We start from the raw sequence: 72,089 nt of genomic DNA, 5'->3' as shown, positions 1-72,089 counted from the left end.
AATGCAAGGAAATTGGAGATTTAGCAAATGTTGAAAAGTAAAAATGAGGCAGTAATTGTGTTGGAAGTGGTAGAATTGCACTTACGGCCTTGAAATTCATATTTGCAAATATCTCAATGTTTTTCTTTAAGTGGCAAGTAAACAACTATGTCAAGCACAAAGTCTGGATTGTGACCCTTGATTTTTTTAGAAGATGAATGAGTGGAGAGAAAAACGCTTCATAACGCACGAGTAGATACCAAATCCTTTGCAAAAGGGAAACTTGCTAACTCTTCCCAAGCACATTCTTCTGTGAGACTACAAAACCTGTGGCCACTAACCCATCTTCCCTGTCAGCACCCACAGGAAAAAGAATGTTATTTATGATAAGGTGATAAGCAGTTAGAATGGGTTAGTATATAGTGTTGAGAACTTCTCATCCACAAACAATATGTTTGCACCTACAGATGAACTCCAATACTCCAATGAACTTTTTGTTTTTGTCAATCCTGGTGCTTAAATTCAGGGCCTGAGTACTGTCATTGAACAGCTTTCTTGAGGCTAGCGCTGTACCACTTGAGCTACAGCATCACTTCGGGCTTTTTTCAGTTTATGTGATACCAAGGAATCAAATCCAGAGCTTTGTGCATGCTAGGCAAGCATTCTACCACGAGACCTTGCTCCCAGCCCCCCACAATGCACTTTTAAATTAAGGTTTTTATTAGTATACAATATATTTACAAGAGAAGGTTCTTGTCATACTTCCACATATGAGTATAATGTACCTTGATTGATTTATACTTCCTTCATTACTCTCCCTCACACCCTCAACCCACCTAGGGAAATTTCAATGTTCTATTTTCGTAGACACATGTAAAATAGAGCAAATATATTCAGCGTCACTTGCCATCTCGATGTACCCTCCTCATTCTTCTTGTGATTCCCTACCAACAAAGCCTATTTCATATTCTAATTGATAACTTATTCTTATTGCTCTTCTGTGGTACTGGGATTTAAACTCTGAACATCACACTTTTGAGGTAGTTTCTCTGTCAGTTGAGCTACTTTACCCAACCTTGGTCATTCTTTTCTTTTAGTGTATATTATTTTTCTACCAAGACATTTGTACATGCTATTTTGGAGTAAATATATCTTAGCTGAAATAATTGCTCTCTTTTTGCCCATTCCTTTTGCCACCCGTTGTCAGCAACTTTCAGTGAAATTCCCTATCCTCAAACTTAATGAATTTCAATATTATTCATCCTCAATCATTCTCTTTCCCTCTCTCCTTTGTTCCCCTAAGGGGTCCCATAATTACAATTATTTTCTATGAATATGTGTGTGTGTGTGTGTGTCTACAACGTGTCTTGTAGGTACAGCTTCTGAAAATGAGCAAAAGCAATGATATTTGGCCTTATTTTTATGAATTTACTTATCTATTTAGTTATTTATTGGTCATGGGGCTTAAACTCTGGGCCTAACCACTGTTGCTGAGCTCTTCAGCTCAAGGCTAGTGCTCTTCCACTTTGAGCCACAGCATCACTTCCTGTTTTCTTGTGGTTCATTGGAGATACAATCTTATGACTTTTGTACCTGGACTGGCTCAGATCTCAGCCTCCTGAGTAGTAGGATTATAGGCATGAACCACTGGTGCCTGGCAATATTTGACTTTTTGAGTTTAGTTTATTCAACATGAGGTCCTCAGTTCCATCCATTTTCTTGAAAATGACATAATTTTATTCATTTTTATACCAAAGAAGCATTATACTGTCTATATGCAGTATATTTTATTTATCCTTTCATTGGCTATTGGTCACCTAAGCTGGTTCTACACTCTGACTGTTGTAGATAAAACTGTAATTAATATGGATATAGATAGATTTTGTTTATATTGTTTTACATTACTATATATATTTCCAAGCACTTATTGTTTTATGGAAATTATCATTCTGAGTGGGATGAGGTCAAATCTTAATTTAGTCTTGATTAGTATTTCCTTTATGATTAACAATGTTGAACATTTCTAATGTACCTATTAGCCATTTCTATTTCTTCTTACAATTGTCTGCTCAATTATTTTGCCCATTTATGAATTTGGCTATCTGTTCTTTTTCTTTTGGTTGTTTTTGTTTTGGTTTGTAGTTCTTCATATATTCTGATTAATAATAATTCATCCATGAATAGAAAACTTTCTCCCATTCTGTAAGTTATCTCTTGGTGCTTGGTGTGTTTTGATATGCAGAAAAAAGTTTTATCCAACATACTTTTAAATTTACTATAAGATCACTATCCCACTTCATTATGAACCTAAAATTAAGCCAAGCTTTATGGTATATGCATATAAGCCTAGCATGTGGGAGGTAGAAGTAGGAGGATTCTGAATTTGAGGCCATCTTGAGCTACATAAAAAGTTTCAGACTAGCCTGAACTATATAACAAGAACATGTCACAAACATAAAAATAATATTCAATTCCGGCCCCCTAAATATCCTAATGTTGACAATAGCTTATGATCTGAGAGGATATACTTATAGTCAAAATTATCTATGACTGGATAAAATTGACAGCAAACATTCTATAGCCCATTTTGGGGGGGGTGGGAATGGAGAACTCTGTTCCATTAGGTCCCTCAGGCTGCCCTTGAGCTTGAGCTACCTCTGCTTTAGTCTCATAGTTTTAAGATAGTCATTTGTTACTCATTGATCTGTTAAAGGCATTTTTCACGGAACTCTATCATATATATATATATATATATATATATATATATTAAGGCCTATTTCTAAGTACGGTGGTATTTTAACTCTTCCAGAGCCCTCGTCTCTTTCTACTAGTTACCCAGAGTGTGGCTCTTTCTTTGATTTTGAAGTTTATTTTGCTTTTGCTTCTACATACTTTAAAAGAAATAGAGTAATGGGATATTATAAAGTAACCATTTGTTTAAGGATTGTACTCATTGGGCATTTTCGAGCAAGAGATGTCAGTGCTGCAGACAAAACTACATTTTATAACCTTTCATTCTGAGAAAATAATAGCTAGCACTAAATGATCTCTTATTCTCTAAATAGTAAGCACAAGCCTCAATTTTGCATGGCTAACATGTATTACCACATTTGTACATTCACAACTGTTCTCTGATTTGATTTAGAGGTGCTATTTATTTCATGGTCCAGGAGGAGAGCTGAGAGATTAAATAATTAGTTCAAGTTGCTCAGCAGTGTTCACTAAAAAATCACTAGCTGCCTTCACATGTTAGCAAATAATTTGCATATATTTATGAATTTTCTTATATTTGACAAAATCCTTATGTATTGATAAATGTTCTTATATTTTCTTATATTAGATTTACATTTCTAGAGCATTGGAGTTAATCAAATTAAATTAATCACATAAAAGAGGAAGATTTGATTTCTATTTTTTGTAGGCTAAACCAAAGTTTATTGGAACCTAGCAACTTACTTATTTATTGTTTGTTTGTTTGGGAGTACTAGGGCTTGAATTCAGTGTCTTGAATTTGTTCATGAGGCAGACAATCTACCACTCAAAGAACTCATCCAACTCCATCAGTTTTTTGTGACTAGTTTGGAAATGCAGTATCAGACCTGGGCCTGGCATTGAACTGCACTCCTCCAGATTTCAGTTTCCTAGTATTTACTAGGATTATAGACATGAGCCACCAGAACCTGACTAAAATAATTTATCTTAAAAAATACAACAACAAAAATATTTGAACATCATTCAAGAGAATGAACCGATATTTTTTACAACTTAGTGGACAGGAACTCTCATTGTATTTTAAACTATTGACTAGTCAATCTAAAATTAAATGTAATAAATATGCATTTGTATTATTTTTTAAATATCTCTTATTATTTAAAGTGCTTTGAGAATTTTCCTTTTGGAATATTGAAGATGGAAACACGTGGTTTTCTTCTAGTACATTAGTTTCTAAATGAAACCACATGGATCAAGAAATGACTTCACATAGCTAGAGAAAAATACCAAGTCATTTTCTCCCTCTGCAGGATGGTAATAGAGTCCATCTGAAACATCCTGGCATAAAAGGCTTTTGAGAGTAGTTAGAACTGGTTTAGTTGTAAGTAACATAAACTCAAACTTTTAAGTCAAAAGGGTGATTTCATGACATAAACTTTGAGCCTATGATCCAGAATGAAACTGAGCTTCAGGTATAAACCAGAGTAAGGCTTCACAGACCATTAAGAATTTTATTCTGAAATTATCTCTTTCCCATTTTATAAGTGAGCAATAGTCCTTGCCATTTCAGTCTTTGTAGTAGGTAAGAATATTAGCAACACCCACATTTACACCTTCTTCTGAAATGTTTTCAGAAGATTAAAAAACATCTTGGCTTATCTGCTAATTCTTGATCAGTTACTTGTCTCAGGTTAAAAAAATAGAATAAAATCAGATTTTCTCAGCCATCAACTATAGAAATAGGGTAAATTGTATATCTAGGTGGAGAAAGTTGAAGATCTCAGGGTAAGAAGATTCTAGACAATCAAAACAGCATACCTAGAACATCAATCTGATTGTCAATTTTTGAATTTTATTTATTTATATGAAAGTCAATTCTAAAATTGTTTTTGAATGCATTTACAAAAATGGTACATTTCCCATAGGCACCTAACACAAAGCCAAACAATTCTACTAACTCATATATTGTCAGTTATAAACAATCCTGGCAAAGTTTTCGAAGCAATATAAGGAAAATATTTTAATTAAAACAAAAACTACATAAAATAATTTCATCACCTGATCTTTATCCCTTCCTATCCAAAGCTCGTTTCTGAGGAGAAAAACATATGAATGTAATTTTCATCTTTCTTTTCCCCCTCAAGAAGAAGAAGAAGAAGAAGAAGAAGAAGAAGAAGAAGAAGAAGAAGAAGAAGAAGGGGGAGGGGGAGGGGAGGGGGAGGGGGAGGGGGAAGGGGAGGAGGGGGAGGGGGAAAGGGAGGAGGAGGGGGGGAGAAGGGGGGAAGAGAGGGAGGAGGAAGAGGAGGAGGAGGAGGGAAGGAAGGAAGGAAGGAAGGAAGGAAGGAAGGAAGGAAGGAAGGAAGGAAGGAAGGATCACAAATGAACTATGAGAGCTAGAAGAGAAAGACGAAATGAAAGTAGATGTTGGAAGATGTGTAAGAAATAGAATATGATAGTGTAAGAATAGAAAAAGCATGAAAAGGAAGAAGAGAAGGAAGTAGAGAAAAAACATTCTAATGCCTATCATGCATCATTGTATGATGAGTTGTCAAGCTTTATTCCTATATTTTTTATTTTCTACAACTTGGAAACTAAAACACTTTTTTTTTAATCTACCAAATGGGAAAAGGTTGGAATGGAAGAGAGATGAAAGCAATCAATATCTATACTTGGATTTTGATAATTCTCTGGTTTTAAGAAATAAAATACTGTCCACAAAAGATGTGAAGCAAACATTTGTATATATATTTTTTGTGGTGTGTACCAAAACCAAACCACTGTAACAATCATGTTGGTAGATCTCTCTGTAACTACTCTTTTCACTTCTGAAAGCAAATTAAAAGCAAAACAAAGCAAACTTAAAGGAGAAAAGACTTCTTTTAGCTCACCATTTTTGAGTTTTCAGGTAGAATTAGTACAAATGGATGCTAGAAATATGGTGCAAAAGGACAGTTTGCATCCTGGTGAACAGGAAGCAAAGAGAGAGAAATAGAAGGGGACAGGCACGCTGTGGCCCCCAGTCACTAACTTCCTCCAAGTATAGTCCACCTCTACCTTATCACTTCCAACGCCAATATATTATAAATCCATCAAGCAATTGATTCATTTATTGCAGCCAAGTATCTGATTATATCAGAGTCCTCAAGATCTAGTTCCTTGTTCAAGGCCCTCAGCTGGCAACCAAGCCCCTTACATAGGTAGCTGTGAGGGACATTTCATACTCAAACCTATCAATAGACAATTGTCAAAGGAAAACAAGAGAGAGATGCCTGTGTGTGTGTGTGTGTGTGTGTGTGTGTGTGTGTGTGTGTGTGTGTGTCTGTATAAGTGGTCACCAGCCTTTCCACACATTTGGAGATTACAGCCACATGCAAGAAAGACCATATTACAAACATTAGATTCATTTTCAGACTCTGAAAACATGAAGACCAGAAAGTCAATTTCTGGGTAGAGGATGGGAGAAATCAAATATCTTTGAGGTCCCTTGAACTGTTACCCTAGAAGAAATCCCATGCCTTGAGCCACCTAACGGGACAAGGAAATGGTGAGAAAAATCCAGTTCTAGAGAGCCCTTGCTGTCAGACTAAGAAGCAAAAAGCACCTTCCTACAGAAGCAATGAAGAAAAATGGCCGTCTGTATAGACTGACAGTCAGAGATGGGATGTTAGTTACAGAGAGATTTATTTTCCTCTTTCAGTACTGCTTTCAATAAACTGTTACCTACTGACATTTTAGAACTTCAACAAAAGGGACATGGCTTCAATTGGCTGATAAAATTCTGATTATAATAAAATTGCTGACATTAAAATTCCACCACAGACGAGATAGACATAAAATTGTCACATAGCTAGAAAATTGTATTTTCTCAACATTTACCTTTGTGTTCTGAAATTCATATTTACTGCTTACTCAACAGTAAAGCTATGGGAAATGATACCAATTAACTATTTTTTTTACTTATTTTTAACCAAGAAAATGTTTTGCCCAGTGGTTACAATCTTTAAAAAGTATCTTGATTCATATCAATTTCTTTTTGTCTTTCTTTTCTTCTTCCCTGTCTTGAAGACCTGCAAACTCAGTTCACTGACATTTTAATTATTTGGCTATATGTTCAAGCAGAATTACATCATTTGCTAGATTTTTTTTATTTACTTCTCATTTAACATATGAATCTTTCTTTTGTCTACTCATTTTCCTCACTTCCTCCAACCTTCTACAACTTAAATATTACCAGAATGAGACCTCCTTGGATGCTGTTCTTTAGTAGGCCAGTGATAAAAAAAAAGTCTTTTAAATATACTTCCAGAGAGGCCACATGTGTACCATATAGAAGCCTTAATATAAATCATGAGGAGAGGGCCCCCAGCATCCTATGAGAAAAGTCTTGAACTTGGTATGCTATAGTAGTTTAGCCTTTGATCCAAGGAAACCCACAATTGAATTAGCAGAGATGATTTCTTTTTTTTTTTTTCCTTTCTTCTCTTTCTCATGCCCTTGGTAGATTTGTAGCTCAGAAAATTGTATCCCAATAGACATATGAGGAATCATTCTATTTGCAATGTCTGCAACTTCTCTGACTCAGTAAGTGACTGTGAGCAAGGGAAAGTGACAAAACTAGACAATTGAAATAAAGGAAACTTGTCATGGCTCTGTGGTAACTGCCTGTCATTATTCCAGTATGAGGGAAATAACAAAACGTTCTTTATAAACAAGTGAGATGTCATAATGTGCAATGGATCCTTCTCTACCACATTCCCTTCTACATTTATGGTTTGCTTATTTCAGTGGACAGAAAGAATAGGGCCATAATCTTCCCTCCCTACCTTGGAATTGAGTTGTTAGTTGACCCCTATGCTTTTCTCTATGAAGCTTCCATCACAAAGGGTTTAAGAAGCCATAGTAATTGTGTCTGAAAATATTGGGTTAGAGTCCCAATGTTTGATTAACCAGTAATCTCTTTATATAAATATGCAAATAATTAGATTTGAGCTTTTCCTAGGAAACTAATGCCTTCGGCCTTACCAAGTGTTTAATATTGCTTATTTCTAGTAGTTTGCTTCATATTATTTCTAAAGAGGCTTAGAGTGAATTTTAAGGTAAAGAAAATATCAGCTTGGGAAGTAGCACAATGAAAGTATTCTTGTCTAGAATGTACAAGTCCCGACATGTATTCCCCAGCATTGCGAAACAGTATTGACAATTAACAAAATAAATAACTTTAATTCAATTTAAAAAGAAGTAATTGCATAATGAATGAAATTAATCATAAGGCTAAGCTCAAAATAGTCATGTAATTTTAATGAAACGTAATGTTTCTGTTAGTACTACTATGTGGCAAGGGAAAATGCACATCTGATGAGTTAGTTAAATACAATCAGTTAAGGTATTCCTAAGTTCTTAACAATTATTAAGAGAAATCAAAAGAAAAATCATACAAGTCATTAATGGTAGAACAAATCTCTTATCATATTCCTGCTGAATATGATAATTGGATCTGTAACTATCTTGAATTATTAATTTGGATCATTCATCGATCATCCATGCCTTTAAAGAAACCAGAAGAAAAAACTTAATTGACTCTTAGAGAATGTTATTTTTTCCTTGCCTGTGCTGAGTTTGACAGAGACAGAGTGACTGATTCAAGATGTTTGGTAACACTGGAATGTAAAGGTGAATCTCTATTTTATCTAGCCGCTTGGAAAAACCATTGGAATTGGCCTTTGTGGAAATGCATGTAAACTTTTATGGATGGAAGATGAGATGGGTCTTGTTTAACCTCTAACTCTAGAGGGAGAGATGTGGGAAAGAATGAGCAATGGGGAACATGCCTTTTGATTGTTACCATTTAATACATGACCCAATTCTTCAGACTAGACATGCCTTACCATAAGAGTCTGCCCAGAAATGTTCACCATCTGATCAGAACACTGGTGTTAGAAAATGATTTTAAAAATTTAGCAACTTTATGCTCAAGGCTAGCACTCTGCCACTTAAGCCATAGTGCTACTTCCACTTTTTCTTAAGTAGTTTATTGGAGATAAAGGCCAGTTGTGAGACACTCTTATCTCTAATAAGCTACTCAAAAAAAAAAGCCCAGGAGTGGTGCTGTGGCTCAGGTGGTAGATTGCTAGCCTTGAGAAAGTCCAAGGACAGTACTCAGGCCCTGAGCTCAAGCCCAAGACTGGCACAAAAAAGATGTAGTTTACTTGGGGTCAGGGGGAGGGAAATAGGGACAAAGACATGAGAAGGGGTAGTAATGTTTGTTAAGTAATGTACCTTCTATCTAGCAAATATAATGTAACCCTTCTATTAATTACAATAAAAATATATTTTAAAAAATGTCTCACAGATTTTTATACCCAGGCTCTTTGAACCACAATCCTCAGACCTATGCCTTCTAAGTGGCTACAATTATAACTGTGAACTGCTGGAACCCAGCTTCTTCAAAAATTTTTGAGACAGGATGTCACTAAGTTTCCCAAGCTGACCCAGAACTCACAATCATCCTAAGCTTCCTAAATGCTAGAATACAAGCATCTACTCTGCCCATTTATATAAGTGACTGGCTCCTGATAGGTACATGATCCACCACTTATGGAGTTTATATTTTAACTATAATGTGTAACTAAAAGCAGAAGGTTTGGGTTTTCAGGTTTGTGGATATAGGCCTTAATTGTGAGGACAAACAGGACAATGTTAACAAAAATTAATATTCAGGGATGAAGAGTAAAAATCTCCATGATAGATATCCCATGTAGATCCTTTATAATGTGAAGAGGCTGTGTAACCATTACTTACTGACTCAGTTATCGGTGATAGAGTAAAATTCTGGCTTTAGCAAACTGGCCAATTTGTTATGTTCTCCAAACAACAGATACTTAAGTTCAGGGACAATTACGATCTCTAAAGCTAAATCTTTGGCCTCTATCTGGCACAATTTTAACCTGGATTAACCCAACTGTTCACTTTCTAAATTTCAAAAGAAATATATACATTACTGGGCACTGGTGAGCTGAGGATGCTCTGATTGTGAATCTGAGCTTTATGCCTCAGCCTCAAGGTGCTTCTGCCATCTCAAGCCCACCCCTTCTACCAGCTATATTTTCTGCAGCTGCATGTCCCCTTCATGAGTGCCAGTGAGCTCTAGACTTGGTTGTCACTGCATACTGCTTGAGATGTGAGTGGTTTCGACGTGTTGTAAAGTTTTGTTGAGTTATTATATCCTTGAAAAGCATCTTGTGTTTGAGTCTATTGAATATGTTCACCAGCTCCATAATCTCAAGTCCCAAAATGGATGCTGTTGTCAATAGTCTGAATGCTAATAAAGAAATAGGCAAAATATAGCCATGTTAGAAAAGTTGATGTAAATCTTCACAGTGTTGAAACACTTGTAGAGGAATAGATGTAGCAGAATTCATTGACCCACTCAATTTGTCAATTAAATTTAATGAGTGAATAATCATTAAAATTGTAAAGCAATGTATAGAAGACTCTTAACCCTTTCAGGATGGAAAGCTTCTCTTACCCTAGAGAACCAGTTACATTTATTGGCTTGTTCCTGGAGTGCAGAACATGAGGATAGAAAAGAAATTGAGAAAATTGGTGAACACTACTTAAGTAACATAGACTAGTGTCACCATGTTTATTGTGTACCTGCAGATGTGAGGAGAAGGGAATATTACAGGTGATAGTTCTTTAAAAAAATCTGTACCTCTAAAATAGTCATGAGGAAAGCACCAAACTCAGATTGGAAATCATTTTACACAACAGCAGGAAATCTAAGTCATGGAAAACAAGAAAGTTGTCACAAACCAATAAGGATTGGGGTTAAATGATAACTAAAATAGAGTACAGCATTGGCTACTGGAATAGCACGTTAGTGAAAATGTAGATGAGTTCAAATAATGAGTAATGTTCAACTACTAATAATATATCAATGTCAAGCTCTTAATTTGGCAAAGTTATCCTAATGCAGGATGCTAACAATGAAAAGGCTAAGTAAGATGTCCATAAAAGCTGTATTATCTTTGAAATATTATTTAGACTTAAAAATGAAGGTTTAGTTTTAAAAGGTTGCTTGAGATAATCTTTTATTAAAGAACATTCTAATATATTTACAATTGGAAAAGAATCATGCGCTTTTTTTTTTGCCAGTCCTGGGGCCTGAACTCAGGGCACTGTTCTTAGGCTTTCTCAAGGCTAGAGCTCTACCACTTGAGCCACAGCACCATTTCCAGCTTTTTTTCTGTGTGTGTGGTACCAAGGAATCGAGCTAGGCCAACTTCAGGCCCCAAGAATCACACTTTTAAATCCAAGTAGCAGAACTAGTAGCAAGAAGAGAACTTAGTTTAACCCAAATTAGTTGGGAAATCAAGTGAACTATATAAGATAGGCCAAGAAAGATTCACTGGATCATAGCACACATGAAAAAGTGACTTGCTGCAGATGAAACTCTTGGTATTCTTTTACAGTTCTCAGAGATGTGCATTTGTCCTTATATTTCTTCTCCTGTAACATGACCCTCTTCCTAATATTAACCACACTGACTTACCCCCATAATGCCTCGTCCCCTGGGTCTTCTTTTAGGAAGTTCAAAGGGGATTTTTTTTCACACCCAAATTATTCTGAGGTATTTTCTTCCTTTCTTCTCTGAGCATGTTTATCTTGTTTCAATCACCTTGTCTCTACCATGAAAAACAACAAATGGTGCCTGATGTTCTGCTATGTCAAAGTAGTAAGCAATGAAAGGGGGCTGGCAGCCAGCTGTTTCCCATCTCTGCTGTGGACAGAAGGAGCAGACTAGTACCCACGTAAAGGAACTATGGACAGGTCTCTAGGACGATCTTTTTTACGTGCCCTCCTGCTGTCAGCACAGACCCAGCAGGAAAATAATTTTGTTTCCTTTTCTAAGTCATAAATTTGAAATGAAGTTCAGTTTGGAACAGAATAAAAGATGGGAAGAATAAAAAGGAAAACATTAATGCTATCCTTTTATACAAGTATAGATATAGGACACTTATTTAATAATAAAATGAACTCAGAATCCCCTTTACCAAGAAAGAGAAGTTAGGACTTAGGGATTATAATTATGAAAGTTCTTCTTTATAGCATATTTAAGCTAAAAAAATATGTGTCCTACTGGGCTAGTTTGTTGGGAATAAAAAAATACAAGGTATAGAGATCTAATAGGAACTATGTTTTGTTTCGTGAGAATGAGATGAATGTGAATTTTTATAATAACAACTACTTTGTATTTATGAGATCTTTGACCTAAAGGCACTACTAAGAAAATGTTCCTCTGTTAACATTTAAGTGTTTTTATAATACTTTAACAGCTTAAATTCTTGATGAAAATGTATCACAACATCTGCTCATTTCCAGAAGACACAGTTGCCACAGAGAATCTAGATGGTATAAAACTATGAGGAAACCAAAGCAAACAAACAAACAAAAGCTGAAAGGAAAAGAAAGTTTGTAATCTAGACACTTTCTTCATGTTTAAGTATTTATGATCATCCCTTATCTATTTTAAGTAACAAAACTGGTTTTCATGCAATATTTGGCTATTATTAGGCTATCATTTATCACCAATGAAAATTTTAGCTTTATTAAAGAAAGACTGACTTTTATGCAATAATGTACAATATCAAGTTCTTTTGTGCCTATTGATCCAGCAGTAAGGCTGCAATGTTATTTCCTCACAAGAGAACCATTCAATGTGTTTAAAGATTGTTTTAATGGCTGTTTTCCAGGACACATGACATCTGAAATTTTTAATAAATCTTTATCCCTCTGACTAAGCCTTTAAAGAACTATGAAAAATGACAGTAAAATGCTGGAGAATGTTTAATAATCACCTACAAAAGATGTGGATGGGAGCGTGGCCTAGTAATAGGGTGCTTGCCTACCATGCACAACGTCCTGGTTTCTATTCCTCATTACCACATACACAGAAAAAGCTGGAAGTAGGGCTGTGGCTCAAGTGGTAGACTGCTAGCCTTGAGAAAAGCCCAAGGACAGTGCCCATACCCTGAGTTCAAGTCCAAGCCCTGCAAAGAATACAAAACAAAAAGTGTGGATGCCTCTAGATGTGTATACAATTCAACTTGTAATCAGTTTTATTGATATAAAGTGTACATTATTTTGTTGATATTTGAGCACTTCTATCTATAAACAACCAATTGACAAATACTTTATGATCTTGTGCCAATGCTGATAGATTGTTTTAAGTGAAATGATGAAGATCTGTGTTCCACCTTCCCCTATCATTAGGTGAATAAGACATATTGGATAGATCAGGAAAGTTTCTAAATTATTTGATATTGCACAATATATAGCCTCAGAAATAACCTATTTTTAAGTTTAATGTATATTATTAGCATTTTATCCATTATTTTCTTCATCTGAAGGTAGCAATAAACCTACTACCATGGATAGTACTTGGATAGAGAAAGACTTTCATGTGGACCTATTGCAAACAACAACTGCTTTGTCACTGCAGGTAGAGTCCGGACATGCACAATAGCTCTTTATTATATGTTTTGGTATCTATACCACCATGTAGATATAATTAAAACAATATAAAATCATTTATAATAATAAAGTCTACACAATAATTACAAACTGCTTAGAGTATTTATCTTTGCTTTGAAATATAATTTACATGATTTAAAATGATACAACCATTTTTATAATGAAAAAAGAATGAGGAAGAGGAACAGGAACAGGAGGAGGAGTGGAGAGGAAATCTAAACATTCAAGATATATCCTTATACAAAAATTAGTAAAATAAGATTATTTGGAAAAAAAGAACTAAAGATAAAGTATAAGTGTAGGAAGTGGGATTATGAATCAAATCATAAGACTTAGTAATTAATTTCAAGTGGGGAAAGCGGATGAGAAAAATCTGTTTACACAAACCCCAAAAAGGAATGATGGATTTAAAAGAGAAAATTTAGCAGTGTCTGTGCAGTGAAATGACAATTATGAGCTTGGTTTAACCAGTATTCCCCATTGTATTTTTAGGGTTTCTATTATAATCAACTTCGATAAAAGGAGAATCTTATTTTGCAAAGATCAATCACTGGAAGAATTTTGCCACTAACTCTATTCACCTTATATAGTATACTTCAAACATTTCCAATGATAGGGTATCTTTGTCAAATAGTTATTATTTTTATGTTTTAAACTTATTTATTGTTGTTTTAGAGATGACATACAGCGGAATTACCTTTACATATGCCAGGTAATAAGTACGTTCCTTTCTTTTGCATAGTATCATCTGTCCCTCATTCTCTCCCATTCCCTCCCTCTCATCTCCAGCCACAAGTGGCATGGTTCACTTTCATCAATGTCCACTGCAGTCAGAGGGCTCTGCTGTTGCACTTTTTCACCCATTTTCTGCTGATTCTGTGCCCTCCCTCCACCTTTCCTCAGATGTGCACATGAATGCGCTGGATTTGTGCTAAAAAAAAAAATAGAGTCATCAGAAAATGCACAAACAAATTAAGGAAAATGTCCTTCATTTTCTTATCTTTGGAATTCCTTTCAGTATGCATATTATTTAGTATGCATATGAAGAGAAGCTTGGGTACTACAACTTGATGATTTTTTTTCCCCTTAAGGCTATCCTCTTTTAGTCTCATTGTACATGAATGTTTAGAATCCTGTATAATTCTTTGGCAAACAATTAACTCAAAACATTGACATTCTCACTTCTATATGCCCATAATTAAAGAAACAGAGCATACAAAAGCTGTTAAGTGTTGCTAGGGTTGAGGAAGTACTAAGTACAAACAATGCCTTTGGAAGTTTATAAAGATAAATAGTACATTGGGGAGAAAGTAAACTGAGAACCCTTTTTTTTCCAAGCAAGGAGATAATATAGATAGATGTGATATATATGTATATTTATATAAACAGATAGATGATAGATAGATAGATAGATAGATAGATAGATAGATAGATAGATAGATAAATGATAGATATCATCATGAGTCTAGATACTTTAAAATGCTGAGAGCAACATTCTGGTAGAGAGAGGTTCACCTTGTCCCTGGGTTGAGCTGAGTATTTCAGAGAGAATAAATAAGATGTCATATTAATTAAATGAAAAGAAATACGTATTGGCACAATAATAGGTACTGGATGCCTGAAAAAAATGAGGTATCCAATCCCTCTGAGTAAATCAAATTTAGTGCTTGTGACAAGTAAATATTTATAATTAAGTTCAACAAACCTCCTTATTTTCTCATGATTAACACCTTCTGTATTTAATGGGCAATAGTCAGATGAAATTATTTCAAAATTAATGCTTGGTGCCTCTGCTTTACTGTATCCCAAACTCATGTTTGAATAGAGTTTCTAGCAATAGGGTTGTTAGATAGGTGCTTAGGCGATTGCAAAGGATTGTGTCTTTTTAGTGAATGAATGAATGGATCTAGTGGAACGTTAAGTGAATGGGTTAATGGTTTCCCTCATTTGTAGTAGTGGGATTGTTAAATGGGATTCTAAACATTCACGAAATGAAAGCAAAGGAAGATATTCTTAGGAGAAGCTCACAAAGGCTCGACAGCTATGTGTCTAGAATCATATAAAATGATGTTTATCTAAATGAACACCAAGAAATGGAAATCAGATGGGGTTTTTTTCCTCTCGTTTTAATTTTGTGTTTTGTACCTTTTCCCCTTTGCACTGTTTTTGACTCCTGTACTTTATGTCTTCTAGGTTTGTTTATCTGTTTTAGGGAGAGAAGGGAGGAGCACAGAAATAATGCAACAAAGGTGAACAAATGCATCACTAGACACTTGCTAGACACTATATTGGAAATGAATTATACACCTAGTTGGGGAAGAGATCTGGAGGGAAAAAAGCTGAGAAAATGAAGACAGAGGTGACTGACACTGTTCAAAAACTGCCAACCCTATCACATCATCTTTACAATAAAAATTTAATAATAGCCATAAAAATTTAAAAAGGAGGAATATTACAAATTATCCAGATGCTCTCATTTGAAACATATTTCCTTCCCTATGATTTACAAAAGATGATTTTCTTTTTCAAGGGTGTAATATGCTACATCCACATTGTTTTCTTTCTCACAGGTATGGATAAACCAATCGTTTTAAAACATATACTGTCAACAAAAATAAGATTATTGATTTCTTCATTAAATATTCATATCCCAGGAACTTTCTAGGCATACATCAGAAATGAAGGAGGGAAGTTGTAAATCTCTTTTTTCAGACCTTAGAAGAGAAACTATACACTAAAATGGAATTGTGTGAAAGAACGTTAATAGTAAAATTGAGAGGTGAGGACTTGAGTTTGAACACATAGCTTCATATTTGCTATATAGACACTCTTCCACATAAACCACACATCAGCTCTTTTTAAAAAAAATGTATTGGATCTTTAATTTTGCCTAGAACCAATCTTTCTAGTCCCTGCATTCTGGTGAGCTGACATTGTTGGCATGATCCTTCATGCCTAGACTTTAGAACTTAACTTTGTTGCTATGTTTTGACATGTTTTCTACTCAATTCTGTGCCTAGTGGAAAGAAATATGCAGTTTCTCCTCTACAAGGAGAAATGTTTCTCTTTTTCATTTCTCTTTAACCCTCTTGTACTTGCTGTGTGTGTGTGTGTGTGTGTGTGTGTGTGTAGGTGAGTGCACGTCTCACACGCGTGCGCCTGTACACTCTCACACTTGGTGCATTGGTTTGGTAGTTAGAATTCAGAGCCTGGATTCTGTCTCTAAGCTTTAATGCTCAATGTTAGCCCCTGAGTTACAGCTTGATTTTATTAGGGGTTAGTTGGAGATCAGAATCTTATAGACTTATAGACTTTCCTACCCAGGCTGGCATAGAACTGCGATTCTTAGATCTCAGCTTCCTCAGCAGCAAGGATTATAGGCATGAGCTATCAGTGTCCAGCTGCTAAAAGTTTTGTTTCTTTTTTAGAAATGTGAGCTGATTCTGTTCAAGAAAAATGCAGTCATTACCTTACTTAGGTAACAGTAACACCTTTGTGAATCACCTTTACAATAAAAATGAAAGAAAGCAAATGTAAGAACTGGAAGTTTTATGTCTGCTAGACTGACCATGCAGCCGGTATGAAAACAGTGATTTTGCGCTTGTGAAGAAGTGGTGGTCTGTGGGCACAGTACCTGGTCAGAATGTGTGTACTGTGTGAAATCGTGGACAGCAGCCTCAACTTTTATCACACTCATAAATGCATATTCAATGTGCCTGGCCTGTTATCATCAAGATAAAATGTATAAATCAGTGGGAAGCAATCAATGCAGTCTTTAACATTAGTTTTACCTCTGAAAGTGTTCGGCAAATAACTCCAAGTGTTGCTCTTAAAAATGGACCTCTTGGGGCCGCGAGTTTGGCCAAGTCGTAGAGTGCTTTGCCTAGCATGCCCGAAGACCTGGGTTCGATTCCTCGGTACTACATACAGAGGAAAAAGCGGGAAGTGGTTCTGAGGCTCAAGTGGTAGAACTCTAGCCTTGAGAAAATGCAAGGACAATGTTCAGGCCCTGAGCTCAAGCCCAGGACTAGCAAAAAAGAAAAAAAAAATGGACCTCTTGAGCTAGGTATAGGTGGCTCACACCTGGAATCCCAGCTACTCAATAGATTCAGAGTGGAGGATCATTGTTCAAAGCCAATCTCCAAATGAACCTCCAAAAAGTCCGAAATGGAGCTGTGGCTCCAGTGGTAGAATGTCAGTATCTTACCAACATACAGATTTCAGCCTGGAGGCAATCTGTAATTTAGAACGAGTTCTTTATAAATACATTATGATTTTTGTTAGTTTAAGTGCCTTGTGAGGAGAAACTAGAAAAACTAGATCAGGAGGAAGTTAATTCTGGATTCTGGTCATTTGAGTGAAGATGCCCAACCTTACAACTTATGAAATGAGTCATCTTGGAAGAAACTGTATACATATCTCTCTATATAGTTATAAACTATATATATTATACACACAATATAACATGTATACATATGTTGTTTAGCCATTATACTTTAAATATCCCAACAACCATATATATATTACATTTCATTATGAAATGTACCTTCAAATCTAGATTATTATTATATCCACAGTACTTAGGACAGTGTGAATTCAAAAATACTTATTCAATGAATGAATGGATTCTGTTGCAGATATGAACATTATAGCTGAAAATGGTTTGATAATTCATCCAATGCATAGCTAGCATGTAAAGGGACTAAGATGTGGACATATGTCTGTCTGACTATAAAATACATATGCTTAACCACACAAATTTGTGGTGGAAATATTCAGTAAAATATTGATGTGTAGTAATGCTTAATTCAGGGAGAGAAAAAAGGGTAGAGAATGGAAATCATCAGTTCTGGGAACCAAAATACATGACAGGAGAGAAGAATGTGCAGGGTCCAACTGTGGTTTGTGGGAGCAGCTGCATTCTAAACTGAAGGCCATTCTAAATGGGCATCTTTGAGAATGGAGTCTAAGAATTCTGCATTCCTCAGAAGTGCACTGCTAATTCTATGCATACAATGGTGGACACATACTGAGTAGAAAAGACCTATTGAGCAGAGAAAGTGGACAAGAGGCTCAGTCAGTGAAAAGCATAAGCAGAGTAGACTTGAGAGTGGGAATGGTGAGGGGGTTCCAATTGGGAAACAAACCTAAGTGCTCAAAGAAGTCATCATCTTGCTTAGCCAAGGATCCAGAATTCTCATTAGTAGAAAGAACTTACTAAGGTATCTTACCAGCTTTCAAAAGTATACTTTTGTTACTGGCACTGTAAAAAGAGACTTCTTTGAGAAAAGAAAATTTATGTGACTGGGATTAATTTGAAGAAATTATAGGATCCTGAGATTTTAAAGGGGAGTTATTATGGCAAGCATTTAAGCATCCTGTGCGATGCAAAGTTGAACTTTCTCTCAAAGCTTCTGCTTCCTGAGAGCTGATGATTACAGTGCAGTGCCTAATTCTATGGTTGCAGTGGTAATTACAGGTATCTTAACCTCGAAGAGCTGCACCCACACTCACATGTCCTGTGCAGACACAAATAGCAGTGTCAAAAACCTCGACTGCCTCGCACAAGGTCATCACTGTAGGTCATATTGGATAGCACCATCTTGAGCATGGTTTTAATATTTATTTTTCTATTATCATGGATCATGAAATAGCAACAAATGTACATTTGCTTTCAAGAATCCTTCTTTCTGTAACTTGTTTGGTATTGAAGGCGGAATGAATGAAGGGTCTGGAATATGCTTTAAGCATGTGGTCTACAACTGAGTGGCTACAGCCTCGTCACAGTACTATTTTTAAATGACACATATTACGTTTCTCCATCATATAATCATTTGTTTCACACGAGACACTTTTTTTTATGTGCGTAGTTTGGAATACTCAGAGAAAGTTTGTTAATGTTCCCAAGAAGCCATCGGAAAGTTGAACGATGGGATGCCTAAGAACCTCCACATATGATACTGATTTTAGTTCTTTTCCTCAGGCTAAAAAGGAAATGTATTTCCAATTAATAATTCACTGCATTTGTGCATGATTAGATGAATACTTGGAATGCCATCCTTAACATAAAAAACTGAAACTAAATGTACTTTCAGACTCCTTATAGACCCTCAAAAGCTCTATTAGTTATTAATTTGCTTGGTGTTTCTTAAGGTATGTCAGTGATGGTAAGGAATTCGTGAAAATAAGGGAACTTAAACAGGAGTGCTTTCAAAATTGGCTTTAAAGTATATCATCACCTCAGCTTATCTAATCCAAGTATTTGTCTCTCATATTTAATATCATATTGGCAAACAATCAATACCTTTTTGTCATGCTGGGGAATGAACACAGAGATTTGTGCATGCTGTGAAAGCACACTACAACTGAACTAAGACAACAGACTCAATGAGTTTACATTTTAAAGCTTCTTTGATTGATTATTGATGCTTAATGACACATCATCTATTTTTGCCTCCTAATTTTCCATACAGGTTCTACTTACTCCTCTTATGACTCAATAATGAAGCTGTTCTACTAAGCTATTACCAAATTAATATTTTCTCCATATTAATCATTTAAATACTCATGTTTTAATGACAGCCCTCATTCTATCTTAGAGAACTGTAACTGGAAAAAGTTTAAAAAATGATTTGTTTATTTGAAATAAGAAATAGAAGGAGGAAAACAAAATGATTGGGAGGGGTGAGGAAGAGAAATGGAGACAAAAACATGAGAAGGGGTATCAATGTGGGAGAAATAATGCACCTATTACCTGGTGAATGTAACTCTAATCCCGCTATACATTACCCGAACAATAAAAGATTTAAAAAACTGAGAACAGAAAAAAAATTATGTTAGTCTTACTAACATTTACAAGAAACTGGCTTAAAGAAAAAAAATTACATTTTTTTAAGACAAAACTTATTTACTGGTAATTTTACCAGGCCTGTACTTAGGAAAAGGAATTTTAACCAAGTCAAAGTTTATGTCTATATATGTCTTTTATATTAAGTTATTGATTTTGAACATCATACTAAAATATGGGCTGCACGTCAAAGAATTAGTGTGTTATGCAAAAGAAACATGATTGATTGACATGAGAAAGGGTATCAATGTATGTGAAGTAATGCACCTTCTATCTGGTGATTATAATGTAACCCTTCTATTAATTACAATAAAAATATATGAAAAAAGTATACATGATTAAATAGTCTCCTCTTATTTAAAAATTTAATTCTTTGGGAGCTGGGAACATGGCCTAGTGGTAGAGTGCTTGCCTAGCATGCATGAAGCCCTGGGTTCAATTCCTTGGTACCACATACACAGAAAAAGCCATAAGTGGTGCTGTGGCTCTAGTCGTAGAGCATTAGCTTTGAGAAAGCTCAAGGACAGTGGCTGAGGCCCTGAGTTCAGTCCCTAAGACTGGCAAATAAATAAATAAATAAATAAATAAATAAATAAATAAATAAATAAATAAATAAATGCATCTTTAGTTCTTTTGCTACAAATCTAAGGTAACTAGTCAAAAATTTTAAATTTTATTTCAAAGGTAAAAACTAGATTAATATGTATATATGGCATCTATGTCACTATAATAATAGCTACAAATTATTATGTTCAATGCATTTGTGACCTTCAAATGTCAAAATTAGCTAGACCTGTTCCCAAATTGTTAGTGAAGTGATGCAGATTTGTGTACATGTATTTCTAATGATAACAGCAAAATAGTACTGGTATTTATTTCTAATGAAGACAACTGAATAGTACTGGTCTAATTCTGTTAATCATAAATATCATCCTAAAATTATTTATACAGTGGAAATAGCTGGACATTGATAAATTGGTCAACAGTTTATGTGTGTGTGTGTGTGTGTGTGTGTGTGTGTGTGTGTGTGTGTGTGTGTGTGTGTGTGTGTTTTGCCAGTCCTGGGATTGAGCTCAGGGCCTGAGCACTGTTCTTGGACTTTTTCAAAGCTAGAGCTCTACCACTGGAGCATCAGCACGATTTCTGGCTTTTCCTATGTATGTGGTACTGAGGAATCAAACCTGGGTCTTCATGCATGCTAGGCAAGCATTCCACCACTAGGCAAAACTCTTGGCCCTTTTGTGTGCTTTCTAAAGAAATTTATCTGTGGATATTCTCATGTTTGTCATTATAATTAGTCTTTTGCTGCAAGGCACTTATAACCGAATTTATAGAAAACATCTCTAGCAATAAAAAGAACAGTTTAAGGTCCTATAATCTGAATCATCTTCTAGTCTAGCACCTTGCAGCATACCAACAGAATTTTCTGCTAAGTGAATTTCCCATGAAACCTACCAGATCATATAGGGAAACAACATTAGGTTATTTTGTAGTCAGAGATAACAGTTACCTTAAACACGGACATACCTACTCATGATGGACCCTCCTCCTCCTGCACCCCTTTTCAGAGAATTTGGGCTTACATGACTTATTCCTATAATCCTAGCTACTTGACAGGCTGAGAGGGTTCAAGTCAGAGGAGGCAGGAAAGTCTGTGAGATTCTTATCTTCAATTAAGCACCAAAGAAACAGAAGTGGATCTGTGGTTCAAGTGGTAGAGCACTAGCCTTGAGGGAAAACAAACAAACAAACAAAAATAAAACCTCAGTGACAATATCCAGGACTTGAATTCTGAGTTCAAGCTCTTGAACTGCTAACATAAACAAATTAATTAATTAATAATTAACCTATTAATTAATTAAGAAGAACCAAAGTTGTTCAGAAAGGAAATAAAGCAATGTAGACAGATGATGTTAGGTCACAAGACTTAAATTTGTCATCTCTGACATGGTAAAAATGATAAACCCTTTATAAATAGGCAAAAGATAAAATAGACAAAGGACTGAAAGATAGATTTGGCAAAAGGAAGTCCTGAAAGTTCCCCATTTTACCCATTCCAAACCATTGTCTAAAGATTATGGTCCACGACACTGACACATATCTCAGTTACAGCCAGCAATTACTACGTTGGGAATTTAACTCTCATTTTCTGAATGGGGAACAGGAAATCTTTATCTTTTTCTGATTCTCTTTACTAAGATAAATCCTCACTAACACTTGTGGGCTATCATGACTCCAGAACAGGTCTGACATGAATGCTTTTCCGTATCCTCTTTCTAAATCTTTGTTCAAAAGTAATTCAATTTAGTAGAAGGGATAATGATTCCCATTGCTAGTATTTGGCTTTTCTTTTTCTTTTTTTGTCCAGTAAGCTTCCTCCTATCCCTTTTCCTAGGAACAGGAGAACAGTCACCTGATTCTCTCCTGAATCAGTCTTTCCCATATTGTGGCCTTGATACCCAGGTTGTTGTGATTGATGCAAGGATGAATGACAGTGTCACAAAACAGGGTCAATCAGGCTGACATCTCACAGAAGATATATGGGACTTGGAAAGAGCAACTCTGTTTTTCTACTGTTAGAGGCCATGGCATCTGTAGTTCCTGGCTAGCTGCTGTCCTGCCATAGGAGGAGAAGCCAGGAAGAAGTGGAAGTAATATATGTAGATGAAGTTTCTTTTAAGAAAGCTCACTTCTATATAGCCTACATTCAAAATCATTCTTCTTCACCTGATCAGATTATCGGTGCACAACTTTGGCTCAGATTTCTTTTTGCATACAGCATACAATTTAAATATCAACAACTTCTTTCATAAATGACTTTTCTGTGTTGCATACTTTTGTAATTAAAACAGTTGATCTTTCTAGGCTCAAAATCAGGCAAAAGTTCTTGTTGATCTGCTACCAAGATTTGGTAGTTTTCAATAATTATTAAACTTTATGATTGGAATTGACTCAGAAACAGCAGTATGGAGGGGGGAAGAAATCCTTCACTAAACACTCTGCTGATCACATAGTAAAAAAGAAAACAAAAGTCTCCCTTCTGCTGTGTTTATCCTCTTTAACAAAAGTAATCCTCAAAGAATTATCAGCTGAAAACAATGTGTCTGGTAGCTATAGTCCACTGAGTCAAATTTTGCTGCACCAAAGATCAAAATGGCATTGCACTGACTTCAGTCCTTGAGCACCACTCTGATACCATTAAGGAAGATAAGTGGCAGGATGTCACAATGTGCATACTTGTGTCCTGATGGATGTGCCCAAAGATGTGTTCACTTCTTGGGTTCCTTCCCACATGGCACCTCTTCCTGCAATTTATTGACACCAGATGTTTTCTTTTCTTTCTTTCTTTTTTTTTCTATCAGTAAGACTTGTAGCGATGTCTATTTAAAGTTAAATGGAATAATTGAAGCCAGAGCATCATACTTTGAATGAAGTAAATCAAAGCACATCACAGTCATAAAAATGCAGACGAGGGAAAGCATGAATGAGAGAAACCCATTATAAAAAGAAACCAGACTATTAGAGACCGAATGCACTGAGGAAAATTTATCAGCTCACACAACACTGATAGGAATCAATTGGTAACTGGTAAGAGCTCTGACGCCAGAATTAGTGAGCCTGCCTTGCTCTATAAATTAGGCAGAAGGCTTTTGTCATAATGACCTCCTTCTCCATGACAGCTCATGGAAAACAATTCTTCACTTGAATTGCTGTGCATATCAGATGCAAAAACTCTGGCTAATGATAAAAGACATGGACCTGAAGTCTAATCATTTTACGAACAGAATGTTTTAGACAGAGGTTTTAACAAATCAAGGCTTAACTAATGATTGATGGTAGGAAATGGAGACATGGGTTAAGTTCTGATTTAAAAGAAAACTAAGACAGGAAGGACAGTGTGATTAGAAAGGCTCAAAGCAGACTATGAACTATAGCATTAATAATTGTGGACTTTAATGGGTACAGGTCTGGCAGCCAGCAAACAGTAAGAACTTGGACTGATTGAAAATAAATGAGAACTATGAATATTACTCGTACTAAGTGCTTTTGTCAGATGAAGTCATAAATATACCAAATTATAGTAGCCATTTAAAAGCATAGATCAAAGCTATTATGAGTAAAATTATAATGCATAAATATGTCAAGATAATATTTTAAAGAAGTTAACCAATTTTTTCTTTCCTGAAATAGATAAAATTCAAGGCATTTTTCCATATCTGTTGCCTCTTGACTGCAAACACTTAGCTCTGTATGCATCATTTCAGGGAAGAAAGATGATAAGACACCAGGCCTAAGAAGATAAGAGACTCTAGATCTTGTGCTCCCAAAGAGTAATTCTGCTGGAATTGTGAATGGTTAGAATAGGTATGGGAAAAAGAAAGCAAGTCACAATAATACAGCACACACACACACACACACACACACACACACACACACACTAGGTGATTCTTACTCGCTTGCATTCAGAGTAGAAAGAAAAACCCTTGGTTGCCGAAGAAAAGAGAAAAGATGCGGACATAAAAAGAAAGGGAAGTTTTGAGAAGAGGATCCTTTGTGCTTAGATTCTAGAACTGGATTCTTAGAGTGTGGAACAGGGAAAGCAGCAGATCAACAGAGAATGTGGAGAATATCTATGGAATGTCTCTAGGCAGATAGACATGCGAAAGGCATCTCTTGTTCTCTCCTGGAGTAAAATTTTCAGAAAGACGTCTATGTTGGAAACATGGCCAAATATGCCAACAAACTTGCAGGAAATATGGAGACTAGAAAGGTGAATGTCTCTTAGAATGCTTTCTTAGAGATCATAGTCTTTAGTATCATCCAATTCCCTGGAAATTAGAAGCAATAGAATTTTAACACTCCTGCCAAATGAAGTGTTGAAATAAAAATGAGGTTATAATATAGAAAAATAGATTGCTTTTACAATTGGTTTAAAGATTCATATGGAAAAGTGCTGTAAAATACATCAAATGCCTTTGAAAACAATAATATGGGCAAAAATGACCCCCAGTATCCAAAATGTTAGAGAAACAGAAGTAGCTATTGAACAAGCATTAATTGTTTTAGTATATTCAAATGGCAAATTCAGCAAAGAGTAATTCATGGTTCCTAAAATCTGTGGAATTTCTCATAGAGGTAAATGAATATCATCTAAGTGGTTACCAGATAACATAGTCCAGCTTCCTATTCATTCTGACTTGTCTCTACCAAGTTATCATCCAGGTCATGACAGAACCTGGGAAACCTTCAAGTGCATCAACCAAAGGAATATACTTTAGGCCTCATACTAACCCAGAATCAGTTGCTATGATCAGAAAAGGGTGAGATCAGGAGAGAAGGTATGATCAGTGATAAGGAGAAGGATATCAAGGCATGTCATTTATCAGAAAGACAAATAATACATTTTCAAGCTTTCTGAAAAAAATTACAAAATATACAAGGAAAAATTTGGGACAAAAAATGTTTTGAAATGTCTCCTACTCTTTTCGAATAGGAAAATGTACTCTTTTGCGATAGAAGCAAGTTATGTATCTCCATAAGATTTCAGGGGTAAGAGAACATTCTTAGAGGAAGCAAGAAAACTAAGGTAAAGTCTCCTATGGAAAAAAAAATAAATTCTACATGTATGGCAACCTTTCAGTGAAAAGAATGTAACTACACAAAGACAGGAGTATAATTTTATAAGGTTCATATGACAGAGAATTTTTGGAAGAAAATGATGCAAAAGTAGAAACCATTGAGAAAATGGATAAATTTACATTTATTAATTTATATATATTTAAAGTACTTGGTTAGTTTATGGGATGAAGAACATATGGAATATCATCTGAAACTTTTTTTTCAGTAACATGCCTTATTTAAGGATTCATTACATGAAGTTTTGACCAACTGCAGTCAATAAATAAATAACAATCAAAAGGATTCAAAGACAATTTAAAAAAATTCTAGCACACTCGTTACTTGATTCAGATGCTGTGGAGTGGCTGTCAGTCCTGTGTTGTCACCAGTTCTGTTTAAATTGTGTGAGCTGCTGAGGGTTTCCTAGCACTTAATTTTGTGAAAATATGTTTCTCCAAAAGCAAATGGTATGTAAAAGCAAAGTGAAAGTTAATATGCTTAATGTAAATGATAATGTGAAAAAATTTAGAAATGTTTACTTGGGGAAAATGATAGAATTTGTGGTACAACTTTTAGTTTATATGTCCTTATTATTGGTAGTTTGTCTTTGTTATTATAGATCCATGGATACCAAGATCTATTCTAGTTTAAAGAAACACTTGAAGGAAATAAAATCTAACAGTTAATTTTAGCTAGCCATCATTGTCTTTTTGTCCATGTTATTTTTTCTTTTTTGTTTACTGTAGTATTAACTATTTAACTGATGGTCTCTTGCATGACCAACCACCCCTTGTAATTACAGAGCCCTTTGTGATTCTGTTCATATGTTTATATGTATGCAATAGTAATGTATTCTTTTCTAGCCTATAAAATTTAAGAATAATTCTGAAACATATATTCTAAAACATATTCTAGACTTCACTAGTACTATTGAACAGTAATGGTTCATTTCATACTTACCTAAAAGTTTTGATACCAAAATAAGGCTTTTGTTTTGGCTATTCTATAAGTAGCAAATCACATCGGTTTACTGACTTTTCAGGTCATTTTTTATTTATTTAGTCTTTAAATATTTCAAATCTGTACTCCAAATTAAACAGTTTAAATATTCTATTTAATTAAAGGTCTAGCTCCTGCTACCACTTTCACATGGACTCTTCATGACTCCTTAACCACGTTAAGATCTCATTCATTCATTCATTCATTCAACATGGCAAGGTCTTTCCTATCTCTGTGCCTTTTGCACTGGATGTTTCACCTGATTGGACTGTCCTTCCAACTCTTTGTACATTTAGCTCCTTATGCTTCAGATTCAGCTTCAGTTTCACCTTGTGTGACAGATTATTTTAAAAAGTTCTTCCTCTACTAATTAGATAATATCTAACTCAATATCAATAATTTTCAATCTTGACACACTCTATCTGTATGTATATGTTATATATATATATATGTGTGTGTGTAAGTAGTGTATATGTGTGTAGAAAGAGAGAGAGATATAAAAGAGAAAAAAGAGATAAAAGAGAGAGAGAGAGAGAGAGAGAGAGAGAGAGAGAGAGAAAGAGAGAGAGAGAGAGACAGAGAGCTCATCCAAGGAAGGAAACTCTGTCTTTTTATTCAATACTCTATTCTTTTTCTTTTACACTGTGAGAACAAAAGTGATCAATAAATATTGGTTGAACAAATATAAAATGTGCTCAGTATTTTTAAATTATTAAATTTTGAAATATAAGAAAGATTAAACAAGCACAACATGAAACTCCTAATTTTCTAATTAAAACAATGCATGAGGTAACAGTCTGCCATGTTGAAAAAGTATTTTTGAGAGGTAAGGTTATTACTATTTTTAATCAAGTCTCATAATATTCCCACAATAATCAAATATCATGATATAATGATTATTTTGTCCTAGAAAATAAGTCAAATTTGTTTCGAAGAGATGTGTTGTTTGCTGTAATAGAGTCAGTTGAAATCTTGGTCAGAGTATTCTAATATACATTAGTGTTAATGTGCTAAGCTTATAGCATTTTGTGTAATAAAACAAATACATAGAAAGGTCATCTATCAAATGAGCAAAATTTAGTTTTTTTTTAAGCAGTGCTGAGCTTGAGCTCGGGTCCTGAACCCTGTCCTTGGGTTTTCTCAAGGCTAGAGCTCTAACACTTGAGCCTCAGCACCACTTCCGGCTTTTTTCTGTGTATGTGGTATGGAGGAGTCCAACCCAGATCTTCATGCATGCTAGGCAAACACTCTACCACTAGGCCAAACTCCCGGACCCAAAGTTCAAGATTTTTACACTTTTTAAATTCTCTTCAGTTCTTCTAACTTAAAGCTATTCTTCCAATTGTTCAAAATGTGGCCTTCTTCTACTTCATTTTCTATGATTTAAACTAAACTTAAGTAGACAAGTTTAATTTGGATATTATTTCCCCAAAGTTAACTCTGTAAAATTGCTTGGAAATTAAAGAACTATAAATAGATATCTGTGTAACACGTGTTCAACTTCCCATCGTCTAGGTAATGTATAGTATCATATCGATTAGTAAAATTATTTCTATGGTTCTTAGAATTTTCCAATTAATTGCAAATTTCTATAAGGCTAAGACTTTCTTCATGACCTACCAGTAAATACTGACAGCACAACTAAGATGTTTCTACAATATAGAAGATACAAGTTAGCAAAATACAATCTGCTTCCTCATAGTCCAGCCCTATGACAAAACTAGAAGTTAGAGGTCAAGAACTGTAAATTCCATCCTTACAACAAACTGTCCCCAGCTGCATGCCTTGTGAGAAAATTATTGTCTAGTTAATTGGAAATGATTTGTCTTTTCTTACAATATGATAAAGTTAATATAAGAATATAAATTATAAGGGAATTTGGAAATTAGCACTTTATTAGCTTTTGGTCAATTCTAAGTCATAAGAATACATAAAGTGAGGGAAGTTACTCTCTGTAAAAGATGTTATATTAGGTAAAGACAGGATTTTTTGCACAGAAGGAGACCTTTTGTGGACAGCATGTATGAGGTTAATGAATAATGTATATATGATCTTCCTCTTCATAGAAATAGCTTATACAGCACTTATAGATAAATAAAAAGAATTTTCTTTGCAAGAGGAAAGAATAGAAGGCATTTTCTTCAGGCTTGGAGCAGCTCATGAAAAGGATTTGAGAGGAGTTGTCAGAAAAAGCAAGTGTAGTGACTAAAGCAAGATGGCAACAGCTGAGGACAGAAGGAAAGTTTAGCTTATATACATTTAGAGTCATGATACCTAAGATAAAGTCGATGCTATACAACACATAAACCCCACTTAATTTTGCAAATGTTCATTAAACAACACTGGGCTCATAACAGTCTCTGAGTAAAAATGGATACAATTCACGAATTCATCAAATAATCCAACACTGAATTCAAAAGATTTTAGCTGAATATAGAAGAGATTCTATATTGATTCCTATTTTATTCTTCTATTTGTGGGTATTAGGGATTGAATTCAGGAATTCAGGAGCTCCCCCAGTGTTCAGTTTGCTTTCTGGGCTTGCTGATTATGCTACCTACCCCCATATTTTGGGGGTCATGCCTTCAACCCTAATTTTCTTTTCATTTTGGAAATGGGCTCTCAAGGACTTTTCTGCTGATCTGGCTTTACTCCACAGTCCTCTGGAGCTCAGCCTCTTGAGTAGGAAAATAGGCATCAGATTCTAGCACTCAGTTGACATTTGTTTCTTAACTTCTCAAATCAATGCACCAATAATTTGAGAAATTATTTACTGGTATAAGTACAGCAACTCCAATATGCACCTCGTTAAAAGCTATTAAATTTATATATATATATGTATATCTGTTTATACCATTTCATTTAATTCTTTCAATGTTTATATAATTAGTAAGATATTATCCCTTTCAATTCCAATATTAATGATGTCATTTCATTTATGTCTTTATCAGCTTGCCTACTTATAAATTTTATTGATCTTTTCAAAGACCCAGATGAGAGAATCATTAATTCGTACTACTGTTGTTCGGATTACTTTCACTTTGGTCACATTGATTTTCTGAGCTTTGTACCAAACCCAAAAAGCTGAATGAAATATTATGGGAAGTTTTGGAGAATGCCAAATAGGCCGAGGCTCCTATCAACATCTTTATACCATGTGCAAGAAATATGTGTTGGCAAACATACTAATACACAGAAGCAAGCAGATCTTAGAAATTAAGAAAGTCTTGGTCTCACTCTGTCTTTTAAATTTAGACAAAGTTGAGTTTGTTATCTTCCTTTGGACTTTTTACGTTAATTACTAATTTCCCTTTTTTATTCATGCCTTTAGGTTTGAGATGTGTGTGTGTGTGTGTGTGTGTGTGTGTGTGTGTGTGTGTATTTACAGCTTTAGAGACAGCTCCAGTAATAATAACAAAATTGTATCTGTAAAAAAAAAACAAGCATCCAAGGTTATGCCTTTGTACAAGATAGCAAACTGAAATGAAGCAGGAATTTTTTTGTTCCATCCACCTGAGTGATCTTCAACATCCACTTACAGTCTTTAATCATAAATACATAGACAATTAATAGAAAAGGAAAATCCATTAGGGAGGAAGGAAAGAGGGATAAGAACAGGGAAGAATGAAAAGCAAACAATTCTCATGAAGAAAAACCCAGAAGATAAAGGATCCTTGGATTCAATGGAAGAAACCAAGTACCATCTTAGTGGTTTTTCTCATTGTGGTTTATGGGAGATTTTTGTGAGTTCTCTCTCCTTTCTTTTTCATGTTCATAAACTAGAATAGATCATGAAGAATTTGAAGCTCATGATAAAAACTGTCTCCTCATCCCTCACTCTAAAACGAATGGGATCATTATTAATTCAGCACACACTTTTCAGGATGCTTTAGCCCACAGCACCTAAAAATTTGCAATGCATAAAGAAAGTTTGGGGATGATAATTTGTTTACCTCCACAAGAAAAGTTATCAGTGTCTGTTCATTCTGCTCTAGGGGAGGCAGAATCAACTCTCTGAGCAGTAAATTCAGACAGGAAAGTCTACTTGACTCATTTCCTCAATGGAATGACTCATACAAGTCTCAGCCATTCCTCCAGAGCAGGCTTTTCTCTCCTCCATCTGGGGACTAATGCCCCAGTGCAGCTTCCTGCTTCATCTTAGTTTTCCACCTTGATCAAAGGCATAACCTTGGATGCTTGTATCTATTCTACTTCTCCATACAGATACGTGATAGCTGATGCTCTGCCAGACCATTCACGCATAGAGACACATCTATGACTACATCAAGTTCCCTATATCTCTACCTACAGACATAAAGGCTATTGATGAAACATATTAGTGAAAAATTACATTTGTACTACATATGTACAGGCTTTTGTCACTATTGTCTTAAAAACGACAATCTCATATTATTGACCTACCATTACATCCACTGTTTATTATAAATAAATCAGATATTATTCAAATCTGTAGGAAGATTATGTGGGTTGTATACAAACATTGTACCTTTTTTTTCCAGGCTCGGAGCTTGAACTCAGGGCCTGGGCACTGTCCTTGGGCTTTTTCCCAAGGTTCAAGCACTATCTACCATGTGAGCCACAGCACCACTTCTGGCTTTTTCTATGTATGTGGTACCCAAGAATCAACCCTGGGTCTTTGTGCATGCTACTAAAGCACTCTACCACTAGGCCATGCTCCCAGCCCACTATTATACCACTTTATACACAAGGAATGAGAATATCTGTGTTTGCATATCTTCAGGGGTCCTAGAAATAATTCCCTAGGTATTGCAAGGGATGATTTTATATAACATGTCATATGTAAACCCAAGAATATGTTTATAATACATTATTATAAACAGTACATGAATGGGTAACAAATATCTGAAACATAAATATTTGTATGGGACACATGTGCATATTAATATAAATGTCACTATTAATGCATATATTTCTGTTGTATATTTATAAATGTGTCATTTGTGTTGGAATGTAGCTAACCTTATCAAGACAGCCCTTCAGTCCTGGAAGAATTCCATAATTATGAAGGGGGGAAATGTACAAGAAAAACTAAGGAAAATGTTAGAACAATTAGTGTTCACAAGGGTCCAAAAGACCATAGATTGGTTTTCTCCTAGTTGTCCCATTTACCTGGGGAAATATCATTGGTGTTTCTCTGATTAACTTTGAAAAACTATTTTCAATTACAAGCTTTTAAAACACTTATAGAGTGTAGACTATGGACAGTATTTGAAGGATAGAAAAGTATAAAAGTTGGGAATAGAAAATTGTATGTACTTTTGAAAGATTGTCCTGAATCAACAGATACAGAAAATTTAAGATATTTAAGGCACATAACAATAAATTCCTAGAATATATAACTTTACTTTTCAGCCAAAATATCTTTCATGAAGCAACGTATTGAACAATTATTTTTTCATACATTGGAAAAGAATATCTAGGTGCTGCTCACAGTGAGTGAATAAAACTTTTTTACATCTTGCCTCCATGGAATACATGACTAAATTCAGAAAAACATGACTCAAACAAATATATAAATCTATGCTAAAAGTACTAAGAAAGAAAAGATTATGCATGGTCCACAAAAAAAGACAGACTTCACCTAAATTGGGGTGTGGCAAATGTTTTCTTAAGGAAATAGAAAATGAGTTAGTATCTTGAAAATTAGAGGAGTTTGTCACGCAAAGAGAAAATAAGGGGAAATTCAAGGTGGTGAAAGCAGCTTTGACAAAGAGCCCAAGATATAGAGAAGCAAGACTCTGTAAGGGACAAAAGAAGTGAATATAGCTGGAGGGGAAAGGAGGTGGGGAAATAGGTCTGATAAGTGCTGGAAGGCAGTCCTATTGGTCAAGCAGAGTTGCTTTTGATTCTTATCTTAAGTACAATGAAAGCAGTTAATGGTTTTTAATAGAAAAGTGATTTGATCAGGTTTTCCTTTTAAAGGAACATTTTGGTTAAGGAGTAACAGAAAGCTGGAGAGATCCCGGTAGTCCATTTAGAAGATGAGGAGATTATTATAAAGTTCCTGGAGGTAGTAGCAATAGGGGAAACTGATATGCTCTAGAAATTAGAGGCCAAATGACAAACAGTGCTGTGTTCTGTCCATGTGAATGAGGACTAAGGAAGTGTAATGAATGGCTAGGATTCTGGCTTTCAGGAAGAGGAGGACATTGGAAGGAATACAAAAGTAAGGAAATCTCAAGACTCGTAAATTTAGACAGAAATATCTTCTGTTTGAAGTGATTAAGGTAGCTATCAAGCTAAGAGAAAATTAGAGATGTGTGTGTGTGTGCATGAAATAGCTAACATAGAAGTAGTGTTTGAAACCAATGACTTACATGAAAAGACACAAAATGAAAGGAAAAAAGAACCTAGAGACTGAAGCATGATAAACTCTAATATAGTGAGAGAGTGAGAGATATGTCATGTCATTATAGTATGTCCATATTAGCTGATGAGCTTGAGAGAGAGAGAGAAGTTCCTAGAAAGAAAATAGTAAATAGGAAGAGAATCATATTAATGGAAGAAAATGGTTGGTAGAGCCAAATAATCTGGAAGATGAATAGGAAAGATGTTTCCTAAACATTAACATTGGAGCTCGATGTGGTTTTAAAAGGGAGCTATTAGGGTGAGATTAGGAAAGAAGAAATGAGATCGTGAATAAGGAATGGAACTTTGAACAGGTAAACTAAAAAAATGTTGCTGTTGGGCCAGGAGTTAAGCCTCGTGGTAAAGTGCTTGCCTAGCATGCAATAAGACCCAGGTTTGATTCCTCGGTACCATATACATAGAAAAAAGCCAGAAATGGTGCTATGGCTCAAGTAGTAGAGCTTTATCCTTGAGAAAGCCCAAGGACAGTGCTCAGGCCCCGAGTTAAAGGCCCAAGTCTGGCAAAAAAAAAAAAATGTTGCTGTCACAAACCTGGGATGAAATAAAATCATAGAGGAAGTGATATTTATTTTGGTTGGTTTTATATGTTAAGAAAAATCAGTACATAGGTCAGCCTGAGCAAAAGTTAGAGATCCTGTTTCAACTAATAAACTGAGTGTGGAGGGGAGTGATTATGATCCTAGTTACACCAGAGGCTATGCCGTAAGTAGAATGATCCATGATATCAGGCTGGCCCTAAACATGAACACTAGAGCCTGTCTGAAAAATAGAGAAAGAAAATGTATAGGCAAGGCAGTGGATCACATAGGATGGCATCTATCTAACATGTATGAGGGCCTAAATTGAAATCTAGGTGCTTCAGTATATATATATATATATATATATATATATATATATATATATATATATAGTGATAATTACATTCCCTTTGGGATAACTTTTTCAAAAGCAGAAATATTTAAATTCTTCCAAGGTAGACTACTACAACCCTTAGCTCTTGCCTAGTTTTTTTTTTTTTTTTTAGTAAGGAATATGCATTGAAAGACATGAATCACTAAGATGTTTTGTTTCTCTCTGAGGATCTGTGTTAGGCAAGAGTCAGAAGCATTTGTAGAAGGGTCAGCTTACAGAAGTGGAAAAAATTCTCACGTTATGATTGTAAGGAAACATGACAGCCTTGGGCTGATGTGTTCTTTAAGATTGTTCCAACTGGTGGCTTCTATTTTCTTCCAAAGTAGATATGGGAACTGGGGAACAGACTGAGGTGAGGGAAAAGGAGAAAACTAAATGAAAGGAGTTATTATTGATGTGTGAAAGATGGATAATAGAATTCACTAGTCATGGTAAAGGCTGTTTTGAGGCAAAAAATTATAAATCCATGAGGAAGCACGTGGCTGTTTCTGGAAGTTTCTCCAGCTTGGTTTAGAAACTTGGAAGAAAAATGGAAATGGGGGATGATTCGATTAGTCTAGGGTTTCAGCAAAATGAAGTGAAAAAAATCACATTAAAAAAATCTGTGAACCATTTTGTTCACATTACACAAAGAGAAGAGAAAATTCAAGTATCATGTTGCCATCTAAAAATTATTTTAGCTCAATAAAAAATAGGCACGAATTCAATTGGACAACCCAATACCAGGTGATGCAGCTGAGAAGAGTTAGAATTTTGCAGAAGAAAAAAAAAACAATCAAGTACAAATAAAGCTTTCCAGTGATAGAGGAGAATTTTCCAAGTAATTTTTAGCAAGGGCAAACATAAACTATCATTGTAAAAAGTCAAGGAGACCTAAATATTTTCCTCCACAGATAAAAGGATTTCATAGAAAGCATTTTGATCATTTGATAATGTTAGTGCTCACAAATTAAACCAATATATATATTGCCCGTGCTGGGGCTTGAACTCAGGGCCTGAGCACTGTCCTTGGGCTTTCTCAAGGCTAGCGCTCCACCACTTGAGCCATAGCACCACTTCCAGCTTTTCTGTGTATGTGGTACCAAGGAATCAAACCTGGGTCTTTGTGCCTGCTCAGCAAACAATCTACCACTAGGCCAAACTCCCAGCTCCATTACTCTATTTCCCTGGGTAGTTTTCCTGTGAAATGGTCAATGAGATATAAATATGGAGTTTGATTAAATAGAACCAGATTCTCTGATTAAGTTTAGAAAATTGGCTTCAAAAGAGTTAGATGTTTGTACTACAATCTTTTCTTTTTCCCTATCAACATGAGCCATGAATTTACGAAGTTTAATTATGGCATTCTCCAAGAGTACTTGATCCTTTCATATGAGATTCTTTTATTTGAGAAGTAGTTTACAGTTCTTACAAACTCTTGCTTGAAGTAGGAATATAGAATAGTGCTATTTGGAGTGTACTTTTTGATTTCTTGTATAAAACCTGAATTCCTTGTGATAAATCTTGAATCCAAGCTTCAAATGTGACCGCTCACCCACACACACATCACGAGCATCAGAATCTTATGGCTCCTTGACAGACTTGAAGATTTCTACAATTACAAGAAAGGATCCCTCGAGATCTATGTTTAACTAAGGGCTCTGGCTATCTTGTTAGTTTAAGAAGTCAGGATTTTAGTCTACTTCCTCTCACCAATTTCATTCCCTGGGCAATAAAACTTTTAAATACACATGGAGACTGATGTGAAGTTTCTTCCTTTCATCTGGGCCTCGTTTTTACAGGCTACTTGTGACCCTGCACAGTTATAATAGTATACAGCAATTTTTTTTTAAATCTTTTTTACATTTTTTTTTACATTTTCCATCTCTACTATTTTTTAAAAATTTATTTTCTGACGGATATCATCTATGCCAATACTATAAAGAGAAAGGATGGGACATTTCCTAAAGAATTTTATACATTCAAAACTATAGCCAACAATAGACCTCATTACATCTACAAGAAAAGAAAAATAAAAAGTCAGCAAAATGACTGCAAATAGCACTTATAAATGAAATTACATCTATGTGTTCAGACATACGGTGAAAAAATATTAGGGATGGTTGAAATTATCATTCAATAAAAAATATTTAGCTGGGCTCAGTGGCTTACATCTATAACCCTAGCTACTCAGGAGGCTGAGATCTAAGAACTGAGATTCAAAGCCAGCCCCGACACTAAACTTCATGAGACTCTTATCTCCAATTAACCACCAGAAAACTGAAATTGGCACTGTGGCTCAAGGAATAGGGTGGTAGCCTTGAGCTGAAGAGGTCAGGGACAGTGCACAGACCCAGAGTTCAAGACCCATGACCGCCAAAAATAAAAGAAAAAGAAAAAAAGGAAAAAGCAAAAAGAAAAAAATCCCAAGCATTTAAAACATCATGCTTCATAGTAGCATAGGTGTGCCTTACATTGATGGATTTGATAGTTCACAATCATTTAGTCTCTTTTATGGATATACCTAAGCATATTTGTGATTTTAATTATATTCAACTAATTTTCTGGTAATTCAGAATTGAGACCAACATGCTAGATAATAAATCAAGAAATTATTATTTAAATTGTTTATTTTCTACATTGTCACTGTTTCAGATTTCTGCAACTTTTATCTTGTGTATAAGTTTATCTTTGAGGGGATGGTAAAGGATGCCGCAGAAATGGTTGGACAAACGGTGAATGAATGCAGCGATGATAGTTGATTTTATGTGGAAAAATGAACTATACAATGTCTGGGGAAGGGAAGTTAGGAGGGGAAAAACCTGGGAGAAAATGAGTGAATAGGTGACACAGTTCAAAAGGAAATGTAATCATTACCTGACTTAAATATCTGGAACCCCTCTGTACACCACTTTTAAGATAACAATAAAAATTAAGATTAAAAAAGCAAAAACATGAGAAATCACTATTGAAATATTCCACAAATAATGGGAATCCTCAACCACCATATAGGTCACAAGTTCTAAACTTGTAGACAACGAAGTTGAGTTAGTAGATAACTATGTTCTTTAACCCTGAGGTTCTGCTCATTAGAGTTTGTTGTGTTCGTATGCAAACACTCACATATACACATAATTTGAATGGTCTAGCTTGGAAGGCAATGCATGTGTATAATATACTTCTCTAAATATATGAATGATGTATTAAATGTATCTTAAATATAATATTAAAATCTTTCCTACCATTGCTACGAAAATAGATCTTATTTTTCCTTCCTTTGATTCTGGTCAAACGCTAACTTAACCTAAAAAAGAAGCTAATTTATTTCATAGGAAGAACAACTTGCTTTCAAATGTGTATTTTAATTGCCTTTACATTTTGTTTAATTAGGGTGAGGAGTGCACTTTAGAAATATTTGTATGGTCCTGATTACTATTTGGAATGCAGAGTTCTGATTGAAGTCGTAATAACTACAAGTCAACACAACTTGTATCAATAGCTGCAGCCGAGCAGGAGCCACTGCTCTGATGTTATGTCTCTTGTCACTAGCATGTGCCATTGTGCAGCACAAGGCCTGTCTAGGGCCTCACAATAGCTCTTGTTCTCAGGGGAGCACAAAGGCAGACAGCCGCTTTTCTGTTCTTTTCAACAGACACTCAGAGCGTCTGTTACTTATTATCTTTGGAAGAAAGGACACAGCTTTCCACAAGCAACTTGAGCTTGTATCAGTTCTGAGGTCAGAGAAGACGAGTTGGGTCCTTCCGACCCTTCTGTAAGGCAAATTTTATTGTCAGAAATGCTGATAAGGGTTAAGATTCACAAGTGTTTGGCAACCTTAACTACATTAACTTTTCTTCCAGAGAGGGGGAAAAAATGGAAAGCCTGAATCGAGAGAAGCTGAGAGATAGAGTGAGAGGGTAACAGAGACATAAAGACACAAAGAGACAAAGAGAGACACAATGAGAGACAGAGGAGACAGAGACAAAGAGAGAGAAGAGAGGCAGCAGTAAAGAGTCAGAAAGCTAGAGAGCTAGAAAGACACATATATGCAGAGGACTTACTGTACTTACAATTGGAGAAAATGATTTCCTTAGTAGGCAGCTGACATCCATGAAATACATTAAAATTTTAAATTCACTATGAAAGGAGAGACAGAGAGAGAGACAGAGAGACAGAGACAGAGACAGAGACAGGAGAGACAGAGACAGAGACAGGAGAGAGAGAGAGAGAGAGAGAGAGAGAGAGAGAGAGAGAGAGAGAGAGAGAGAGAGAGAGAGAGAGAGAGAGAGAGGGAGGGAGGGAGGGAGGGAGGGAGGGAGGGAGGGAGAGAGGAACCACAGAGCATTGTGGGGAAAAAAGGAGCTTCTGCCTTGGACTATTGGTGAGCTGTGTTCTAATCTCGTTTCCCCATTTCTGATATTAAATAGCCTATCCTTTCATGAATATAGTTTTATATCTCTGCACCCAATTTTTCTTGATGAAAATAATTAAAGTTTCTAAAGGAGAGGAAATCCACCTCCTAAATACAGTTCTATTTTCTTCACTCTGTCTAAGGCAGTCGTAAATTTCTAACATTTAAAATGAATATGGATTTACTCAGGCAAACTAGAATCCCCTCGATTTACTTACACTTTCCAACCAAATATCTGTGCATCTAAAGAGCAAAACTATATTTCAGCAAGGCCACCTACGAGCAAGAATAAAAACCAGCTGTAGCAAAATACTCTCAAGGACTGGCCTTCGTAAAAGTTCTGAATGTGTCTGTTAGTGATGAAAACCAAAAGGAAAAATGAAATGTTATATTTCCCTTTCATTGGCTGGAAACTAATAATACATAGAATAAAATAAAGGCACCGACCCAAAGGCTTTCTTCTTTCTTAACTAGACATTGTGGAGCCACCAGGACTGAATTCTCTAAATCCATTAAGAAAATTCTCATTTTATCCCTCCTGATAGAGAACTGAGTAGAAAAGGGACCAGAGGCAGAGATGTAGGCTCATTAATAGCCCTTGGACAAAGTCCCATGGTCACTTCCTAAGGATCAATCCAGAATCAAGCTGACGTTCATCTCTCCTAATGGCATGTTGACTGTCTGAATCAACCCCAGATTGCATTTACCTCTTAATTTTCAAATGCAAAATAAACTCTGACTGGTATTATTATCAAATAAGAATTGGACTGACTACAAAGCCAAGAGGACTGACACATATGGTGCTGAAGATGTAGCTAGAGATATCACGATCCTCGCAGTGCTGTTCTCTTGAGAAACTGTTGAGCTTTTTCTGAAGAACTATCCATCTGCCCGCTCTCTCCTGAAGGAGACTCACTGTGTTCTGACCTCTCATGCAGACTCAAAGCCTCTCTCTGAGCTCCTCCTTTCTTGAACAAAATATCTATCCAACATGGCTTTTTAGAGACAGTAGAAACACTTAGTACACATCTTCAGATAATTTTTTTAATCTGGGAAGCACTTTGACTTAATCTTCCACTAGTCCCCCTTCCATTTATCACATAATCATTCTTGGGATTTGAAGGTATTTCTTGGGATTTGAAGGTCTAAATCACTCCCCTTTTCTCTTCAAGTTCCACATCCATGAAGAACTAAGATAGGAGAGTTAATGGGGAATCAAATCTGATAGTATCTTTATTGGAAGCAAGGTTGAGCAGGAAAAAACCATGTGGCTTAAATCCAACAAAGTTAAATATCTTAATCTTTATACCCTAAAGTCACTTAGCCAGGCACAGGCAAAGATACAGAATTCCAGGCTTTCACTTTGGGGGAGACATGCAAATTGCACATAGATGGCTTACCTCTTTATGTAAGTATACACAGCTTTGCACATATGTAAACTACCACAAATTACTGAAATAAAACAGATTTTATTTCCTCTTCTCTGAGTTATACTGCCCTTGTCTTTTGTTGTTTTATGTCATAATATCAAATATAAAGGAGTTTTCCTGCAAAGGTATGAAGACTATTTAGAAAATACTACTCACATTTGCCTGAGTAGTTGAGAATAAAATGTGTTAGCCACAGAACTGTTACCAGGTTTACAGTTCTGAGAATGGATCTAGATAAACATGGAAGGAAAAAAATGAATGAAATTGTTTGAAGCTAAAGCTGTTTCTACTTTATATTCTGGCTTTCAGGACACATGCCAAATGTTCAACTGTCTTTTTAAAAAGTCACTATATTTCCTGGTAGACAAAAAAATAATTAAGAAAGTCTTAAAGGAATAATAGAAATTGGCATTCAGCACCATTTACAACATAATCCCAATGATATACTGGGAAAATGTGCAAGTGATACATCAAAACCCTAAAAGAATGCTTGTTTAGATTTTTTTAAATGCCCTATGTAAGATCTTTCATTATTAGTTGTGCAGACATTTTGATATTTAAGTTGTTTCCATGTTTATTATTTCTCTTTATTACTACGAACACCCATTAAAATACAAAGCAGTGAGGCAAATACTATAGTTTCTCTCAATGCCTATTCTCTTTTTCTCTAATAACTGGACCTATCATTTGAGCTGAAGTCATGGCAATCAGAAATAATGATCATATTTATGCCCTGGATTATGTGTGGTCTTCTGACTAAGTTCCAATGAAGACAGTAATACAATCTGAGGGAAGAGAATTGTCCACATACAATCGTCTACATACAAATGTGATATATGTTTCCTCTTTCACCTTTTTCCTTGTTCAAAAGCAAATGAAATGGCTATAGTAGTTAGCATACTTACAAAATAATCTTAGGATCAAAAATCACATACATCAGAGATGTAAAACAGAACACTTGAGTCCTGATATCAAGGTGCCATAAAAAAAAACTTGGTAATTTTTTTGCCAGTTCTGAATCTTGAACTAGGGGCCTGAGCACTGTCCTTGGGCTTTCTCCAAGCTAGAGCACTACCACTTGAGCCACAGCACCACTTTCGGCTTTTTTCTATATATAGAGTACAGAGGAATTGAACCTGGGTATTCGTGCATGCTAGACAAGCACTCTTACCCTAGGCCAAACTTCTGGGCTCTGGGTATATTTTTTTACATGAGAAAGAAATATGCTTTATGCTGGAGCTACTTTTATTACGTTTTCTGTTATATACACATGAATCTAATTTCACATATAAGTTCAGAGGTAGAAAGAGTTGACAATCTTTACAATGTAGATAGAAATGGTTTTAGAACTGAAAATTTAGAAACTTTTACCAGGATAACTCAATGAATAAAATGTAAATTATGTAACATATCATTAGGATAGAGAATGCAGGCTATAAAAAAATTCATTAGTATATTAATAGCATAATATTTAAATATTTGTACTAAATTATATGACTAAGACTAGAAATAGGATCTCAGTTTAGGTTAGATTTTTCCAAAGTAACTGTTCAGGTCTGGCTTTATGTGATTTACCATTACATGACAATCAAAATACTTTTGATTATCAGAGATGTAAGGATTCAGTACTTAAAAATAGGATCACATAACTGTATTATCTCTATTTCTCCAGCTACAGCAATGAAAGTATATTATAATACTATATAGTGAGGTAGACGGTAGAGTCAAGATTTCCTCATTCAGTTATAGATCTTTATCATATAACATGTAATTTTTTTACAGGTCACCATTCATTCATTTGTTCATCGAAGTTTTACTGAACAACTTAAGGTATATACAGTGCTGTATATGACATGCAGTGTGCTCCAGGGAAAGATTTCTTTTGTTATAAAGTATTAGTTGTACAAGGTAGGTTTCATTGTGACATTTTCATATATGCATACAATGCACCCTGATCAAACTCAGTTTCTCCACCTTTCTTCTTTCTCCTCTCTCTTCCTATTAAAAACTAGCTCGAACAGGTTTCATCAATCTTATCTTCATACAGGTATATAATAAAGCACTTCTTTAGCTAGTATCTTAAGACCATACTGCTTAATGAAGGGCATCTATGTTCCTTTGCTTCAAAACTGAAGCAAAAATATAAAACATAAACCTACTCAGGAGCTTTCACAGAAACATTGCTAGAAATGCTACTTGTAACATCTGAAGATCACAACACAGATGTCTATTCTTTGGTAAAAAGTACCCCAAATGTGATATGTCCACATTCCCTGGTTGGAATAAGAAAGATGGTTGGTTGAAAGTGTGTACATTGAAATGCAGTTCAGTCTTTCTGCAAAAATGGTTGCTCATGTCAGTATGTGTGCTTTACTTAAGCCTTTCCAAGTTATTTTCTATTCCACAATGTGTACTTACGCTACCATGAAAAATTAATCTCTTGATGAAGAAGCACACAGTGTAGGACTTTCAAAAATGGTATTAAAATTATTTTTTTTACCAGTCCTGTGGGCTTGAGCTCCAGGCCTAGGCCTTGTCCTTGAGCTTTCTCAAGGCTAGTGCTCTACCACTACCAGATATTTCTGTATATGTGTTAGTAGGAACTGAACTCAAGGCTTCCTGCATACTTGGCAAGCACTATTCTAGTAGACCACATTCCTGGCCCTTAACTATTTTTAAATAAATTAAAGACAGAGCTAGATGACTATTATGAGTATTATAAGAATTATACTTAAGGGCTGGGACTTTGGCCTAGTGGTTGAGTGCTTGCCTAGCATACACGAAGACCCGGGTTTGATTCCTTAGTACCACATACTTAGAAAAAGCCAAAAGTAGTGCTGAGGCTCAAGTGGTAGAGTTCTAGCCTTGAGAAAAATCTAAGGACAGTCCTCAGGCCCTGAGCTTAAGCCCAGGACTGGCAAAAAAAAAAAAAAGAATTATACTTAAGATAAGTACTGTGAGAATTATATTTAACTCTTTCTTGTGTAATACTTGATATAAAATTTTATATTTAATGAAATGATAAGCAACTTATTTCAGAGTCATTTTCAAGTAACACTTGTATAGGAGAAAACTGATAAGCTATAAAATATCACTAATAGCTGATTTTAAATCAATGATTTTTATGATATTTATTACATCTCATAATTGTCAAATCGATTTTCCCAATACTTTATAAAGGAAAAGTACAAAGATTTGGCCTAAATCTAGTCTGTTAAGACATTTGTGAGGATAAAACTTTAAAGGTATGAATAACCTTTGTGAATGATACCTTTTGCTATTGAAAAATAATGCCCCACACTCTTTCTTCAATGTGTATAGTTTTATACATGCATGTAGAGCTTTTAGTTTATGATATAAATATAATCTTCAAATTGTAATATCTTTCTGTCGAAGGTTAGAAAATATATTGCTATTTTTTGTTAAGTTCACAATTTATACATGCATTTCCTTGAGTGTAAAGGAGAGAGAAATATTATCTTGTTCAAAAACAGTTAAATGAAACTAAGTCTATGGAATGGCAACTGAATCCAAAAGTTGCTAAACTTGTCAAATTCCTGTGATGACTCATAAAAATTCTCACTAGGAATAAGCAGTCAGTTCTGGAAACTGTGAGAGTATTTGGATCAAAGGAAAGTGCATGGCTTACACAAAAGAATTTCCTCTTCATTACTCGTTCTTTGATTATATTCTCTGTGTTCTAAACATGTGAAGGTTTTTATAGAATGTTGTACTAACAATCTCACTTGAAATTCCTGTCTTTTACTCTGCACATTTTAAAATTGGAATCAGTAGACAATTATATTCAAGGTTTGAATTTAAATCAACATAATAAATTATAGGTGAGATCTATTGAAATAGAATGTGTTATGGGCATATTAACCATAAACATCAACTACTGTGCTGAGGATAATCTAAATCCTTTTTAAATATTAAATGAATTAAATTCTGTATATTTTCATGGATCATTAGCCACTGTAGATTGAATGCCAATCTTCAGAAACATAAAGAGATCAACAACACATCATGTTGAGTTTATCATGACCTAAATAACCCCTTATTTATCTATTTTCAGACTTTATTTCTCCATTATGATTGGATCTATTTATCAGCAGGTAGGAATGGACAGACATAATTCTACCATAAAGCCAGGGAATAAGGGGATAGTAAACTTCTAATGGTATCAGTTTTCTTATCAAAATAAGTTATATTGTAATACACTTGATGCTTGCTTTATATATTATAATTTGATTTAGTATTTTTAAAATATTACATTTTCATTACACTTCTAAGCTATATAATGATTTTAAACAAAGTTTGTTGGTATCTTAAAACAAAACAACATGATAAATATCATGACTATTCTTGCAACTGAAAGCATTGTACAATGTGTTAGATCCCATTCTAAGCAATTTACAAATAACACATCAAAATTTTATTCATACCACACAATATGGTAAATGTAATTAGTGTTGTCATTTTATGGCTAAAAATAATACAGCTTTCAAGAACTTAAGAATTTTATAGACAAGAAGCTAGGATCTAAACCTAGAATTCTAGATCTGGAGACATGGTTTTAGATGAGAACACACAATAGATCTGAGCAAAGCATACATCATTGTAGAAGCATCTTTAGTTCCTGAACTTACCTTTCAAATTTAGGCAGCATCCCTGACTCCTATTAATAGTAATTTCCTCATTTGATCATTCATATGGACCAAGCACCGGAATATGTAATTCACATTAGAATTCTCATTTTAGATAAAGGAAAGGAAAGACTGAGAATGTCTAAATTCCCAACTAAACTCACAGACAATAAAACTGAACATGCAGCATTCAAGAATGGCCATTTCTGCCTTTCAGAAGCAATCATTACCACTCTTTCTTCTTCCCTCTCTTTCCCTCCCTCCATGTTTCTTTTCTTCCCTCCCCTTATGCAATCTTTGGTTCATTAGACAGATTTTTAGTTAAACTTCATTAATAGTTCTTGCAAAAGAAATGTACCATATATAAGAAAAGATAAATGTAAGTTCTTAGAACAGGACTAGAAAACAGAACAACAGCCTGAATCAGACAGGGCACCTGTAACCAGTCTTCAGCTCTGGGGACAATGGTGTTACTCTGTGGATTTTTTGAGGCTTTTTTAAGAAACTAATTTTATTTTGCTGTTAAGGTGATATACAATGTGAAGGGGGCGGGGGAGCTGAGCCAGAAAGAAGGGAGGAAGCCAGGAATGAGGGAGGGGGTGGGAAATGGAAGGTTTTTAAATTGTCTCATGAACACTATTTTCCGTTTGCTATGAGAATTCTTCCACCAGGTGGAGGTAGAGAGTTACCATTGGGTGTGTCAGCGTTGGAGAGAACCACCTAGGGTAAAAACTAAACTCAGAATGTCAAACAAACAAAGAAAATAACTTATCATAAAGCTACTATGTTTCTTTTCTTCATGAAAAACAACCATTAAAACGAATCAAGACCTCTATTTTTCTTTTTAAGACTAGCAACATAAAAATTTCATAGATGTTTCCTGAAAAAGATTTTGTTTTGTTTTTGTTTTTTAAATCGGTATCAACATCATGCATAGCTGCCATTTTCAGATGTTAAATGATAAACAAATTTATAAACCCTGGGTGTGCATTTGTGCCATCTGTCGAGCTTAGTCCCCTTTCAGGATGATGTGAACAAGGATTTTTTGAAATCGAGGTTGAGTCTTGATGCCTTGGTATTACATGCTTTCAATAGGTCTGCAGATCATTGGAGGAGACTATTTTTTTTCTCTATTTACAGTAATACTTACAAACAATTTAATCAAGATCAAGGAAAAAGGATTTATGCCAATAAAATCCTAACGTTATGATTTATAAGATCTGAGAATGTGGTACATGACTGTAACCCAACCTATTTGGGAGGTAGAGAAGGGAAATCATAGTTACAGACTACATTGGTCAAAAAGTTAGCAAGGTTCTATCTGAGACGTCATGGGTCAAATCAATTTCTTCATGACCATTAGATTAACCTATGACTTGCAAGTTTATTTCCCAAAGGGGAAAACGTGTGCACAAAAAAAGACATCGTATTATAGATCATGATGCCATGTATGCCTTGTTACAAAACAGTTGAGGCCTAAACAAATGACTAGGAGAGAGCAGAGTTAGAAGGCCAGAGAAAGGTCTTGGTGATTGGGGCTAAGTTCTGAACAATGTCCCCAAACTATAACATAATTAAACAGGCCCAAGTACCAGAATTTAAGATGAATTGAAAAGAAAAATAGAGTCAGGACAAGGTTAGATAGTTTAATGGCTCAGTCTTGGAATTCTAGCTTTAGAGGCAGAATGTGGAGGATCATGGTTGGAGTTCAGATGGACAAAAGTAGTTTGGGAGACACCGTCTCCACCAGCAGAGAACCTGATGTATGACTGTTACTCCCTACAAATGAGTAGGGAGCACAAATAGAAAGACTGTTCACCAGGATAACCCAGGCAGACAATATGATCCTATCCTAAAGTTTACCAATATAAATAGGATTGGAAGTATGGCACAGGGGTTAACATACACTTGACTAGAAAGCAGAAAGTAGCCTTTAACCAACTCTACAAAAAATGTAGAATCAATCAATCAATCAATAAATAAATAAGTAAATAAAGCAAGGTCCATGTGTGCTAGCTAGCAATTGTTTCCTGGCACTCTCTTTTGTGAGGGGCACTTACAACACAAGCAAAGTGACAATGGGGGCTTATTGCTAAATTAGAAACATTGGCTCTGGGGTCAGATTGCCCAGGAATTGACTTGGCTCTGCCCCCTCTATGCTCTGGATTTGGGAACAAATTTTCATTAACATCTGAGCATCTGTTTTTCCATTTATCAAGTGGATAGGGGCATGACTATTGATGTCAACAAAATCACAGCCATTCTCAAAGAATGGTACCCTGGAATCAGAAGCAGCACCACAAAAATTGGGAGTCATAAATGCTCTGACCCAAAACCAAACTTAGAAACTATTGAGGTAGACCTCTATCAAACCTTCCCATTTTTCTGATGGACACTGAAATCTGACTAAATTGAAATATACAGAAGGAGTAATCAAGGGAAAATAGGGAATACTAACTCCAGTGGCTTCTCTCCAGGCACAGGGCTCAGGTGCCCCTACCAGCTCCCTTATCAGCTTTCAGATCTGCTTCTCAGGGAATATTATTCAAATAAAGTTACTCAGTGAACTGGAAGTTGAGGAAACTCTCATAATATTTACCTTCTCCACCTAAACCTAAGTATCCTTCAGAATAAAAGAAAAAATTCAGAATGAGTCTAATAATGGCCAAGGTAATGGAATGTCAGTGGGAAGTCATCTTGCTTATATTTCCCGCCACCATTCTAAGTTCTCTTCTTTCTATTTCTCTGAATTACGTAGAATAACACTTGTCATTAAATTTTTTTCCTTCAAATATTTGATCACAATAACCACAATAAGACAAATCCATTTTCATGGCCGATGTACAGTGTGACATTCTCCCAAACATCGTTCCTTTGATCATTTCACTGATGACATCCTATCACTCATTGTGTGCCAGATGGCATAGTGGCTAGCTGAGCTTCTGATTTTATTAAAAGCCACCTAAAACCCAAGGCAAACTATCATGTGTCTTCATTTCAATATCAATGTACACCGTACCACTGTCCAAAAAAGTGTCCAAGGTAGAAATTTACATGACAATCTATGCAAATTTTAAATTTTACATACGTAAGGATGTATATTGCACAGCCATTATGTCTAGATCATTAGTCTCTGTTGTAACTGGATCACCTACTTTCTGTACTTGTCATTTTACTGGCAGGCTCTCAGACATCTAAATGAAGTCACCAGTCTGTTTTATTGTACATCTGAATGACAATGGGATCATTTCGGGTTTAGTTGTATAGGTAAGGATTTGAAATGTTTCCTCATTTTAAACCAAAAAAAAAAATCTAACATTGCAAGATGTTCTATAATCACAGGCAATGTATGCCGTTCATAAATTTGGTCATTTAGGACAGTTGGTTAAGTGTTGTAAGGGATGCATATCACTTCCTTTGAATGTGCATATGGAACAGAACATTTGAAAGTGAGTATTTTCCTAAAGGGGATCTCTAGAAGATGTAAGCATGTGCCAGCCTAATTATTAGCACATTCCTTCCCTCTATACTTGTACCAACATATTTGCTGAAGGCGATATTTAATAGACTCACATGTTCAAGTGAAAACACTTGGCAAACATTAGGACAGACCCTCTGTAACTGAAGGTGATGGAAACTTTACTAGATGCACTTATGCTAAGTATCTTCAGGATCACACTTCCAAAATTTATCAGTCCTCCAAACTGAATCAACATAGCAAGATTAGGTGAAAGGAATCCAGGCTAACTCAGAATACTACCTTTTATTAATATAGATCATCATACACGTCATTTAATTAGGACAAGCTTTTTTTTTTTAACAATGAGTATTACAATATATCACCTTTCTGTACTTTTTGACTGGTAAAATTCTCCCTGTTTATTATCTTTACTAAATGTAATTTTATAAATTTTATTTCTCCAAAACAAAAAAGGAAAGATAAACACCTTTTCTTATAATTAACTCATAAGACTTGCTAACTAATATTTTTTATTGTCTGGTTAATGTTTAGAAGTGTTGCAGTTATATTGGTCAGGTAGGGAGTACTTTACTTCTTGAACATTATACATTGATACCCTTTCTCATGTTTTTCTCCCACTTTCTCCTCCCTTTCCCCCTCCCAATCATCTCAATTTTCCCTTTTCCTTCCCTATTTCAAATAAACAAATTAACATATATGTAATATACCAGGTAACAAAACCAGATATTATTGATTTGGGTTTGTTGATTCACATTTTACACACACACACACACAGAATCCCTGGTTTTAAAAAATTCTTAATTGAGATAGCTTGTAAGTGTATAGGGTTTTATGCTTCTCTCTTACATTCATTTTTATATTTTTCAGTCTTTCTGAATCGACTATATATTATTCCAGATATGTAGATATTTTAAATTTTTATTCTTTTTTTTTTCTAAGTTGGTATTTTGTTGTTGTCAGCTGTAGGTTGCTGTCCCTGTTGCTGTCAGTTGTAGGTGCTGTCCCGGAGCTCTTTTGATCAAGCCTAAGCCTAGTGCTCTATCACTTTGAGAGATAGCATCATTTCCAGTCTTCTGGTTGTTAATTGGACATAAGACTCTCACATATTTTTCTGCCTAGAATGGCTTCAAATTGTGGTCCTCAGACCACAGTCTCAGTAGGTAGGATTATACATGTGAGCCACCATCATCTAGCCAAAAAAAAAAAAAATTATATTTCCCTAACTTACTCCCTTTATCTACTTTTCTCAGAATTCTGTCCACTTTAATATATGACAGTCTCCACTAGTTCAACATCATTTTGAAAGAAAATTAAGTATTATTTGACATCCTTGAAAAAGTTTCATTTTTCTAAACCAGAGACGCCAAATAGCCAGAGTTACTGCCAATTCTAATCCAGTCATGAAAAAGAGGCTGAGTGCTGTGGTTCATGCCAGTAATCCTAGCAATTCAGGAGGCTGAGATCTGAGAATCTTGATTCAAAGCCAGACTGGGCCACAAAGTCCAGGAATCTTATTGCCAATAAAATCTGAAAAAGGCAGCAGTGAAGGCATGACTCAAGTAGTAGAGTGTTAGCTTTGAGAAAAAGAATTATATATATATATGTGTGTGTGTGTGTGTATACATATATATATGTATATATATATACAAATATATGCTCACAGACAGTGCCCAGGCCCTGAGTTCCCTGAGTCCCAGGACTGACACAGCAAAGAAAAAAAACATAACATCACCAACTTGCTAACATGTCATTTTCCTGATGGAATGAAGGTTTTAGGGACCTGCATATACTATTTCTTTTGACATTTTATCACTTTTTCTAATAAAATCATGAATGATTTTAATTTGAGAATTAAAGAAGTACTTATAGGAGGCTTATGGTACAATCAAGAGGCCATGTCTACTAAACTGGGCACTGGTAACTCAAGCCTGTAATCCCCGCTACTCCAAATCTCAGGAAACTGTAATTCGAGGCTTGTAGTACAAAAACAGCTGGGGCTCAAAAGCCTTTAAAATTCTTATCTCCATTGAGCCAGTAAAAAAGCAGAAATGGAAGTAGAGTTCAACTGGTAGAGCACCAAACATGATCAGGTCCTGAGTTCAAGCCCCACTATCAACACAAAAGTAAAACAAAATTCTGTGTCATTACTCTAGACAGATTTACTTGCTGAGTTCCTCCTTGATGAGACACTGGGTATCTATGCAAACCTCAAACCTAAGAAGTATGTCAAAGTTAATACAGGTTTTTCAAGAAGACTTTTATTATAATTTGAAATGCAGAAAGGTGCCAATACGAATGCAGTCTTTACAAATTTGGACAAGAACTAAGTTTTAGAAAAGGGCGTCCATGTTCAGCATGAACTTGTTAGATCAATATCTAACAAAGATTTTTGGCAGACTAAGTAATGAAGTACTGTAGAAGAACCTTCACCTAATCAATGATATATGTGTTGCGAAGTCTTTCCTGGCCTGTAGTATTGCTATAGGAGAAAAGGAAAGGATTTCCTACCATAGTTTGAGGAAACTGCATTTGATCTCAGGGTGATTCCTGCCCAAGGAGATCTGTTCCTCTCAGGTGACAGTGAGTATTATCAAACAGCCAGCGATGATGTGAGCCTAATTTCTGACCAGTATCTCAATAAATCTCATCCTGGAATTTTTCACAATGTCACATGACTTCTATCTCCAAAACGTTGTCTGGCTAATATCTCAAAGTTGAACCTCAGCTTATATTTTGGGAGCTTTCTAACTAGATACCATGTTAGGTACCATAATGACAAATCAGACCACCGGAAAGGTCTTCATAAGTTTTATGATGCTCGTGCATTGAACATCTATGTTCTGAACAAATAATTTTCTTTTGGGGATGGCTCTCACCTTGTTTTTGGCCTTCTTTTTCTTGCTGGGCAGTTATGCTCTGGATCTGCAATGGCATTAAAATGATGATTTCTGTACTTTCTGTATCTTCCTTCTTCCTTTCTACCTTTCTCTTATTCCCTTGAAATCAAATTTGTGGTACCAATTCTACCATGGGATACATACTTCACTCTTCATTTATCTATGCCCTTGTTCTTCTGAGTTCTGAACATTCTCACAGTCCATGAATCATTTAGGAGCAGAAACTGTCTTTCTCTCCAGATCTACAGAATCAGAACTTACATTTCAGCAAATGGATATAAAGGTGATGTAAATGTACATTCAATTTTGGGAAGCATTGCTCTTCCATGTGATTGCTACATGATAATTATCCATTTGAATGTGATCAGTGGTGCAGAATGTTCACTCATAATGTATGACGTGGCCTATTTTGAAAATTTTGTTTTGTACCTATATGTCTACTGTCCCTAAGACATCTTTTGCCAGTCCTGGGCCTTGAACTCACTCAGGGCCTGGGCACTGTCCTTGTGTTTTCTCAAGGGTAGAGCTCTACAACTTGAGCCACAGCACCATTTCTGGCTTTTTTTTTAGGTATGTGGTACTGAGTAATCAAACCTGGGTCTTCGTGCTAGGCAAGCACTCTACCACTAAACTCATAGCCCCCTAACACATTTATAAACAAAGTAAAATTTGAAAGTATCTACTATACTTACCAATCATTTTTAAACTTAAAAGAATGAATTTTGGTCTGATTTTTAAATTTGGGTCTGGGTGTTTTCCCTAAGCTCTTCTGCTCAAGGGTAGTGCTCTACCACTTTGAGCCACAGCACCACTTCCAGTTTTCTGGTGATTAATTGGAGATAAGAGTCTCACAGACATCTGTACCTGGGCTGGCTTTGAACTATGATCCTCAGATCTCAGGCTCCTGAGTAGCTAGGATTACACGTGTGTGCCACCTGCTTCCGGCTTTGGTCTAATTTCTCATATGGAGGTTGTAGAATTATTTTCCGTTTTGATCTTAATAAAGGTATTATTGCTAATGGGAGTATCATTTGGATTTTCAGAAGTAGCCTTAAATAAAAGACTAGTTTGTGAACTCAGTAGAGACTATTATCATGCAAGACAAACCTTAAAAATAAATGGCTATGTTCTAGGGGGGAAAGTGCAGTCAGAGATTCAATGATGGCATTTACCCCTGTGGAAATACGAGCGTTCTCTAGCGTTCCAGCACTTAGACATCAATTCATGGTGGTCTCAAGCTATGTTTTTGTTCTGGCACATTAAACAGAATGAAGACATATGTCTAAATTTAAGACATCCTTTTAGTGCTCTGTGCACGAGAGCCAGCTGAGAAATTTGAACTATTTCAAAGCACTAGAGAAGGAATTGTAGACACATCCTTTGTTTGGGCATATATTTTTAATTATCTTGCCTTTTAATATTCTTCTCCATTTGAGGATAATCAGACAAAATGGATCCTGCTGGGCATTGTCATGCTTAATAAAAGTAAGACTGAACATCTGCAAATAGGGCGACAGTGTGGCGCATGAGGTCCACCAGCGACTGAGCTGCATTCTGATGTAACTCACCACATGGGGCTGTACTAACGTGATTCCCTGTTTACATTAGTTCTAGCGCTGAGTGTAAACTCTTTCTGAGTTGGGTGCTAAGTAATTTTAACTGGTGAGGCATTCAGATTAATCAAAGAATACATGGAAGATAAAGTATAGATACCGTGAGGGTGAGCAGATACAATGCCACAGATTGCCCATGCCTGAGTCTGCAGCCAGAGCTCAAATCAAAGAATGGTTGGGCCATGGGTGAACAAATCCTCAACTCCAGTGATATGGTGATAACAGTTGTTCCTTTGTCATAAGATTTCAGTAAAATTAATGAAATAATATATATAGAGTATACATATGTAATATACATCTATTGTACATTATACATATTGTATATTATACACATATACATATAATATATATTATAATATACATGCTATACATAATGGTCCAGGGCTAGTAGAACTCACTGATGGCTGAGGCCAGTCTACCAATGTTGGTATTGGAAAATTTTCCAATAGATGATGTTTAGGAATTATACATGAGAATAAGATTCTATATTGTATCAGACAAGGGAAGCATGAAAGTGAACAAGAGAATGGAAATAAATTTTATGTTGTGTTGGGGTGAACTTAAGGCCTTGGCAGAAGTAAATAAAATATATAAATAAGTATAGATATAAATATGATGTATATCCTATGTCCTAAAAAAAAGCCTGTAAATAGCAATGTAGCACTAGTAATGTTCACACTGTGTCCAAAAAATAACTAGTATATTGTATACATGTTAATTTGTTTATTTGAAATACGGAAAGGAAGAGTATAAGCAAGATGATTGGAAGAGGATAGGGGAAAGGAAAGTGGGAGAAAAACATGAGTAGGGGTATCAAATGCTCAAGGACTAGTATACCAATTATCTGATGAATGTAACTGTAATCCCGCTGTAAATCACCCTGACAATAAAATACAATAAAAAGAAAGAATAGGAACCCACAGGTTCACATGGATGCAAATAAATAATATAAATGAAAGAGCAAACAAAGTACAGTGTTCCTCCTTATAGAAAGCTGATTGATAATATGGAAAAATGATAATGTAGAAAATCATAATCTGATAACCAGCAAACTAATAATTCAGAAGGAAACATCAATGATGCTGTAAATAATGTGTGAACATGGAGGAAAGATCAGGACTTTGGCCTCTAGTAGTTACCCTAAAATATTAATGAGTTGCACATCACGACAATTGATTTCCCTACTGGGAAATCTGAAAAACAATTGAATCAAGTGATTCCAGTTAACACCACTGGTAAGATCATGTGTCTCTCAAAATAATCCAATGAGAACACTTCAGCATCTGAATCCAATCGTAAGGACCCATGACTTAAACTAGCTTGTAGGACAGTTGTTGCACAACTGACAGAATTTTTTATATATATTTATTATAATTAATAGAATGGTTACAGTTATATTCACCAGATAGAAGGTGCATTATTTCACAAACATTGATACCCAATACCCTTCTCACATTTTTGTCCTCATTTCCCTTCCCCAACCCCCTCCCAATCAACTTGTTCCCCCCCCACATCCCTTTCCTATTTCAAATAAACAAATAAACATATATACAATATACCAGGTAACAAAGTCAGATACAGTAACAATGTGAGAATAACCAAGGGACAACAAAAGAGATGAGAGATAACATAGTACATTAAGAACAACAATCCCATATTACAGCTCTTACAACTGACAGAATTTTTAATATTGAGGTCAGGGAAATGATGAAAAGACTGAGTCTATTCTATATCGACTAGAGGCACATGTGAAATTTGAATGAGGCCTCCAAAAAATACAAAAGAACACAGAAGGATTTTTTAAAATTCTTCTTGAAATATTTCTCCAAATGTGAAATCTATTAAAAAAAATAAGATGATTAAGAAAATATAAGAGAAACAAAACAAGATGATTGGGGGGGTGGAGGGAGGGACATGGGGCCAAATAATAAGAGGAAGTGGCAATGTATGAGAAGTGATATACCTCTGTATGGTGAATATAACTGTGACCCCTCTATACGTTACGATTAAAAATATAGGAGAAACAGAATATGTTAAGTGCTTGATGCAGTAAGAACCTTTTCAAATTTGAGTAGCACTTAAAAGGATATTATCTGTTAGAAAAACCATCTGGGGAAAGAATCATGAGGATCAATTTGGGTCATCATGTTACCAAAAATATGGAAAAGTTCCTTCCTGCTGGAAGGAAATAAGGGTAAAAATATCACTTTTAGGATACAAATATTGAGCCAGGGAATATTTTTATTGAACTAAAATTGTATTAGAGAGTTACCCAAATAATCTTTCCTATAACATGGCTCACACACGTTTTGTATGATTACCCAGGGAAGAAATGTGAAAAGTAAGTAACCATCCATTCACATTATAAATTCTCCATCAACTTCAAAATGGATTGGGTTAAAAAAAAGGTATAAACAAAGAGGATATTTCTTTTTTCCAATGATACACTGTTAAATCAGAAAAGACATTCTGCCTGATCCTTATGGGACTTATTAACTAAATAGTGTTTATCTTCCCTTCCTGAATAACCTACTAGGAGCAAGTAATGAGCTCAGAGGAAATAAAGCAAATACTGAGCCTTTTCCATTCCTTCCAACTGCTCTGCCACCCACCAGTCCTTTGAATGTTGTTTTCTTAATTTTGTGTTTGTTTGACCTAAGTGTTTCAACCAAGCTGAGCTGGAGTGGAATCCCAGGAGAGGGCTTGGGACATGGAAAGCAGGTTTCTTTGTTTCCCTTGTGCTACCGGGAAGATTTTGCAAAGATAGATGTCAGCCATCCATTGCATCAATTAGACATTTAAAGTTACAGTTTGAAAAAAAGTCCTTCATTGCACATTCCTGTCTGTTACTGATAGGAGATAAATTTTTGCACAACCCAAATATCTACACTCTCTTCTGCTGCAGTTCACTTAGAGTGTTCCTGTTGCATTTTTTTTCTTCCTTTTGTATCTTTTGGTGGTATTAGAGTTTATACTCAGGGCCTCACACTTCTTAAGCAGGCACTCTATCACTAAGACATGCCTCCAGTCTCGCTGCATACTATTTTTAACTATAGTACAAAGGAGCCAAGTGCTGGAAGCTCACGCCTGTAATCCTAGCTACTCAAGAGGCTGAGATCTGAAGATAGTGGTTCAGAGCCAGCCGGGCACTAAAGTCCATGAAACCTTTATCTCCAATTAACCACTAGCAAACTGGAAGTGGCTCTGTTGCTCAAGGGGTAGGGTGGTAGCCTTGAGTTGAAGAAATAAAGGACAACACCCAGGCCCAGCATTCAAGCCCCACAAGCCACCCCCCCCAAAAAAGAAAAAAGTTAATACAAAGGCAAAAGCTAGTTCTAAAGGATTGCTTTATTTATCATTACCAGTTAATCGGTGGTTAATTGGAGATAAGAGTCTCAAAGACTTTCACGCAGGCTAGCTTTGAAACACATATATACATAATGCATGCATATGTGTATGATTATGAGAATATCAGTAACATACTTCATTCTTGTTTATTTCTCAGTATATACTTTCTTTTCCCTGCCTCCTGCGGTTCCCCTCACACTACCTCTCCTTTTATAATGCACTGTTAGCATCAAAGTCATCATTATTTTAAGTTTAGAGTCTACAAATACGCAAGAATATGTAGTATTTGACATTTTGAGTTTAGTTTACCTTGTCAACATGATGTTCTCTAGTTTAATACTATCTACTTTTCTGCAAACAATGTAATTTTTCTTGAGGATTGAGTTTTGCACACACAGACATTTACACACTGTGGTTCATTTGTTCATCAGTGTTGATTGGCTTATTCTAGTTATCTTTTGTGAACACAGCTGTAATAAATACAAGTATGTAAGTATCTTTTTTCTATGTTGTTTTATACTCTTTCATATATATATATCCAAGGGTCATATGACAGGGTGATAAAGTAGGTCTATTTCTTTTTGAGCAATCTCTATACTGATTTATATAGTAGATGTACAAGTTTATAGTCTCCCAATGGTGGATGAGGGTCCTTTTTCCCTTTATCCTCTCCACAAATTTATTTATTATTGTCTGGTGTAAGACAAAATGTGCAGTTTTGACTTGTGTTTCTTTTAGGAATAAGGTTGTTGAATAGTTATTTATGCTTTTTTAACCATAAAATAACTACTTAAAATAGAAAAGTATTCTTTTGGCCCTAATTTAGACTTGGAGGTAAAAGAAGCAAGTAGGGGATATAATATTAATAATTACACCAGAGATATTATGGCCATTTCATCTAGTATTCCACTTTATAACTGAAGAGAGCCATTTGTTAATCACAATACTAATGAAATAGAATCCAAACATTTGACTTTTTCAAAGTCATGGTGTTTGAGTGGTTGAATCTGGATTGTGATTCCACTTTTTGTCTGTGTACTTTCCATCATCACTCTGCTTCTTTACAAAGGACACTATCCTTCTGTGAAGTCAAGAGTGAGAAGTCTGCTTCTGCAGGTTGTAGCTACAGATAATATCACCTCTTCATTTCGCGTAGGTATGAAGCACTGGTCTAAGCACTTCTCACATATGAACTCTTTTCATATATATATCCACCTTGCCAAGTAGATATTACCATTACCATCTTCTTCAAAATGTAAGGAAACTGAAGGTATGGAACTTAGGCTAAAGTCAGGACATTAGTTGTAAGTCAAGTACAAGACAATTGACTCCAGAGGCTGTCCACCCTAATGCACTGCGTAACTGGCACATTTTGCAGCAGTTGCTGATCTGTCTCAGTTATGTTAGCCAGAGGGGACTGTTTTCTCTTAGCACTAAATAATTCACCAGGTGTGTTATAGAAAAGAATTATAAGGAACGGAGAAGCACCATCATTTTTGCAAGAGATCGGCCTTACATAAGGCCCAATTTGGACATTCAGTATTTGGCTAGTTTTATAAAGAAGGAAATGAAGGCTCATAGACACACTGAAGGCAGAAATAAGAGACTGATTCTCAGCAAACCCCTTGTCCAATAATGATCCTTTTGGCTTCCACCAGTGTTTGCTGGTTAAAAAAAAATGTGCCTTACAACAGTTCAGGGAGCAAATACAAAATGTGCTACTTGTGCTGTGGTAGAACTTTCCATTTCAAGGAATTAGACTCCAGCAGAAGTAAGGCTGTCTGGAAGCAAAGGACTTGTTATGGGGCTACTATAAAATACGAAAACAAAAACACAGCCTGGAGCCTGACCTTTTTCTTGTACACATGCATTGCATCTGGGCGGCTGCAAAATATGGGCCACTGACTAGGGCTGAGTTCACACATGAAAAACAGAAGAACTCCTCTGTGACTAAGAAGAGAAAGGCAAGAAAAAATGAATTTTTGTTTTTATTCTATTTCTATTGTAACTTTTGAGAAAATATACTGAATGAAAAATTGATTTTTGTAACAATTTTTAAGTGTGTGGGTCATTGGCAATCTGCACATTCCTATTGTTCTACAACATCAGTAAGCTTCAATTCTTAAATTTTTGTCATGGCTGATGGAAAATACCTGCTTAAAATTAAACCCTTATTCTCATCTTCTCTAGCTTTTAATAGTGAGCCTTCGACTTTCTACCTTTCAAATTTACTACTCTGACCATCTCCTACAAAAGAAGTCTAACAATATTTGTAAGACAGACAAACTTTGTTTTTCTGTGATTAGATTGTTTTGCTCAGCATGTCTGCATATTTTTCAGTTCATTGATGGTGCGGCCTTTGTTAATGATGTATTATTATAATATATAACTTATGTAATTCATTATATATTAATTATATTATTCACTTATACAGTTATGTATTTTATTCATTTATCCTTCAGTCAATGGACATTTTTATTGCTTCCAGGTTATATATGTTTGTGAATATGGGTATATAAATATTTGTCAAAATCCTTGCTTTTATTTCTATGGTTACATTTGCCTTTTAAGTATCCTGGACCATATAGGAGCACTGTTCATTCTTTCACTTTTTATCTTCTCATTCCTTTTTCATTTCTTTTTCTTCCTTCCTTCCCTCCTTCCCTTCCTCCTTCCCTCACTCTCGCCCTCCCTCCTTGCTCTCTTCCTTCCTTTCTTCCTTTCATATCAGTCTTGGGACTTGAATTTAGGGGCTGGGAGCTTTCCTGAGCTATTTTTTCTTAAAGCTAGCATGCTACCATTGAGCCATGACTTTACTTCTGGTTTTATTGTTTTATTTGTTGTTGTTTTCATATGAGTTGTTGATTGCTAAATTTCTTGCTTGGGCTGGATTCAAATTGTGATCTTCAGATCTCAGCTTTCTGAGTAGCTAAGATTATAAGCATAAGCCATGAGTATCTGGCTTGTTCCCCTATGTATATGCTACTTTTTTTAATCCATTTACCTGTTGATAGCAACCTTAACTGATCCCATAGGTTGGCTATTGGGCAGGGTACTACAATAAATATGGCATTCACCTGTCTATATTGTATCCTGACTTGTATTCTTTAGCATAAATGCCCTGAATAGATAAGTTTTCAAAAGTTCTCTTATACACTTAACCAAGCAAATTGTCGTAAGTGTGGAATAATAAATGAGAGAAAATATATGATTGAAACATTATTTTTTTTAAAAACTGTTTTAACACCCCCTCTACGGCCACACACAAGATCATCTTTAAGATGCATTCTTCGGCTACAAATATGAAATGTCAACATCACTAACTAGAGAAGAGAAGAAAACTAGGAAAGACTTTTGGGAATGAAATAATGTTTAAGAATATAGACCAACAGGGTGGTACATACCTGTAGTCCTAGAAACTCAGGAGCCAAACATCAGAAGTATTGCTATTTGAGGCCAACTAAGGGAAAAATCTATGGGACCTTGTACCAATAACTAAGTTGGAAGTGGTGATTATAAGTAACCCCAGCTATGAAGATGTAATAGGAAGGAGTCTGTGGTTCAAAACTGGCCTTATCTGAAAAAGAGCTAAAGAGAGAGAGAGAGAGAGAGAGAGAGAGAGAGAGAGAGAGAGAGAGAGAGAGAGAGAGAGAGAGAGGAAGAAGAAGAAGAAGAAGAAGAAGAAGAAGAAGAAGAAGAAGAAGAAGAAGAAGAAGAAGAAGAAGAAGAAGAAGAAGAGGAGGAGAGAAGAGAGAAGAAGAAGAGGAGAGAAGAGAGAAGAGAAGATAAGATTGGTAGAATGTGGTTGAAGGGGTAGAGACCACACTTAGCAAGCATAAGCCCTGAATTCAAACGCCACCACAACCAACAAATACATTCATTCACAAACACATACACATGTGCATATCTATATAGGCGTGTTCCTGATCCTCCATGTCATCAGAAGAAAAATATTCCCATCTGTTTAAAAGGAAGCTGGGACTCTGCTTTACTGTAGTTAACATAGGATGATATTGGCAGATACCACGGTTGAATGGATTGATGAGGAGGAACAGTGAGATTCCTGGCATTCCCAGAGCCATTCCCAGAGCCATGAAGATTTACATTGTGCCAAGCAAACTAGAGAGGACACGAGTGCCAGATGTACACATGGTGCCAGCATACTATGCAGAACACTGGTGCCAGCTGCTCATGCCCCTCCGAAATCTGGCCTACGCAGAGCTAGCTGTCTGACTTTGTGACATCCGTGTCCAACTGGGCTACTTCCGGGGCTACTGAAAACTCCTCCCTTCAGATGCCCTTCCCAGCTGTGGTTTGGCTTCGTCTGCCAAGAGTCCAGTGTTGAAAGTGCCCTCTGGGTTTGTCTCCTTGGAGCAAAGGCCTGACTCTTGCCACTACTGAATTTACCCACAGACAGATGGAGGCAGCTTTTTTTAGATGGACAAAACAAATTGGTGTTTATGAATGACTTGCAGCGATGTGGCAATCATCAGATCTCGTGTCTGGAACACCCAGGCGAGCCTAAGCACATGGTATAAGTAGCTTAGAGCTTTTCGTGCGGCATCAGATCCTGCTGGCTTAAGATATGGAAGCACTTGAAGGAGGAATGAAAACTCCTCCTCATACACGATGTTTGGCTGTGGCCAGCGGAGCAGTCAAGTTGGAATTTTTCAGTGGTTATATTTTTTTTTCCTTCCGCAGCCAAGAAAGGGACTATGATTCTCTACATCCACATCATGCAAAGCAGAGATCTGCAAACTCTGGCTTGCAACCAAACACAGCTTGCCTGCTGTTTTTACTCACTCTGCACGCTGAGCCTGGTTGCTTCATTTTTAGATATTTGGGAAGAATCAAAAGGATATTTTTGTGACACATGGAAGTGATATGAAATTCAAATTTCAAAACTGGTGAATAAAGTTTTATTGGAATGCCACCCTGCCCACTTGCTTACCCACTGTCTCTGACTGGCTGCAAGCTTCAAATGTAGAGCTGAGTAGTTGCAGCTGAGACATTACAGCCCACAAAGTCTAAAATATTTACTGTCTGGCTCTTTGCAAACAAGGGCTTTCCATCCTTAGGCTAAAGTAGTAAGCAAAGGAAGGAAATAGTAGAGAGTGGAAAATAAGTTCCATTACATATTGGGTAATTTACTTTAAATACAACGTATGTCTCGTTTGTCTATTTTTCTGAGCTTTGATGCTTTTATTGGTAAAATGGCAATAATTCTAATTTCACAGGTTTATGTGATGGTTTAGAGCTATATAGAATAATGACAAGAATAACATTTAGCACATAGGAGATGCTCAATAAAAGCCTTATTATAATTGACTGAAAAATATCTTAAGAATTCAATGAGTCTATATAAAGTCTACTGTGATTTTCCCAAAGCCAACCTTCAAGGATTAATGTTTCCATTTCCATATAACACAAAGGCAGGTTTTAAAATGATTTCCCACTTTATATCATTGTCTTGAGAAATAAAAGTTTTTTTCTATTACCTGTCTTCACAAAACTTGTGCAGTTAAGCTCTTAAGCTTCTATAGTTACTGTAACAATCGCATAAAGGTTTGGTAATTCATGCCTGTAGCCTTGGTTACTCCAGACTTGAAAATCAGGACAGTTCAAGGCTAGCATAGACCCATAGTGACAGCTCAGTCCATCAAAAATTTGAATTTGGTAGCATGTGTCTGTGGAGCTATTCAGGAGGTCCTGGGAAGGGTTAAGGTCCATATAAGCACTGTGTAAAAATGTGAGACTAAATTTGAGAAATCATAACAGAAAGGGCTAGAGACATGGCTCAGGTGAGAGGGTATTTACCTAATAAGTATACCGTAAATACAATCCAAGTATCATCAAACCATCCCATATTGTCTTGAAACAGAGATTAGAGCCCATCTCTAGAATGTGTGAAGTCTTGGGTTTGATCTTCAGTACTAACAGAATGAGTTTTATCAACAGAATGATTTTGGGGCATCATGTATGTCTGTAGTATGCTGTCCATATTTAGGCTCATTTCATTTTCCTTAATCCTGTGAGCCTTCAATCATCTATCCAAGGCTTTTCCAAATGATTTGCATTAGAACACAAGGAAGAAACAACCAATATATATACATATATACACATATATTTTACTAAAACGTTATCCTTGATCTGAAAGTTAATTGAGCTGCTAAATTCTAAATCATATAATCCAGCTATTTTCCTTCAGTTCAAGCATTAATAAAAATATGAAAAACATGTAATTATTTATGCCTATGATTTTAGGTTGCTTTGTTCTAAGTCTTGGTGTTGGCCTTGAGTCTGTTTCTGTTGGGAATGAACAGGCCAGAGTGCTTTAACGGAAAACCATAGAAACAAATTTTGGCCAATTATTAAATATTTGAACTTTTTTCTGGATTCAACAAAGCACTACAGTTTGAAGCCACATGCATTTTCCAGGTTAAGTATAAAAGTCTGAACCTGCAGCTTTCATTTAGAGACAAGTAGATATTTTCAGACTTTAAGAAACACTCCATTTTACAGATAACCCCTAACTAATCATTAAAGTTGACTCTTAAATGGTCCATAAACTTTTTTTTCCCTGATTTTCCTCTTCTATCTGAGGTAAAAGAATCTTATTAATTCAATGGTGCTGTGGCTCAAAGGGTAGGGCAGTAGCCTGGAACTGAAGATCTCAGGGACAATGCCCAGGCCCAGAGTTTAAGCCCCATGACCAACAGAAAAAAAATTATTAATCCAATCAACAATAGAATATTATGAATCCAATATTATTAATATTATTAATCAATAAAGTTGACCCTTAAATGCTCCATGAACTTTTTTTTCTGATTTTACTCTTGTCTATGAGATAAAAGCATATTATTAATCCAGTGGTGCTGTGGCTCAAGTGGTAGGGCAGGAACCTAGAGCTGAAGTTCTCAGGGATAAGGCCTAAGCCCAGAGTTCAAGCCACACAATAGACAGGAAAAAAATGAATATCATTAATCTAGCAGTTCTAACAGTTCAGTTCTTAGGAAGTGTATTTTTCTTATCATTTCATACTTCAAACTGAAATGCTTACAGAATTGTTTAAGTAAGTTAATAGTATAGTTAATGAAGCAATAAACATAATGACTTTCCTTTATGGTTTTTTTTCAGCTGTTAGGTGTTTGTATCGGCTACTTTACCTACTGAACAAACACACACACACACAAGTAGGAATAATGTCTCCATTTCAAAAAGATCATACTTACGTGGAACACGTATGTGTGGAAGGCATTTTCATGCAGGTGATTTCACTTTTATACTGATCTTCACAATCCTCTGTGCTATATCTAAACTGATTTTGTGTGGGTTTTTTTCTCCAGTTTTTCCACAGAAAATTTACAAACTCAACATATCTCACACTTCATGTTTTGTGCTCTATGCATAAAAAATGAAAGCTGTGTCTTTGTCTGGCCTAGTCAGAACTTCATACCAATAAGGCAGAGGAACATAAAGTAGACAATTCTGTAGCTCATAAAAAATCTATCCAAAGGAAAATCTTCGTGTCCTTATTTTAGTACTTTATTATTTTTTTGGATTACGCTTTTTTTCTTGTCATTATTTTGACAAATATACCATGACATGCATTCCATATTTTATATATTAAGAACAGTCCTATTTGTTCCTTTCCTTTAGAAGGTTAGCAGAATTGCTAGATTTAGTTTCTTTCTTCTTCTTCTTCTTTGGATTTGTATTCTGAGATCTTTGCTGCAACTCTCAAAGGATACTGTTAAACACAGAATAAATATTAAATTGTCTCTTTATCCTCACAGGCTTCATGGTGGCAAATAAATGGTTCTTATGAAGGAGGTTGTTCCCCAAAGACCCACAAGTGGTGGTTAGAAAGTGTCCACAAATTAAAGGCAATGAAAGATCACTAACCACAAGTAAGAGACATTATAAAAATGTGAAGTACATAAAATGGCTTTTATATGCTTGTATATCCTGGACTCTTACCAGGTGGCTACTGTGTAAGTGTTTTCCCAGTGTTGTGCAAACAAAGATGCTTTTATGACAGCAAATTGTATAGGTTAAACACTACCCATGATCATTGAAGTTTTTTTTTTAAAACTTCTTACAGTAGAATACTGTTACTATAAACTAAATAAAAATTTTCTCATAGTTCATTTCTCATAGGTTTCTGAATCAGTAGTCATTCTGAAATACTTTTGCTTTTAATAAAAGGAAATGAAAGGAAAAGGGAACCATGTCCTCATTGATTCCAAATTCAAAAATAGTTCATTAGGCACCAAGCACCAGTGCATAATTTCTAATAAGTCAGTGTTCTTTGAAACACCATCAGTGATGCTCATTAGGGATAGATAACCTATTATCTTTGGGAGGAGGTTGAGACTAATGTGGCAGAATTGTCAGTCGGTACCAGGGCAGGATTCTGAAAGCTAGGTGTTTACAGGATGGCTGAAACAAGACAGAAACCCAATATTTGCTTATTTCCCACTAAAAATATTTGTCTCCTTCCTTTTTACCTAAGGAAAACCCATATGAATCTTTGAAGCCTCATTTCAAAACACTTCAGGGAATGCTATCTTCTTCTACAATCTCCTGCTTTACTTGGACCTAATGAGGAATATCTGAAATTTCCAACACCCATCTCCTTTCTCTGTTTCTAGGAACTATGTTCTACCACAGCCTTCCCAGATTTAAATGATGATGACAACAACACAAAAAGGCACAGGTATCTAGGAATGTCAGAAAGCAAAGCAAGAGAAGTGGAGAGAACGAGTGATGGAATCAAGGACTTAAGTAGTCAAGGTATTTAAAATATTAGAGATTTGAGCAGAGAAGAAGCTTGCTCCAAACTAAATTTAGGAGGGGCCCAGGCTTGCTGTGGAGGAAACTTGTTGAAACTCTACTGTAATACTTTTGGTGAGATGGTAGAACTTGATGAGCAAACTCATGTTGCATGTCTGTGGGGTGTGTAGAGTAAACTCAGGCATGATTCCAAGGCTCTGATTCCAATCAGTTTACACTGGGGCTGCCATTCGCAGAGATAGGAAAATCTGCAATTATAAGACACTTCTTTGTGGAACTAGGATTGCAAACTGGGATGCATATTAGGTATCCAGCCAAGATTGCCCGAATACATGTTTAAATACAGATTTCAAGAGAGACAGCGAGAGACACAGAGAGACACAGAGAAAACAGATAAAATGTTGATAATTATTCACATGCACATTATGGTTAGAAACCATGAGATGAGGTTGTATTATTCAGGAATGATTATAAATAGGAAGGGAAGAAGAAATCTGATTTGGGCTCTGTAACTGTGATATATACTGGAAGAGGAGGAGAAACAAGCAAAGGAGAGTGAGGAACAGTGGGTGAATGTGTAGAAAGCAATCAGAGTTCAGTCTCTCAAAACCAGGTAAAGAAGAGTTTGCAGGATCAAGAAGAGATTCACCAGGTCAATTCTACATAGAGGTCAATTAAAATCAGAATGTCTTCTAAGTAGTAATATAAGTCAGCATTTCAAGATGCAAAACTTGGAATCATCTGCGCAAACTGAACTCCTTGACCTGCCCGACTCCATATGTGATCTGTCACTTCAATATTCTATGTGCCACTCCTCCAATATGGTCTGGCCCTTGTCTACTTCTCCTGTATCACTCTATGTCACTCCAGTCACCATGCTTTTGTACCAAGACTCTATTTCCAATGTTCCCAGTTTGGTCCTACTTATTATATTCACTGCTCAGAATGCTAGCTTCTTTTATTGCTATTTCTATTCTTTTTTTTAATATTTTTATTGTATTTAATAAAAGGGTTACATGATATTTGCCAGATAGAAGGTGCATTAATTCACATACATTGATACCCTTCCACATGCCTTGGTCCCCATTACCCTCCCTCCACCCCCCTCTTAGTTTTCCCCCCTTCCCTGTCCAATATATCAGATATATGGATCCAATATATCAGATAACAAAGTGAGATATTGTGACAATATGAGATAACAAAGGAACAGCAAAAGAGATGAGAGATAACATAGCACCTTAAGGACAGCAATCATTCATTATATGGCTTTTGTTTCAATATCCCAGACGTCCATTCAATTAGCTTCATACTATATGGCCTTATGTATCAAGATTTTGCTCTATTGCAAATCTTTGCTATTAGAGCCCAAGGTTTCTATTGGTTATGATGAATGAGGGAAACCATTGAGCCTAAGTTCTTTTGAGTCTGGCTTACTTCGCTTAATATGATTTTTTCTAAGTCTTTCCATTTCCTTACAAATGGGGCGATGTCGTTTATTCTGACAGCAGCATAGAATTCCATTGTGTACAAATACCACATCTTGTGGATCCATTCATCAACTGAGGGACATCTAGGTTGGTTCCATATCTTTGCTATGGTGAATAATGCTGCAATGAACATTGATGTGCTAGTGGATTTAGTATGTCCTAGTTTCTGGATGGTTGGGTAAATGCCAAGTAGTGGGATTGCTGGGTCATAGGGAAGCTCTATGTTTAGCCTTTTGAGGCACTGCCATACTGCTTTCCATAATGGTTGAATGAGTTTGCACTCCCACCAACAATGTAGTAGTGATCCCTCCTGGCCACATCCCCTCCAGCATCTGTTGTTATTAGTTTTCCTGATCCTGGCCATTCTAACTGGAGTGAGGTGGAATCTTAGCATTGTTTTGATTTGCATTTCTTTTATGACCAGAGATGTTGAGCATTTCTTCATGTCTTCTCTGAAGAAGAAACAAAAATGCTATTTCTATTCTTTTTCTGACTACTTACTCTAAAATATAAATCGCATCAGCACTATTTCATCCTTTTGCAAGCACTTCTTGGCCCCATTACTTTGTTCTGTTTACTTTATATAATGTTTTGACAGTGCAAAAGTGCCACTTTTCTGCTCATTGCTGTTAATTACAGTTTCTAGCTTGCTTTAGACCAGGCTAGAACAAAGATGGAGGCAACAAGCACTCAATAAATATTTATAAGACAAGCTAATTTATTCATATTTCAAAAAGCTAACAAACTTCTATAAAGCATATTGAAAGAATTGGCAACTTTTTCCCAAATTAAAGTGTACAGTACAAAACTTTTGAGACTATTTTTATTAAAAATTGTAATATTTCAATCAAGAATTGCATTATATAGCACCCGCTATAAATAAAAACCACTAATAGTGTCAGCTTTATAAATGTCTAGCACATAGTAAATTCACCTTGATTCTTTATGAAATGATGTGGAAATAGATGAAGGTTGAAATCATTAGTTAAGAGTAGAGGTCTAATAATCCTTTTAATTTTATATCTTGCTTCACAGTATGATTTCCTTTTAAGAGATCCACCTGAATACCATTTATATTAAAATCTCTTTTCCATTTCCTAAATCTATCTGATGAGATTCACGGACTGACTAGACTTGCGGGATGGGCTGGCTCTAGGTCTGATAATTTGGTAGGCTCTTTCATCTTCCCTCTGCCACAGTCTTTCGCTTGTTGTTTGTTGCTGTTAAAGCAGTAAACACTGTTTGTCTTCATTGCAAAACCAAGGCTAGGAAACTTTGAAGTGTTTTCTGTTGCTTAATGTCACCTACTGTTCCTGTCAGCATACTGAGATAAACCTGATGGACTGAGGTGTCTGGTCTAATTCCTTTATTGACACATAGTCCAGTCTTCAAACACCAGTGTAAATGAATAAGTACTGAGATAGTAATGTGTCAGTAATAGGCTGCCAGATAAATGCCATTGTTTAAGCACTGATCCCTGCTTCCTAAGGCCCAAACAGCTCCAAAAATCTTACAAATTAGCACCTCGCTGAGATCAAAGAATTGTCTTTTCTTTTTGCAATTACCTACTTGGAGAGCAAGCAAATGAGACTAGTTTAAGCTGTCTCTCCCCAGCCCAAATCTTCCTTTTGAGGAGAACAAATGGTGGAATTATATACTGTTTCAGGAAGGAGTGCTTGAGAATAAAAGATTTATTTTGAGGTGTAAGAGCAAATACAGTTTAGGCCTTCTATTTTAGTAATCTACTATTTCATCGCCATTGTAATTCTTGCCTTGAAAATCAGTAGAAAGCATGTGTTCATCTTTGATAGCCAGCTTTTAAGACCAAATTGAGCTTCAAATAACAGACAAAAATGAATTAATTAATCAAAAGAACCATACCACTTATTGGTTAAACAGAAACTTTGATTTAAAAAGTAGTATTTTTTAAGGAGTAAAAATTTGGACTAAAGATTTTCTAATGTCATTCTTGCTATAGCTTAAGTAGAAATATTGCCATTTTATTACTTTACTTGAACATTGAATACTAAGTTCTTGGTTCTGAGCATGTTACAGTTTCAGTAGTTTCTATCAAATTGTCATTACTTTATTTGAGGACATTGAATGAGTAAAGGCTATATGTTATTTATTGGCTATAACGGACTTCATACTATTTAGTAATCTTGCATTTCATGTTAATCATACAGCCTGGAAGCAAGAAATCAAGTGTCCAATCCTTGTTATGTCTTTTTAATACTAACGACAAGGGTCTTCATTGATGGTGGTTTTTATCTTAAAAATGCTTTCAAGTTCTAGTAGCAGAATAACTAATTGTGTCTTAAACAAAGCCTTGATTCTTGCGGATAAACGGTTTAAAATCCAAGTTGATATGATAAAAACTGCATTGCATTACTAAAGGTGGATATTATATTAGTAGGGATATTTTAACTCCACTAATCCATGTGATTTTCAATAGGCATTAAGTATACTCCTGCTGTCAAAGAGTTCAAAAACTGAATATGAATTAAGAAGCAAATTTTGATATAAAATTTTCTAGGGATATTTCCTATAAAACAAAGAAATTCTAATTCTACTGAAGCTTTGGCATAGGCCAATGTTAGATTGACTCTTTCTGTATATTATTAGCTCTGTCTTGCATGAATTCCAAAATACATACACACACCACCACCACCACCACCACCACCACCCCTGCCACCACCACCACCAACAGCAACAACAACAGCCAGAAATCTGCCACCAGCGAAGGAGACACCTTCTTTTGTTCTTGAGATATAGTTAAATATATTGCATATATCACTGTCAGAGCCTGATGTTAACATCAAACAAGAAAAAAAAAGTAAAACCAGTGCAGATTAAATGCTAGAGTAAGTATACCTTCAGGAGCTAAACATCCAGAGTGAATGCATTTCAACAGATGATACATGAACTTCCATTCCTTGGCTCAACGAAGCTCAACTTAATAGAGAAAATATCAACCACCAGAACATTTTTCCTGTCTTACCTATGAAGAAAGGGGAAGCTGTACTGTATGAATAAAGGAGGATTGCCTTTGAAGAAGAAACATCTGAAAATGTTTGAATCTCAACTTTGCTGCTTTCCAGCTACATAACCAGGAGAAATTACTTACACAAACTGAACTTAAAGTTTCACACATCTAACTAACATTACAACATATAGCTTTATGTATTATAGTGCCTATAAAAATCCATCATCAGGAAGTATACCTGTATATGTTTGTCTAGTGATACAGTGTCAGTCATAGAAGGTACTCCATGTTATCTCAACAGAGCTTAAGATCTAGCTGCTAACCTATGCTAACAAACTTAATAATCCTACAGGAGCCTTTGTTATCAGTCTCTCTTGCAATGGAGCAAGGAGGCAAGGCTCTCTTTCATACAAGCACTCATTCTTACTGTTACTATACTGTTACTAACAATTCTCAAAGTCACTTCTAGAACCAGAATTGAAGGGAGGGGTTCAAGGAAGCATGAATTGAAAGTTTCAATAACTGTTTCAAAGAGAACTTGCAAAACTTACTTTCCATTCAGATTTCAGTCATTTAAAAGTTAGCTAACATAAACTGAGCCACTTAGTCTTCAGCCTCAATCTTTACTAATATACTCTCCAAGGTTAATAAGCCACAAAGTGGGCATTTCCACCTTCTTTTTTATGATTTCTGAAAAATGTAAATTTCTGTGACCACATTTTGGTCTCTGCAAGGAAAAATAGACTGGTATGTAAATTCTGATATATGACAATATTCCTTTCTGTGTTCTGCATGAGGATAGAGAAGGTAAAACTTTTCATGCAGTTTCATAAATTAACAACCTAGAACTCTGTCATGAAGGTCACACTTATACAAGTGCTTGAATAAGAGCTACTGGTCTATGTCCTATGTCAAGATCTGCAGAAACTCTGAGGTTACCTGTTATGAAACGCTGGATACATATCCTCGAAATCACCACATATGTTGATTTTTTGTCACTTTTATGAGCAAATAGTCTTTGTAGATCCACAATCCCATGGTTTATATTTTTCAGAAAACTTTTCTTGGAATTTCTTCTCACCACTGTTTGAAAAAAATTAATCCATTAAAATGATCCTTTTCATAGAAGAATATAATATTCAGCATTCTTCATATATTATACTCATTCACTTGTCCTATGGCTAGTGAAGATTTATTATCTTCTGTAGTTTAGATTTTGGTGTTGCCAATACCATACAGAAGAACACTGCAATTTGTGACATTTTTAACCATATTGAGAAAAAGGTCATTAATTACAAAATATGCATCTTTATGCTTCTTGAAATTCATTTAAAATTTCAAAGATCAAATAGGTATTATAATAAAAATAGAAAGTTAATTTCTTCTAGGTATTGAGAAATCAATATTACATAAAGTTTATGCTAAGTATGAACTGTAAAGCATTCTTTACAAGATAACTAGAGATATTGACAAGAGAAATGGAAAGGAAATGTGTGTGGGGGTGGGGGAGGGTGGGGGGAATGTCTGTAAATTTGTTTTTATCCTTTTGGGTACTGAAAACTCTTTCTTCTGTATGAGGGGAAAATAAACAACCCTCTCTCAAGTCTCCTCTTTACTGTGATTCATTTTGGGGTCTAATTTATTTCCCAAACCAAAAGTAGGCTGTCTCTTGAGTCTCTGTTGACTCACCTAGCTGCCAACAGAAGCTGGTTAACTAGTTTCTTGGAATCTATGTAATTATATTCCTGTGGACACTAATAAGAAGCCATCTGCTCTGTCCTCGCATGCTCCACTTCTAGGCTAACTGTTGCCTTGGGGTAGTTAGAACTGACAAAAAATTCCTTTAAACTACCTCAGTACTTCATAAATAGTTCTTTATCCCTTCAAGAAAAACTCAAGAACCGTCAATGGTTCTTGAGCCTAACACTACTGCATCAAGTTTAATTTTACCTTCTAATTTTCCTGCTATATAATTTTACATAGCATTTTTTCTCATATGAAAATTCTAGCAAATAATGTCACCCCCTCCCACGGAATAAAACTACTAGAGAAACTGGAACACTAAATGCTCACAACTCACAAAAGACTGGGCCAGCATTTAACCAAAATATTCCCTCAGGGCTACTTGATAAATATTTATATATTTATGTTCCTGTCATATGCCTTTGTATATCCATGTAGTTTAGAGACATAGGTATACCATCTATGGAGGAGTCAATGAGAACAAGAGATATATTAAAAACCGAGGACAGTTGGTGGTGCTCACAATATTCTGCCTAGAATCCCACTAGGTTCCTATGTAGGAGAGGCAATTTTGAAACAAATGTTATTAATAATAGGCAAATAAAGTTCAAAATTACAACTGAGCATAAAACTACCATATTTGTAGTTGAAGCCGTACAATATTGAGAGGAACACTTACACCTGTCCTTCACCTATAGGAACTTTATATGTTTCTCATGAGATGGGCACTTGTTGGTAAGAAAGTTTCTAGAGACCAACTGGTTTGCAATGCCTATTTAGATGTGTGTTTGATGCTAGGAAAACTTTGAGCCTGGAAGTTTCTAGAAGATCTAAGTTCATAGAAATGTAGTTTTCTACTCAGGGCCCTGGGCAAGTCTCCAAATTTGTCAGAGCAACCCCCTCATCACCATTTGACTTAATAACTTAGAGAGATAAAACTGTCTACTTATTGGGTTGCCAAATCTATTTGCCAAATCAAGCAAATAAAAATGCAGGACTTCCAGCTGAACTTGAGTTTCAGACATGTAGTTAATTTTAATAAGCAGTTATATAGTTATACTGAAAATTAGCCACTGGGATCAGAAATTGAAGTGCAATGTGTCCTCTACCTTATCTGACAATTCTAGCAAAGTTAATATTGTCAGGCTTTTAAATTTGTTTCTTGAAAAAAACAACTTAAATACATTTTATTTCCTCTTTATTATGCTTGTATGTCCAACGATTATTAGTCACGATTACTTTCTTCTTAAATATAAATAA

The sequence above is a fragment of the Megascapheus bottae genome, chromosome 15, assembly GCF_031878675.1.
Source record: "Megascapheus bottae isolate mThoBot1 chromosome 15, mThoBot2.hap1, whole genome shotgun sequence".
Taxonomy (NCBI): domain Eukaryota; kingdom Metazoa; phylum Chordata; class Mammalia; order Rodentia; family Geomyidae; genus Megascapheus; species Megascapheus bottae.
The sequence above is the reverse complement of the archived record's forward strand: the minus strand, read 5'-3'. Positions refer to the sequence as shown.